General features: G+C 53.7%; 3 protein-coding genes and 1 pseudogene across 7 annotated transcripts in view; all 4 read right to left on the bottom strand.

Moving 5' to 3' along the window:
- Positions 1-13,559: 13,559 nt before the first annotated feature.
- LOC115659455 (E3 ubiquitin-protein ligase TRIM39-like) lies at positions 13,560-28,811 on the bottom strand. Its single transcript, XM_030579620.1, has 7 exons — positions 28,650-28,811; positions 22,001-22,517; positions 19,255-19,350; positions 16,239-16,469; positions 15,341-15,363; positions 15,149-15,252; positions 13,560-14,413 (listed from the first exon to the last, which is right to left on the bottom strand). Exons 2-7 carry the CDS (start codon positions 22,385-22,387, stop codon positions 13,854-13,856), a joined length of 1,401 nt encoding a protein of 466 aa, XP_030435480.1. The 5' UTR covers positions 22,388-22,517; positions 28,650-28,811; the 3' UTR covers positions 13,560-13,853.
- A 7,187-nt stretch (positions 28,812-35,998) lies between these two features.
- LOC115659830 (E3 ubiquitin-protein ligase TRIM39-like) lies at positions 35,999-44,849 on the bottom strand. Its single transcript, XM_030580522.1, has 5 exons — positions 44,772-44,849; positions 44,247-44,686; positions 43,010-43,026; positions 42,621-42,647; positions 35,999-36,623 (listed from the first exon to the last, which is right to left on the bottom strand). Exons 1-5 carry the CDS (start codon positions 44,847-44,849, stop codon positions 36,073-36,075), a joined length of 1,113 nt encoding a protein of 370 aa, XP_030436382.1. The 3' UTR covers positions 35,999-36,072.
- Positions 44,850-45,051: 202 nt separating this feature from the next.
- On the bottom strand, positions 45,052-48,829 carry LOC115659462 (annotated as a pseudogene).
- An 8,006-nt stretch (positions 48,830-56,835) lies between these two features.
- Positions 56,836-66,673, bottom strand: part of LOC115659458 (zinc finger protein 300-like) — a 24,924-nt gene continuing 15,086 nt past the window's right edge. For 2 of the 5 annotated variants that reach the window (XM_030579622.1, XM_030579623.1), the window contains one exon: positions 64,496-65,956. In XM_030579622.1, the coding sequence (XP_030435482.1) occupies positions 64,986-65,956 (971 nt within the window). In that variant the 3' untranslated portion in view covers positions 64,496-64,985. Of the gene's footprint in view, positions 57,138-62,722; positions 62,880-64,495; positions 65,957-66,673 lie in introns of those variants that run through there. The other 3 variants (XM_030579626.1, XM_030579624.1, XM_030579625.1) reach the window with 3 other exon arrangements.

The following is a 66,673-nucleotide window of genomic DNA, read 5'->3' as shown; positions in this document are numbered from 1 at the left end:
GAGTTACAGAGCATCACATCCTCCCCGATGGAGTAGATTATAGTCCTGAGCCCACAAAGTTACACACAGATACTATTTATCAAGGAGTACAAAAATACACATTCATGTTAATTTGATAGTTCCCAAAATACTGCATGTGGTTCCAATACTGGTCACCCAGAGTTCACATGTGAACATTATACACTGTCCCTATTATCTCTGAATAGAGGTCCTTGGGTATAATGGATACTGGGGGGTCAGGTTCTCTGATACACCAAGGACTTTTCATGCTGCTCAGTGTGGGGGCCTCTCCAACCGGTTTAGGGATGGTGTAAGGGCCTGCAAGATGTAAAGATATGAAAGTCGATCATCATCACTATGCAGGTAAAGTATCAGAGGGGTAGCCGTGTTAGTCTGGATCTGTAAAAGCAGCAAAGAATCCTGCGGCACCAAAACGTCTGTTAGTCTATAAGGTGCCACAGGATTCTTTGCTGCTTATGCAGGTAAAGTTATAGGTCAGAGGGAGAAGGCGGCAGATAGAAAAGTGCTGGGACAGAGAACCAGCATTGTGGAACTGCACAGAAAAGGCTGGGGGGAGGCGGGTCTCAGGGCAAAGACTCAGCATCCAGAGAGAGAGTGCGCTGGTTAAATTAGCAGGATGGAAACCACAGCAGAAGGAACCAAAATGCCTGAGTAGCTGTGGGAGCAGCCCCGGGGTGGAGCGGGACCATAAGATCTTCACCAAGGGCACAGAATGAAGAAGCCAGTAAATATCCTCACATCCCCATTTGAGATGAGGTCTCGCTCTCAGCCCTAGTCAGATGTGCCTAGTGCAGTGTGAGTGACTACACTGCTGTTTTTATTGCACTAGTGTTAGTCACTCAGGGCAAGCTGCACCCAGCCGTGTGGCTCCTGCCAGGCCGTGCAGTGGTCAGCATGAACCAGACTGTGCCTGTGACTCTCCCTAGCCTGGGACAGCGGCCAGCACTGGCCAGGAAGGGAGCCAGACCAAGGCTCCAGGGCACAGACTCAAGGCTGCCACCACCATCACTCCCCCGTGACTCCAACTGACTGAGCTTTTGGGGCAGGTGACACCCATAGGGTGAGTGGCAGCAGTAACAGCACCTGCCCTCCCTCGGGGCAATGGCCCCACAGCCTGGCAAGGGGCTGGTAGGAATGATACATTGACAAAGGTTTTTCTCTTCTTGTCTTTCACCCCCTCACTCTGGAATGTCAGTTTAGTGATGTAACAATAAAGGGGAAGAAAGGGAGCAGAATCAGAAACAATTAACAACCCCCCCCACCACATCACAACAGGAAAACTACACATGGAAATTACTGGCCAATCAACAGCTGGCATCACTGAACAGAACCAATGAGTGACAGGGAGCCCAGCACCGTGCCAGCCAGCAGGGCCGCCCCGAGGAGGTGGGGGTGCAAGTGGGGCAATTTGCCCCAGGCCCCGGGCCCTTCAGGGGCCCCCACAAGAGTTTTTCAGGGCCCCTAGAGCAGGGTCCTTCACTCACTCCGAGGGCCCTGGAAAACTCTCACGGGGCCCAGGCCTCTGGAGCTTCTTTCGCTCCAGGTCTTCAGTAGCAATATGGCGGTGGGGGCCCCCTGCCGCCAAAGACCCCAGGACCCCTGAATCCTCTGGGTGGCCCTGCCAGCCAGTCCATGTGCAGACGAACAGAGCAATCTCTGAATTGGCAGGGACAGTCCCACAGCCAGGTTTACATTCAGAGTCAGGAGGCACCAGTTTCTCCTAAGAATCCCTTCAGTGAGACCTGTTGGTGCTAAGAGCTCATCTGAAGGGTCAGTGCTGTGTGTGCAGGTCTCAGACTGAGCCGTGGAGCAGGGGCTCCAGCACCCAGAGCGCCCCTCCCTGCCAAATCCTGGACAGAAGGAAGCTTTGAACCCATGCCTGTCACTGCCAGGGGCTTTCAGAGTCTCTGACACCCACAGCTGCTCCCTACGGGGAGTTCATGCCATAAATCCCCCTCTCACTTACCGAGGCTGCTGCCCCTGCTCCACACAGGGCATCACAAAGCTGGGGGGTTGGGTCCAGACTCGTCATGGTGGTTGTTACATTTGGAGCTGAATTGACTGGGCCGAGTACTCTCCCCTCCTGTCCCTTTCACTTTCCGCAAAAACAAAAGTACAAAAAGCCTCAGAAACGAATGGTCTGCATCCCTGGCTGACCGGGGCAGAGAGGAAATTCCTCTTAAAGGAACAACCCAACCCACAGGGCCCTGAGCTGGCAGGGATGAGCCTGGTCGGGGCAGTTTGCTGAAGGTGCCAATGTAGGCAGGGCTGGCGCTTCCATTAGGTGACCCTAGGCGGTCGCCGAGGGCGCCGGGATTCGGCATTTTGTGCGCTCCCCACAGAGCATGCGGGAGCTTCTGGCTCCGCTCTCGTCATGCCACCGAAGCAGGACCTTCTGCCAACGTGCTGTGGAAAACAGTGGCAGGCAATTGAGCAGCTCAGTGACTGCCGCTGTCGCCTGCAGCATTTCGTCAGAGGATCCTTCCTCAGCAGCATGACGGGAGCAGAATCGGAAGCTCCCGCGCACCCCGTGGGGAGCACATAAAATGCCGCCCCCCGGAATTCTGCCTCGGGCACCAGAAACCCTGGCACTGCTCCTGAGTGTAGGGGTGTCAGTGCCCCCCCCAAAGCTGCTGTTCCTGCTCTCCAGAGGTCACTGGGTTCTCAGTAATTCCCCTCTGCATAGCACCATCCATCGCAGCTTTCTCCAGCTGTAGCACCAGCAAAAAGCCCCACCCAGTTTTCAGTACCCTGCGCCCCCTACCCTGGGGAGACAGGAGGAGGAAGGTGGAAGTGGGGGGCACTGTGGGGGGAGGGGGAGCTGAAATCCAGAGTGGGAACTGGGCGGGAAGCAACAGCTGGTCAGTGGCAGGAAGAGAGAGCTAAGAACAGACCTGAATATAATTCGGGAACTGGACCGTAGCTGACTCAGCTCCGGCAGGCACTCAGGGGGCAGAGCCTGAGGGTGCCAGTGGGGGCAGCAGCTCTGGGACTCAGACCCTTGGGAGCAGAGATGGGGCGAGGAGGAGCTGTTTGTGCAAAGTCACTTTCCTGCCAGGTGCAGTGTGAAAAACGGCTTTCGGCCTTAATGTTCTACTGCCCTGAGCCTGCTCAGTAACATCTGCTGAGGGCATCACTTCACCCCACCCTTACTTGGCACCAGATACTGTAGATGGCTTTTTACAGGGGCCAAAGGGGGCAAACTGGAGAAGGAGGGAGGCCAGGGTCTGAGCAGGGGGTGAAAACCGACTGGCCCCAGGAGGTCAAGCAGCTGGAGGCAGTGTTAGAATAAGGGCTGAGGGGCAAAATCAGGGATGTGGGGATAACTGTTACCCCCTCTGCCCTGCCCCATCTGTGCTGGGGTTTTCCTCAGTCACCTTCTGGCGGCACTTCAGTCCTGGGCTTAACCCCAGCACCTTCCCCTCCAGCTCTGATGCCACAAAAATACTGCGGGGGGGGGAGAGGGTTATTCCCCCTCCCACAGACATTACCTCAGCAGGGGCTTCCAGGCAGGACCGGCACTAGTGTTTTTAGCGCCCTAGGCACACGGCCATTTCACTGCCCCGCACGACTGCGGCAGGTCTACCGGAGCCACCTGCCCCCCCTCCTCCCCGGAAATGCCGCCCCCCCATAAGCCTGGCACCCTAGGCGATTGCCTAGGCCGCCTAAATGGAAGCAGCAGCCCTGCTTCCAGGGCTGGGTTCTTAAAGGCACAGGCATCCCAATGCACACACGGGAGTGGGGCTCCAGGACGCGGTACCTCCTGCATTACCGCTCCATAGTCCCGGCAGCAGGAGGCGGGACTCGGGAAGGGCTGGGCCAGGGGCGGGACTCCAGCTCTGGTGCCCGGGGGGGTGGGGGTTAAGATCCAGGTAGCTGAAACTGCTCAGTGTGTCCGGAGCTGCTTCTAAGGTGAACTTCCTAAGTAGGCAGGGCCGGTGCAACCATTTAGGCAGACTAGGCCCTTGCCTAGGGTGCCGAGATTTGAGGGCGCCAAAAAGCGCCCTCAAATTTTTTTTTTAAATGGTTGAGGAGCTGTTGCTGCTGGGACAGAGAGGAAGTCTGAGCTGCCGCAATCATGCCTGCACGACCGCCCGCAGGCACCACTTATCACTGTTTGGGATGTTCAATGTCCCCCTTAGAAATGCTAACAAGCTTATTCAGCAAAGTTTTGATGTACTTGATGTATTTGATGCTATTAAATCGTCAATTAGGCATCAACGAGATAATTTAAGAGTAAATGTCTTTTTGTTTGAAGTACCACTGAACACTAATCTGTCCATTGTCCCCTCCCTCCTGTGTTACTGCTTGAAGCAGAGTCCTGGGTAACAGTAATAGGGATGCTGGATAAACCTTTTAAAATATTTCCCCTTTATAATGCCACATTTTTAATACAATTTTAAAATTAGATCCCATCATTTCAAGGCATCGATTTCCCATTTAGACAATTAAATTGCAATTGTCGGCATGAACATCATTTTAAAGCTGGGTTTTGAAAATCTAATTTAACTTCAAAAATTAATGACCAAAAGATGAGCACGTGAAGTAAGGTAAAAGTAATTAACCGAGGGTCTAGCATTCACTCCCAACACCGCAAAAGAGCTGAGGGATTTCCAAAGAACTCCGACACCACTACCGTGTATCATTCAAATGTGAGAACATAGTTACTAAAGATAATAAATAATAAGTTACCTGGGTTGGAAATAGATCTTTGTGGAAGGGAAAGCAGGAAACTTGTCTTTTTGATTACAGAATTATTTTGCTTCTGGATCCATTAAAATCATAACCGATTTTTTGGGGTAGGGGATGTGGGGAAGAAACTCTTTTCTCTACTATAGGCAGCTGAAAAGAAAAGTTAACCGGCTTTGCACAGAACTGAAACCTAAAAGTCTCTCCTCCCTCCTTCTCTACTCTGACCCCTCTGGGCTATTCCAAGTTAATTGTCATCTAATTGCCCAGCAAAGAAAGAGATAGTGGCAGCAATTAGGCATAGCCCCCACCAGTTCAGGAGTCATTAACACAGCACAAAGATATGCTGCATGCTTTCCGTGCACCCAGGCCTAATGAGGGACTGGGGGCAAGACGAGCAGGGCTGAGCCCCTAGGGAGTGAGCCGCAGAGAGCCAGTGCCCAGGAGGCTGAGAGGGCAAGGGGCTGCAGGGGCGTCCCCACTGCTATTTAAAATGCAGATCTCGCAGTGGTACCTCTCCATGGGACAGAGCCGGTTCCTCACAGAAGCTTCTGTTCAACAGCTCTTCCTTCTGCAGCTGCTCTTTGTGCTCATGGCAGCTGAACCCCCTGTCCTGACTGCAGCCAACCCCTCATCCCCTGCTCTGCGTCCAGTCAGCCCCACGCCCCTTCCCCTGCCCACAGCCAGCCTCACACCTCCTACCCTGTCTCTAGCCAGCCCCACACCCCTGTATCCAGCCAGCCCCTCACTCCCTGCCCGCAGCCAGCCCCGCACCCCCTTCCCTGCCTCAACCAGCCCCGCACCCCCTGCCCTGCCCGCAGCCAGCCCCTGCTGCACCCCCTGCCCTGCCCACAGCCAGCCCCACACCTCCTGCCCTGCCCACAGCCAGCCCCTCCCTCCCTGCCCTGCATGCAGCCAGCCCCTGCTGCACTCCATGCCCTGTCCATAGCCAGCCCCACACGACCTATCTCCATCCAGTCCCTGCTGCAGCCCCTGCCCTGCCTGCAGCCAGCCCCACACCCCCTGCCCTGCACGAAGCCAGTCCTGCACCCCCTGTCTCCAGCCAACCCCACACCCCATCTCCAACCAGCTTCACATCCCCTGCCCTGCCCAGAGCCAGCCAGCCCCACACCCTGTCAGGTTATTTAATTATTTTCATTAAATATGTAGGCTAAATAATGAAATTAATAAATTTTCAAACCGAATATGTATTAATTCTAATGAACAATGCCACATTATGCAGTATTCATTTTTGAAAGTTTATAATAAGCAATGCTCTGGGGGGAGGGGTGGCGGCAGAGGGCGCAAGGTGGAAGTTTAGCCTAGGGTGCAAAATATCCTTGCACCAGCCCTGTAAGTAGGAAAACCCCAAACTCACTTGGAGCCTGATTTTATGCAGTAGCAGCCCCCGCCCTAAGTGCCTGGTTCACCGCCAGACCCCCTTCCCTCTCGGTACTCACACACCAGTCTACTGCCCAAGCCCAGTTAGCACCCATGAACCCGGGTGCATCCTGGTTTATCCTGCCTCGGGGCTCTAATCAGCAGGTCTGGCCCCAGTCCCTCATTTTCTGCCCCGTGATTCGAGCTCTTATCTCCAGTATAGACAGACCCAGGTTCACTTCCCCTCTGTCTGAGGAAGAGAAGGGTTAAATGGGGGCCTCCCACACCTCATGGGAGCGGAGCCGTCCCATCCAGGGGCAGTCACCTGGGCCCTGTGCTTTTGGGGGGGTCTCTCTTCACAGGGATGCAGTGGGACCTGTGGGGGCAGAGCAATGGCAGGAAGATGCAGGGTCTTATGGGGAAGGGGTGGAGTGGGACAGGGCTTGGGGTGGGTGGTGGGGTTACCCCAGGCCCACACCCCATTAGGGATGGCCCTGCATGGTAGACTGCACTAAAATAAATATTCATTCCAGTAACTGAAGTTAGGCTGACTGGTCTGTAGTTACCTGTGTCCTCTTTATTCTCCTTTTTAAGGATAGGTGCAATGTTTGCCCTTCTCCAGTCCCTGGGTCCTCAGCCATCCTCCATGAGTTCTGAGAGGCAGGGCCATCCCCAGGTGGGGGAGGTGCAGGGCCCAGGACAACCCCTTCCTCCGCCCCAGTCCCAAACCCCCACCACACCTCTTCCCATCCCTGCTCTGCCCCATTCCACCCCTTCTCCCAAGCCCCCACCCCCTTTCTCTCCCAAGAGACACCAGGAACTGGCAAGGTGGGGCATAGTGGAGTGGAGCTGGTGACTCGTGGGGGAGGAATGCATGGGGGGCCCCCAATAAAGCCAATTAAAATTTCAAAACTGTTGGGGAGAGGCATGCCTAGAGTCGCCCCGGCTCAAACCATCCTCTGGATGGGGCGGCTCTGCTGGGAGATAATCGTTACTGGGTCTGAGAGTGTGTCAGCTAGTTACTTACGTGCCCTCAGGTGAATTTCATCAGTCTCCACCAACATGAATACATCGAAGGTATCCAAATATTCTTTAACCTGTTCTTTCCCTGTTTTGTCTGGCGTGCCTTCCCCCTTGTTGTGAATATGAATTGGGTTGAGTACCCGGTCACAATTAACCTTTTTAGTGAAGACTGATGCTAAATAGGCATTAAACACCCCAGGGTCAGTGTCTGGGACACGGGCTGTCATGCCTAGGGCTCAAAGCAGGGGTCAGTAACCAGGCATCAGAGCCCAGGGTCAAAAGTGGAGTCAGAGACTTGATGTCAGAGATCAGGACTCTGGGTTGAGGGGTCAGAACTGGGTTAGCTGGAATGAGGCAAGGCAGGGGCAGAGCTGTCACACCCATGGGTGATGCTTTGAGCAGCCTTTGAACTACCGCTGGCTGCTGGGCTGAAGAGCTGCTCTGCTGACTCTTCCAGCCAATCAGGTGCTGTGGCCAATCAAGCAGCCCACTCAGGAGCGGCGCCAGGGTTTCTGGTGCCCAGGCAGAATTCAGGGGGTGGCATTTTGTGTGCTCCCCACGGGGTGCACGGGAGCTTCCGGTTCCGCTCCCATCGTGCCGCCGAAGAAGTAACCTCTGCCAAAATGTCATAGGCAACAGCGGTAGTCACTGAGCTGCTCAATTGCCTGCCACTGTTTTCCGCGGCACATTGGCAGAAGGTCCTTCTTCAGCGGCGAGACGAGAGCGGAACTGGAAGCTCCCGCGCGCCCTGTGGGGAGTGCACAAAATGCCGCCCCCCGAATCCTGGCACCCTCGGCAACCGCCTAGGGTCACCTAATGGAAGCGCCGGCCCTGAGCCCAATGCCAGCCAGCTGTGCTCATCATGATGCCCAGAGACTGGGTCTAGTTCCTGACTCTTGGCCTTCTTGAGGTTGTCAGTTATTAGCTCTCTTCCTTTGCTAAGTAGGGGGCCTGCACTTTCCTTCATCCTTCTCTTGCTCCTAACCTATTTACAGAACCTCATCTTATTGCCTTTTGTGTCCCTAGCTAGGTGGAGCTAATTCTCTGACTCTCCCTTTCTCATTTTGTCCATATGTGTTTGCGCTAGTTGTCCGGACTCATTCCTAGCAACTTATCCTTGTTTCCACATTTTGTAGGATTCCCTTTTAGTTTTCAGGTCATTGCAGAGCTCCTGATGGAGCCATATTGACCTCTTTCTATTCTTCCTGGCTTTCCTTCACATCATGGTAGCCTGCTGTTGTGTCAGACCTTTATTAGTGTCTCTTTGACAAACTACCAGCTCTCCTGAACTCCTTTTTCCTGTAGATTTTCTTCCTGTGGGATCTTAGCTGCCAGCTCTCTGGATTTGTTAAAGTCGACTTTTGAAGTTCATTGTCCTTATTCTGCTACTCTGACTCCTTCCTTCCCGTACAATCATGGCAACTACCATTTCAGGGTTGCTTTCACCCAAACTGCCTCCAACCTTCAGATTCACGACTAAATCCTTCCACCCCATTAGTCAGAATCACGTAGAAAATGGCTGCTCCCCTGGTTACTTCCTCCACCTTCAAAAACAAAAGGTTCTCCCGGATACATTCCAAAAACTTATTGGAACCTTTTGTGTTTTGCTGTATTTCTTTTCCAACAGGTATCTTGGTAGCTAAAGACTCCCATTAATACTATGTCTTATGTTTTTATAATTCTGTTATTTGTTCTAGAAATGCCACACCTACTTCCTTCTCCTGATTTGGGGGTCACTTATAGACCCGTACCATGACATAGCTTCTGTTCCCCTCCCCCCCTTTTATCTTAACCCATTGTAAGGGATCAGAGCATAGGCAGTCTTGCCTACAAGTCACAGATGGAATGAGGTCTGCGTACCAGGGAAGAGAGTCACTGGGTCAATGTTAGAGGAATCACAAAGCCAAGATCCGTAAAAAAGAGTCCGGGTCAGGCAGCGGCCCCTGCTGTCTCCTCCCCTTTTCTGGCACCTTTGGTCCTTACACACAAAGACTTTCAACTGATCTACCTCTCATCTCCTTCTAGACCTCAGAACAAGTGAATAGATTCTTGGTGTACAACATAACACCTCATCCCTTCTCCCCTGCCTGTCCTTCCTGAACAGCCGTATCCCTCTTTACTGGTATTCCAGGCATGAGATTTATCCCACCAAGTCTCTGTCATAAGTCATAATTTAGCTAATATGCTAACGCTTCCAGTTTGTTCCCTATACTCTTGCATTGATGTATGTATAGACGTCTCCAGCATGGGGTAAATTCTCCCACTGTTCTCCCCCTCGCTGCTCCTATGACCCTGAGCTGTGCATCGGCACCTGAACCCTGCACATTATTCTAGTACCAGTCTCACCAATGCCATATGCAGAGCTACATTCTGCTCCCTGCTCCTAGTCACTACAACCTTGTTTATACAGCCAAGGGTCACATTAGCCCTTTTTGCTACAGCATCGCATTGAGAGCTTCTGTTTAGTTACGGGGCCACTAGGACCCCCTAAGTCCTTTCCAGAGTCATTGCTTTCCAGGAGGCAGTCCCCGTTCTGTGCTTAGGGCCTGCATTCCTCAGGACAGATTTAGAAAAGTATCTAGGCACCTCAAGATGCAAGTGGGCGTTTGTAGGATTTCCAAAATCTCTACACAGGCTAGACAAATGCCTGTCGAGGATGGTTAGATATACTGAACCTGCCACAGCTACAGGGTGAGGAACTCGGTGGCTCCTTGAGGTCCCTTCCAGGCCTACATGTCTATGAAAACATATGATAAAGAGTAAACTTGTGCTAGAGGAAAAATAAAAAGACCAAAAATTGTGAAATAACACTTGTTAATTACAAATTCATGGCAAGAACATAGGAAATGTTCTGCTACAAACATGGGAAGTGGTTGCTTATACTAGCATCAATTTATTATTTTCTGTGATTATTTATTATTAAAACTGTACACTGAGTAGCACACTGACACCCATGTGCACAGTGTTCACTAAGGCATGCCAAGGAAAACAGGAGTAACCAAAACACTGCTTTTAAAAATGAATGGATAAATAACTAACTATAACGGAGTGAAGTTGCATTCCCAGTGGCTTTTGGGAAACAGAGTAACTGTCAGGCCATCAGAACAGCAGATCAGACCCACATAAAGCGACAATGGATTATTATGTAACAAGACATATAGGGCAATGTGCTTTAACACCACAGCCCTGGGGAGGGGGGCTGCAATAGGCCGGCCAGGAACACAAGCCTCTGCCCCCATGTCCTACCTTGGCAACCACAGCAGACGGCTCATCCCATTGTAGTAACTCATATCCCTTCTGCCCCTTCCTATCCTGGGGTTTCCCCCTTTGCCCCTGTCTGGCAGCGCATCTCCCCCTACCCCAATCTGGGTTCCTGCGTCTTCTCCCTGGTTCTCTCCCAGCTCCCCCCTTCCCCTGCCACCACCAGCTGTTCCACCCATCTCTGGACACGTTTCGGTCCTTGCACAGATTCTCCCCATTCCTCCCGCTGCGCCCCTCAGCTGGGAGGAGAGTCAGATGGCAAGTGAGAGCAGCAGCATCAGCAGCTGTTACCAGGCATGGCCAGCTCGCTCCAGTCTGCTCCAAGAGAGCTCAGCGGTGTGGGAAACCTCCTGCAGAGTCCCCTGCCCCTTCCCTCCAGGGGCTGAGCTGCCTGGGCTGAGCTGCTGCTGCTCCCCAGTGGGGTCTGTCCAAGTCCCCGCTGTGCCCAGCCCAGGTGGGGCAGCCCCGGGCTCTGCCCACACCAGCCCTGAAGCAGGAGCCTGCAGGTGAGGGGGCCCTGGGGGAAGGGTTGGCACCGGGCAGGAAAGTGACTCTGCCCTCACGGCCTCTCCGGGAGAGCGAACGCCCCCAGGGACCGACTTCTGCTGGGCAGAGGGGGAAAGAGCTGGAAGGGGAGAAATAAACAGGCCGAAAGGGGCAGCAGGAGCAATAAGTGGGGAGGGAGGTTCCAGGCTCCCAGCCCGGCCCAGCTCCATTCACTACATGAATCCCCCAGGACAGACAGACTGACTCTCCTGGGAAGCCAGTTGCTGCCTCCGCCTTGTCCCCCCACTGCTGGGAAGACACATTGCCCTGGGACAGTGTCGGGGGATCCCCAAAACTGGATCCTTTGAGTCTGTTCTTTTCTAAGGCCAAGTCTGCACTAGGAAATTACGTCAGTATCACTATGTCACTTAGCGACACTGTGAAAGCAGCCTAACCTCCGGTGCAGACAGTGCTGAGCTGATGGAAGAATTCTCCCCTGGGCCTCCTGGGGAGGGGGCTCCTACGCCAACAGGAGATCTGCCCTGAGATTGCCTGCAGGAACTTCTAAGAACGTCTCAGTGGGTTTAGTCCTGGTGGGAGGCGCTGTGCTGTGCTGCAATCAAGTGTTTTTCCAGCCTGGCAGAATCTAGGACCTGGCTTCAGGTCCTGCAGGTGAGGGGGGCCCCAGCCCAGGAGAAAATGGGGTGTGAAATGGACAAAACCATTTTCTGGAGCCTGCCCAATTGCCCTTCTCGCCTTGACAGGCTGCAGAATGACACTCATGTCTTGCTCCAGAGCGTCCCATCCTCCCAGGGCCAGGGAAGGGACATGGCTGAGTGGTGCTGGCTCAGGTATGTGATTGGCAGGTGAGGGGGGTGATGGTCTGGGTGCAGGGGAGGGACAGTAAATACGGGAGGAAAGCTGAATGGGAAATAACAAACCTTTGGTTGTGTCCTTTGCTCTTCGCCCAACAAACACAATATGGAGAAGCCGCAGGGGCACAGCTGGGTTCCAGTTAACCTGGTTACTAACTAGAGACAGACCTGCAAGGCCTAGCCACCAATTCACACACTGCTTTGATTAGTCCTTGGCCATTTCAGGGGTGGGCAAAGTATGGGCTAGCGCCGTCAGCCGGCTGGGCTGGTGCCACCTTGGCCTCTGCTAGGCGAAAGGAAGAACTGCAGCACTTCTTCCGCAGGATGTTTTTTCTGCAGGAAAAAAAAATCTGCATCTGACAAGAATTCTGTGCATGTGCCAGGGTGCAGAATTCCCTCAGGGGTATTATATGTAGCTAGATAGTTAAAAATCACATGAAGTCTAGCAGAAGTTCAAGGCATATTATTTTATACTCATGAGGGAGTGAACTGAAATAATATTTTGCATTGTTAGTTCTGTGGCATCGATTTTCCTTCTTACTTTTGAAAGGTCCAGTGCAAGTCCTGAAAGACCTCAACGTGTGTGTAGTTGTGATATTTATAACCCGTGAACCCTGTGCTGTACATAGAATTGAATAAACTGGTCTGACAGTTTTACAATTATTTTGTAACGATAAACATTTAGGATTTCTTGAAATAACAGTTAAAACAACAACAAAAGTCAGCTATTTAGAGAAATTAAATTTGAATGTACATGACAACGAGCATTCAAACAATACATGTTAATTCCATTTCTAAGACTATCTTTAGAGGCATGTTTCTGAAATACTGTTGAAATGTAAATTAAAATATTCTTGTATTTACACCTTGTTACAATCACAGCATTTTCTAAATTAGAAAAATCTCTTTTTTCCTTTCTCTCAGTATTTAAAATTGAGATGTTACGTGGGTAGAAATTCTGACAGGAGTGAATGTTTCCCGTCCATCACCACCAGCACCCCCTGGGCCAGGGGAGGGGTAAAGCGGGGGAGCAAACCGTGCTGGGGCAGCAAAACCCATGAGCTGCATATGAGTCTTTCTCACCAGTATCACCCCGTGCTAGGAGCTGTGTGTCACATGGCACAAGGGAAGAGCAAAACATTGGAAGGGGGGAAAAAGCTGCCTGGCTTTTTCCAGTAAGTGGCTTCAATTTGCCCAACCTGGGCCCCTTGCTCACACAGTCCTGAGGCTGGGCTCTCACTCCCCTTCCCCTGCCCAGCTACTGAATCCCTCCCCCAGCTCTCCCTATCCCCCTCCATAGCACTGGGACCATCTCCCCCGACACAGCTGAGTCTGCAGCGCAAAGCGGCCCCCATAGCGGGGCCCCAGTGCTCTCACTCCTGCCCCCGCTCTGCCCCCTGGGGCCATTTCACTCCCCTCCATGGGCAGAGACTCCCCAGGGCAGGAAAGGCCAGGACCTTCCTGTCGCTCACTGGCCCCCTCGCACTCATTGGGCTCCTCTGCCCCTCCCTGTCATTTCTGCCAGGGGCTCTGCCTCCTTGGGGCCTCTCTCCCCTCCCCCCTCATTACAACCATCTCCGCCCAGGGCCACCCAGAGGATTCAGGAGGCCTGGGGTCTTCAGCGGGGGGGGGGGGCAGGGTGGAAGGACTCCCCGCTGCCAAATTGCCGCCGAAGACCTGGAGCGGAAGAAGCTCCGGGGGCCCAGGCCCTGCGAGAGTTTTCCAGGGCTCCTGGAGCGAGTGAAGGACCCCGCTCCAGGGGCTCCAAAAAACTCTCGTGGGGGGCTCTGGGGGCCTGGGGCAAATTGCCCCACTTACCCCCCCCAGGTGGCCCTGCCTCCCCCCAGCCTTCCTCTTATGATCTGGGCTTTTCCCTTCCTGCTTCTACAAACTCCTCCCTACCCTGGACCCTACACAGCCCAGCAGCCTGCACCTGCACCCCTATCTCCTCTCCCCCCCATCATGGGTTCTGGAAAGTGAGAGGGGTGGGGTTGGGAAGTGGGGGAAGACGATGACCTTTCCACCATCACACCCATGGGGGCAGGGTCACGCTGTTCCAGAAGGGTCGGGAAGTCTGGTTTTCTGGCAATGTGTGAGTGACCAGCTTAGGTGTCACCCTCAAGGACCAAGATTCCCTCTGGCCTGAGCTGGGACTGAGCAGATTATCAGGGGAGCTGCATTTTTACCTCCAGCCTTGGCACAGGGACTGAAGAAAGGGCGGACTGTCCCAGAGAAGGGGTCAGTGAAGGTGAAGAGATGGGACCTGTCAGACACATTGTAAAAGGAGACCTCGCCTGCCTTATAGTCCAGGAAAATCCCTACCTGGCTGGGTCTGATGCCCACATGGAGGGGGGTTGCGGGGAAGGTGAGGGCCTCATATTCCCCATCCCTCAGACACACAGTCCAGTATCCGTTTTTAGGTGACAGGTGATCTGGACTCTTCCTGCTCACAGACTCCTTACAAACCCCCAGGGTCCACCTAGTCTTGTCTCCCACCTCCACCTCCCAGTAATGCCTCCCACCCGTGAATCCCTCAGCGCCCAGGACGAAGACACAGGGATCAAATCTCTCAGGATTATTGGGCAGATTTTGTCGTTTGGTTTTGTGTCTCACACTTTTCCTATCCTGAGACAGAACAAGATTGGGATGAGCCGTGTCTGGATCCAGAGTCACGTCCACTGGGGAGAGAGTCACAGAGTCAGTGCCGGGGGAAGGGGCTGGTCACTGAGATCAAAGGGAAATTAACCCGCATCCCCATTAATCACTGTGTTGGGGTGCTGTTGCAAGCTGGCATCATTCTGGGTTTATATTCTGAAGGGCAGGGCTTGGGAGTGTGGAAATTGGCTGGCGCCTCCGTGGCACAGGTAAAGCACTCAGGTAACTCAGCTGGGGGTGTGGCGCCACCTACTGTTGTGTTGGGTGATAACAGGGCCCAGAGGGGCTGGCTTTGTGTCATCAGCCAAAGCAGTGTGAGAGGCCAACCCAGATGAATAGTGCAGGGGGCAAAGCAGCGGTTCCAGTAGCTTCCAGGCTCACCCCAGAAGGGCAGCCCATTACAACGCTTTTCTGTTCATTTGAAACTATTCAGAAAACTCAACACGAATTCACAAATAGTTTCAGTCAACCGAAAATATAATTTTCTGGCCAATTAACTAGTTGCCAAAAACATTTTGCCCAGCTCTACGTCAAATCTCTAAGGATGGAGCCCAGATCCCAGTGACTTGTGGTGAATGATTGTCAACATCCCCAGCATGGAGATTTCTCCCAGTGTAGGGAGACCAGGTCTTGGCTTTGGGGCTGCTGCCACACCAGCCTGCCAGTCACAATGTGGCCATTTGTCCCCATGCACAAAGCATATCGATTCTCCTCCCCGCCCACATGCAGAGGAAACCCAGCCAGGCACTCTCACTCACGGGTGAATCTCTTCAACATTTCCCTCATGTCAAGGCAGATTTTATACCCGCTCTTCAGGGCAGGAGAAACGGCTTCTGGTGGCTGGAGTTTCACACACTCACTCCTGTGAAGAAAAGGTCCCCTCATCACTCAGCTGCTCTGCACCCACATCGCTCACCAGCTCAGAAGGAGAAAAGGAAATGGGAACAGACCTGATCAATGCGCTTTTCACACCCTGAAAGGAGACAGAGACAGGGAACTGAGTTAACACCACATGCAAAAACATCTAGTGACTTTCCATTCTCTAGCACACTGAATCCACAACATTTAGCACGGCAGGGCAGCGGCTTCTGTGCAGGACACTCAGCAGTGATCCCCGATTTCAGGTGCCCCGTCACCCAGGCTCTGACTCTCAGAGGAACCCAGTGTCATGTGACAATGGCACAGACTGGGGGGGAGGGTGATGCTCTGTGAACACTGAACCAGGAGATATGTTGGGACAAGGAAAGCAGCAGCATCCCTAATGCACCTCTCTGTCCCTCCTCTTCCCTGCAGAGCTGCCACCCAGCTGTTCCCAGCCTCACACCTATGCAGCTTCCTGCTGCAGATCAAAGGTGACAGGGCCCAGATCCTCAGCTGGAGCAGCTGCAGCTCCCACTGCTTCAGCTGTTGTGTGGGTGCTCAGCACTTCCCCTGATCAGGCCCAGGGATCCCAGGCTGGCACCCAGAGATGGAGGCCCCCTGCGCCAATGGCCAGTCTTGGCCCTTTCATTTCATGAATTTGAGAGTTCACTTTGTCTCGTGTTTCCCCCCCTCTGTCACCGCTGAGAATCTCTGCAGCAGGGACCACGTCAGCCCCTTGCTCCTTCTGCTCCACCCGTTCGACGGGCAAAGCCTCCGCTGCGTCTGCGTTTCTCTCTAACACAAAGTGTGCAAGTCGGTGTGACACGTCGGTGTGACAGGGTGTCACGCCTGGGCTTCTGGTCATGTCGGGAAACTGTCAGAGCAGGCACTGGAAATAGGACTGGTCACTAATTCCTGGGATCTGGGAGCTGCCCGGGGAGTTTAGTGCTGCAGGATGGATGGTAGGGAGGTTGTTACCAGTCTCACCTGCAGCAGCTCGGCGGCCGGTTGCTGACACTTCTCCTCTAGCTCTGTGATACGATTGATCAGGGCAGCGCTCTGCTCCGAGAGCTGTGTGTGATTGTCCTGGAGTCTCTGCAGAGTCTCCCGCTCCTCCTCCGCCAGCCTCCGCAGCAACAGCTGCTTTTCCTCACTCAGCAGCTGGTGCAGCGTCTTAAATTCACGTGTGATCGACTGCCTCCGATTCTCCACTCTGCCCTGAAGGAGAAAATGGAGAAGGGACAAAGCGCAGGAGCCGGAGCTGCGCACACACTGAGCCGAGCCTGCCTCGGGGTGCGGGAGCGGGGCTGCTAGGCTCGGCTGTGAGGATCACGCATCCATAGGAGGCTTTCGAGGAACGGGTCATGGTAAGGGAAATGCTTCTGAGTCGCTGCTCCTGTATCTCCACCCCCAACCCCTCCCCTGATCTGTGAGAGGGAGTCTGAGGAGCAGGGTGTGAGGGCCCTGTCCCTCTCCTGTAGATCCTGGTGCTCTTGCTGGATTGGCGGCAGGAAATGGCCAACTTTGGTGACCCCTAGAACAGTGACACTGGAGTGGGAGCATCTGGCTTCTCCCTGAAATCAGAGAGTCCCGAGAAGACCCCTGTGGTAAGAAGGGCGAGCTTGGACCAGGGACTCAGTGTGGGAACAGACTGGCGGAGGACAGGATTGATCATGGGGAGTGGGACAGAGGTCGGAGGCAGTGGTACATGGGCACAGGGTAAAGCTCGGCACGGGGGCAGTGGTACGTGGGAGCAGGGTAAAGCTCGGCACGGGGGCAGTGGTACGGGGTCGCAGGGTAAAGCTCGGCACGGGGACAGTGGTACGTGGGCGCAGGGTAAAGCTCAGCACGGGGGCAGTGGTACGTGGGAGCAGGGTAAAGCTCGGCACGGGGACAGTGGTACGGGGTCGCAGGGTAAAGCTCGGCATGGGGACAGTGGTACGTGGGCGCAGGGTAAAGCTCGGCACGGGGGCAGTGGTACGGGAGCGCAGGGTAAAGCTCGGCACGGGGGCAATGGTACGTGGGGGCACAGGGTAAAGCTCGGCATGGGGGCAGTGGTACGGGGGCGCAGGGTAAAGCTCGGCACGGGGGCAGTGGTACGTGGGCGCGGGGTAAAGCTCGGCACGGGGGCAGTGGTACGTGGGGGCACAGGGTAAAGCTCGGCACGGGGGCAGTGGTACGTGGGCGCAGGGTAAAGCTCGGCACGGGGGCAGTGGTACGTGGGGGCACAGGGTAAAGCTCGGCACGGGGGCAGTGGTACGTGGGGGCAGGGTAAAGCTCGGCACGGGGGCAGTGGTACGTGGGCGCAGGGTAAAGCTCGGCATGGGGGCAGTGGTACGTGGGGGCAGGGTAAAGCTCGGCACGGGACAGTGGTACCGGGGCGCAGAGTAAAGCTCGGCACGGGGGCAGTGGTACGGGGGCGCAGGGTAAAGCTCGGCACGGGGGCAGTGGTACGTGGGGGCACAGGGTAAAGCTCGGCACGGGGGCAGTGGTATGTGGGGGCAGGGTAAAGCTCGGCATGGGGGCAGTGGTATGTGGGCACAGGGTAAAGCTCGGCACGGGGGCAGTGGTACGTGGGCGCAGGGTAAAGCTCGGCACGGGGCAGTGGTACGGGGGCGCAGGGTAAAGCTCGGCATGGGGGCAGTGGTACGGGGGCGCAGGGTAAAGCTCGGCACAGGGGCAGTGGTACGTGGGCGCAGGGTAAAGCTCGGCACGGGGGGCGGTGGTACGTGGGCACAGGGTAAATCTCAGCACGGGGGCAGTGGTACCTGGGCGCAGGGTAAAGCTCGGCACGGGGGCAGTGGTTCGTAGGCGCAGTGTGAAGCTCGGCACAGGGGCAGTGGTACGGGGGCGCAGGGTAAAGCTCGGCACGGGGGCAGTGGTACGGGGGCGCAGGGTAAAGCTCGGCATGGGGGGCAGTGGTCCGTGGGCACAGGGTAAAGCTCGGCACGGGGGCAGTGGTACGTGGGCGCAGTGTGAAGCTCGGCACAGGGGCAGTGGTACGTGGGCACAGGGTAAAGCTCGGCACTGGGGCAGTGGTACGTGGGCGCAGGGTAAAGCTCGGCACGGGGGCAGTGGTACGTGGGCGCAGTGTGAAGCTCGGCACGGGGGCAGTGGTACGTGGGCGCAGGGTAAAGCTCGGCACGGGGGCAGTGGTACGGGGGCGCAGGGTAAAGCTCGGCACGGGGGGCAGTGGTACGTGGGCGCAGGGTAAAGCTTGGCACGGGGGGCGGTGGTACGTGGGCACAGGATAAAGGCCAGCACAGGGCAGTGGTTCGTGGGTGGAGGTCGGCATACACAGGCGTGAGGGAATAGGGACGGGAGCTCTTTGTTACACAAGCTGATGGACCAGGCTGTCCGTCAATGTACATCATAGCTCTGATTGGCTGCCCTTCACTATCAGGGAGGGGAAAGACAGCTAATCAGAGATGCAGCAAAAAATCCTGTGGCACCTTATAGACTAACAGACGTTTTGGAGCATGAGCCTTCGTGGGTGAATACCCACTTCCTCAGATGCATGCATCTGAGGAAGTGGGTATTTGCCACAGGATTCTTTGCTGCTTTTACAGATCCAGACTAACACGGCTACCCCTCTGATACTAATCAGAGAGGATTTCCTCTCTACGGTGGGGTGTCTCCTGCCCACTCTTTAGAAGGGTCTGGACTCCCCCACCTCCCGGACTGGATGCACAAGGCACGAGTGGGTCTGTGTGTACAGGACTGTGAGTGGGTGGGTGCAGAGGTCGGGGTGCAGTGGCAGTGGCTGTGCAGTGAGTTGGGATTGGGTGGATGGGGAGCCCCGAGGTGAGTCTGCGCCGCTGCCCATGGGCCAGGAACTGTCCTTACCCCCAGGGCTGCTGCGCTGGGATCCCCACCAGAGACGTTTCCTGCTCCTGGCACCATCCCAGGGCAAACAGCCAGAGCAGGTTATAACCTCAGCCTGCAGCTTTACAGGAACACTGCAGCGGGCCGGGCTCCGGGAGGAATGAACCCAGACACCTACCTGCCACTCCCTGATTTTCTTTTCCTCTGCAGACACCAGTGCCAGGGCCTCCTCCAGCTTCTGCCTCAGAGGACCCAGGATTTCCTGGAGTTTTACCTTCAGGGGCACCATGTGAGATAAACAGCCATTAGTCTGCCTGTCTGACGAGCCAGGCTGCAGGAGGCAGGGGTCGTGGAAGCAGAGGTCCTGTAGGACTATGTCTATACCCCAGCTACTGGAGTCATGTGATTACCTCAGGCTCTTGGCATCCATTATAAATGCATGATTCAAACCCTCCAGGTTGCAAATTAAATATTGAAAACATGCTCCGAGTGTGACAGACAGAGTGACGCCTGCCTGAGTCTGCAGAGAGCCTGAGCCAAGCATCCGGAGAGGTAACGCCATGTGTCTCTATGGGGTGTTAACCTTCCAACAGTATCCCCACAGAGGAGTCTGTGTGTCAGGAAGGGTAGAGCTCTTCCCTCCAAAAGAGGCCTGGTCCACACTACACAGTGAAATCGATTTAAACAGCGTTAAATCGATTTAACGCTGTACCCGTCCACACTACAAGGCACTTTAAATCGATTTTAAGGGCTCTTAAAATCGATTTCTGTACTCCTCCCCAATATGAGGAGTAACCTTAAAATCGATATTACTATATCGATTTAGGGTTAGTGTGGACGGAAATCGAAGTTATTGGTCTCATTCTTTTACTGTAGCTACCCAGAGTGCACCGCTCCGGAAATCGATGGTAGCCTAGGACCGTGGACGCACACCACCGAATTAATGTGCCCTAGTGTGGACACATAAAATCGATTTTATAATATCGGTTTTATAAAACCAGTTTTAGTAATTTCGATTTTATGCTGTAGTGTAGACGTAGCCAGAGAGACAGTACTGCGAGGAGGGGGGTTTTCCGGATCCTGTCTCTCTCTCTCTTTCTCTGGGGAGAGGGGACCCCTTTGCTCCTTCCCCCAGTGTCCCCAAAGGGAGGGAACCCCCAGCTGTTCCCCCTGTCTGCCCAAAGAGGTTTGCAGGCCCCACCCCCAGCAGACAGCTCTTGGGTGGGTGACCCTGTTCACAGCCAGTGGGGCAGGGTGACAGCAGGGCCCTTTGTCAGGGTGTGGAGCCTGGGCCCTGGGTGGCCTCAGTCCAGCCCTGTGTGAAATGCACATTTCAGGTTCAAATTAAGGAGAATGCCCTGGGCAGAGGCTGCAGGGTCAGCACTGTAGGGCCTTGGGCATCGTCTGGCTGAGGGCTTGGCTACACTGGAGAGTTGCAGTGCTGGTGGTGGATTTACAGCGCTGCAACTTACTGACCGTCCACACTTGCAAGGCACATACAGCGCTGCATCTCCCTGGCTGCAGCGCTGGCTGTACTCCTGCTCTGCCTGGGGTATAATGATTGCAGCGCTGGTGATGCAGCGCTGCTCCGTCAGTGTGGCCACCAAAAGTGCTGTAATTGGCCTCCAGAGGTATTCAGAGGTATCTCAGAATGTCTGTTCAGCCACTCCCAACAGCGCTGCAAATGCTGCAAATGTGGTCACACTGCAGTGCTGGTTGCTGTCAGTGTGGCCACACTGCAGCGCTGGCCCTACACAGCTGTACAAAGACAGCTGTAACTCCCAGCACTGTACAGCTGCAAGTGTGGCCAGACCCTATGATGCTGATCCCGGGGAGACTCTTCCCCACTCGGCTGCCGCACTCAGAGCCCTCTGGAATGCAGGAGTTCAGCTGACGGTTCAGGATGCTGAACCCAGCCCCAGCCCTGCAGCCCCTAGCGCTCCCCTGGGAAGAGGAATCCTCTTGTGGGTGCAGGTCTATGTCTCTATGGTGCAACACCAAGCATAGACCATGGGGCCCAGGATCCAGCCCCATCTCTTCCCCTTTCCTCATCTCTTCGGTGTCATTTGTTTGGGGGATGTCATTCATCTCAGGCCAGCTCCCAATGTCCCACACTGCACATACCTCCCTCTCCTGCTCTCACACACTCCACTTCCCCTCCCCTTTGGGCCCCTCTTCAAACAACTCTCCCTCACAGAGCCCCATCACACACACAGACACCCATGCTGTGTGAAGCCCCAGTGGGATACGCCCGGGTCTCCACAGGAGGTGCCTGCAAAAAGGAGAATCCAAGGCCTTTCCTTCCTGATGTTGCAAGCAAGCCCCAAACCTGCAGTCTGAGCCAAGCCCTCACCCACACACTGAAAACAGAAGAGCACAGGCTCTGGTTTCCTCCACTCAGATGCCATAAGGTGGCCATGGTCACCTCCCATTGGAAGCAGGGGCAGCTCCAGGCACCAGCACAGCAAGAGCGTGCCTGGGGCGGCAAGCAAGGGGGGGCAGCCTACCAGTCACCATGAGGGCGCCCAGTCAGGCAGCCTTCGGCAACGTTTCTGCGGGTGGTCTGTTGGTCCTGCAGCTTCAGCGGCAATTCGGTACGCCGAAGGCGTGGGACCTGCAGATCACCTGAAGAACCGCCGTGGAATCCGCAGGACCAGGGACCTCCCGCAGAAACGCCGCCAAAGGCTCCTTGACTGCCATGCTTGGGGTGGCAAAATACATAAAGCCGCCCCTGATTGGAAGCCCTGCCTGGCAGAGAGATGGACCCAGATGGACTCCTCACTGCCCAGCCTGGCACCACCGGGATCCCTGGATCCACCTCCCTTAATCATGTGAGTTCCCACTCACCCCCCAGCAGCCGGCTCTGGAGAAACACAATGGGGCGCTTAAGGGGTTCCTTCACCATGAGCAGCAGTGATTCCTACCTTATAACCCTGGGCAACTTCTTCTATGGGGACCGCACAGGTGGCTTTTCCATCCTCCTTATAGAAGAGTTGGAGTTTTTCCTTGTGCGTCTCACACAGATTCTCATTCTGCGCTTGCCCAGGCTGTAACCTCAGTGGTTTGATGCTTTCTATGATATTGGCCAGCTGCCTGTTGGGCCTGAAATTCCCTTTCTGGAACAGCGCTCGGCACTCAGGACAGGGGAACTTTGTGCCTGATTGAGACTTCCTTCGCTCACTGTACTGGGTGATGCAGGCTCGGCAGAAGTTGTGCCCACACTCTATGGTCACTGGCTCCGTCAGATACTCCAGGCAGATGGAGCATGTGGCTTCTTCTAGTGCTTTCCCTATGGGCACCGCTGAGGCCATGTCTCTTCTGTGTCTTGTTGATGGGCAGTCCCCTTGCTGCCTGAATCAGCTCTTTACATGCCCAGAATAAGGTGAGAAGAGCAGGACAGGATGGGGGGTGGGGGTGTCACAGAGAAGGTGGGAAAGTGAACTGCGGTGAGATGGAGAGAAGAGAACAGGTAAGACACGATTATTGACCTTCTGCAGGTTTTTAGAGCCTCATATGGACATGGATTTGACAGCACTTTGTTAACATTAACTCTTTATTTTGGGGTTGGGCAGCTATATCAGAGGAACCCCTTGACCAAATGCAGGGCCAAATGCAGGATGTTTCGTGCCCTAGGCGAAACTTCCACCTTTCACCTCCCCCCCCCACGGCAGCTCCCCCCCTCTGCCCTGAGGTGTCCCCCCTTGCAGCAGCTCACCCCTGCCCCACCTCCACCCCGAGCACACCGTCGCTGCTTCACTTCTCCGCGCCGCAAGCCTGGGAGGTCGGAGAAGTGAAGCAGCCACAGCATGCTCGGGGAGGAGGCGGGGCAGGGGTGAACTGGGGCGGAGAGTTCCCCCCTTACTTGCTGCGGGCGGCCCTCTCCACGCTCCTCTGTCCCAGCTTCCTCTGCCTAAATGCTGGTGGCAACCGGGGTGGCCGAAGATCCGGCCGCCGCGGTTGCTGCCGAAGAAAATGGTGCCCCCCAAATCCTAGTGCCCTAGGCGACTGCCTGGGTCACCTAAATAGTTGCACCGGGCCTGACCAAATGACTCCAACTTGCACCTGTGACAGGCTGGGTCACAGAAACCCCTTTGGGAGCTGGCACCTGATGTGCTGAGACTACCTCTGAGCCTGTTTTCCTTGCCAGCTTAGGACTCCAGAACCCTGCCTTGTTTGAACCAGACATTTGCCTGCTGCAAACCCAGGTAGAAGTCTGAACCACGTCCCCCAAAAGCTGCAGGCTTAAATGAAAACAGCTTAAGAAGTGCTCCTGTCTTCAACACCCAGATACCCAGTTCCCAATGGGATCCAAACCCTAAACAAAGCCATTTTACCCTGTATAAAGCTTATACAGGGTAAACTCATAAATTGTTCGCCCTCTATAACACTGATAGACAGATGTGCACAGCTGTTCCCCTCTCCCCCCAGGTATTAATACATTCTCTGGGTTAATTAATAAGTAAAAATGATTTTATTAAATACAGACAGTAGGATTTCAGTGGTTCCAAGTAATAACAGACAGAACAAAATAAATTACCAAGCAAAATAAAATAAAACACGCAAGTCTAAACTTGATACCGTAGGGAACTAAATGTAGATAACTCTCCCCCTCAGAGATGTTCCAATCAGCTTCTTTGACAGACTAGCCTCCTTCTAGTTTGAGCCCAATTGTTTCCCCTGGTACAGCCCTTGTTCCAGCTCAGGTGGTAGCTAGGGGATTTGTCATGACTGCAGCCCCTTTTGTTCTGTTCCACCCCCTTATATGTCTTTTGCATAAGGCGGGAATCCTTTGTCCCTCTCTGGGTTCCCACCCCCTCCTTCTCAATGGAAAGACACAAGGTTAAAGATGGATTCCAGGTCAGGTGACATGATCCCATGTCACTGCAAGACTTCATTGCCTACTTGCCAGCACACACACATACACGAAGACTTACAGGTAAAACACATGCATCTGCAGACAATTGTCCTGGTTAATGGGAGTCATCAAGATTCCAAAACACCATTAATGGCCCACACTTTGCATAATTGCAATAGGCCCTCATTTATATTCCATATTTCTAGGTTCAGATACAAGAGTGGTACATTTATAAAATAGGATGACCACACTCAGTAGATTGATACCTTACAGAAAACCTTTTGCATGAAGCATATTCCAGTTACATTATATTCACACTCATTAGCATATTTGCATATAATCATATAGAGTGCAACGTCACAGCGCCACTCACTGTACCCCAGCCCTAACCCGACACAACAATATTTAGAGTATCTGAGTCTGCAGGGGGATTTTAGAGCACTTGGAACTTTTGGCTCTTTGAGAGGAAAGCTCTGCACTTGAGGCAAAACTTCCAACAAACGCCCATTTCCTGGACCACTGCAGTCACACAGCCTGAGACCCGGCTCCAACTCACAGTCTCTGGTGTGTACCGCACGGTGCCTTGAGGTACCTCAGGACTGATGTCAGCCATGCTTCTACACACACTTGTCAGCCACTGAGCAGCAGCCAGTGTGCCAGGCAGGCCTCAGCTGGCGATTAGCATTAACTTTAACCCCTCCTAATGTTAGGCCTGAATAAAGATATAGCAGACAAAACCAGGTATGCCAACCTGACCAAAGTCAGGCTAACAGAGGTTTGTGGGTAATCCCTGAGTGGAAAAGAACTGAGAAGCAGCATGTCTCATGAAGCGCTGGGGAAAAGTGTGATAAGGGACAGGCTGCATTCCTGGTATAGTACCAATTGTGCTGTGTTAGGAACAGTTCCTTTGAAGAACTGATAAGAAATCCCAGCCTCCCTGTTTTCACTCCTTGGTTGAGTTCTCTGTCTGTTTTAACTCCCCTACATTCCTAACTTCTGGTGCTTGCTAAGATATTGTTAATCACCTAATGCTGTAAAACATGTATACTAAAAGTGTCTAGTTTCTAGTTGTTAGAAGAAGGGGGTGGGTTGCTCCAGTGAATAATTTATGAAGCGACGGAACTGTCTATATAGGCTTATACTAAGATGTAAAGAGCAGGCTGGTTCTCTTTGGAGACGAGCTGCTCTCTATTGATGTGTGCACTTGTCAATAAAGAGCTTTTGATCGGTCCTTGCTGGTGTTGCCTGTCTCTCTTGCGGTCAGAAAACGAACTTTGCTGTCTGGGTTAGAGTCCTTGACACTAACAACTCCAGTATTGCTTCCCCACAGGGGCTGTGGATGCTGGCTCAGCTCAATCCTGACCAGCTGAGAGCCACGTGGGGCAGTTCAGAGCCAAAGGTAGAGCCGCAGGTTTGTGCAAAAATCTAAGAAGTGAGCAGGAAATGTCCCAGTCCCTTTTTTGGAGCAGGTGTAAGGTCTGAGGTCTTTTTCTGCAGCCATATTAGGAGAAAGCAGGAAGTCACATCCTCACATTCTATCTAACTTACATTAAAACTAGGTAATATCGGGCTGATAAGGAAACCGATCTTAAGACATTTAAAGAAAACCTTGTTTGACAGCATTCCATCCAGCAAGGAATCGCTTAGCAACAGTTATGGGTGTGAAACCTCCACTTCTCTATTGTTTTGCTGCATGGTTCTGTTCGGTTCTTTGGTTGTTTATGTCTATTACATAGCTACTAATTTTGCAAGTTTGTAAATGAACTAAAGGGGTGGGGTCTGGTTGGTAGAGAATTTTTTCTCAGTATGGTGGGGTCGGTCAAAGAATTAGTTTGTAATACCTCAATAAATGATTGGTTAGGTCCAGCTCAGCAGGATTCAAGTTTCACTATCTAAAGTGGGGTCCGAAAGGAAGTTCTTGGGAACCAACTCCAGGACGCAGCCCCAGATCAGAGCTGCCAGATCTCACATCCTGCTGACTATATTGTGGAGAAACTGGAGTCCCCAGGTGACCAGATCCTTACTGGCCGGCACAAAAAGTTTGTGTGTTGGGAGTGGTGAGCAATATATGCTCAGTGTGTGTATTCTGTTTTGGTGACTGTTAATAATGAGAGGTTAAGTGGGATATTGCTGTGTAAGGCTCTTTCACTGGTAAAAGACCCCACACACCCGCAGTGAGAGGTTACAGCCTGAGCCCATGGAAGGGTGAGGGTGGGTGCCTAAATTAACAGGGTTACACACCTTGAGCCCTGGGAAGAGGGTAAAGGTGGGTGCCCCTAGAGTATGCAGATAACATGAGGGACTGTACCTTGGGAACCCCTTGCTTATATAACCTTAAATGTGGACCACGAACACTACCGCAGACCTCGACAGGGCATCGCAGCTTTCAAGAGAGCCCAAAGCAGCATGTGGATTTTAGAGCACTTCAGAGACCAGCTATGAAACAATAAGCTCATCTCAGCCTTATCTATATTGGTGTAATAAAGCCGAAAGAGATTAGGTGTAGGTGGTGAGTCAGGGCCTGTGACCTAGAGCCTGGATCCACAGAGGCACAGCCGGGGATCACTGGCACGATGCTGCGGCAGAAATTACCACCCCAGGGAGCCAGAGTGATGGCACCCTGCTGCCCTCTGATTTGCTGAGCACCCTATTTAACCCCGGCATTGCCCAGGAACTTGTCTGGGAACCCCCTGGCTTTGGCTTGCTGTGACTCTAGACTTTGCCTTGTCTCCTGATGGCCAGTCTCTGATCGCAACCTGAGACGTGCCCCCTCTCTGTGACCTCGGGTCTCCCACCCTGGCCTGACTCTGTCCATGTCTTGCTTTCCTCTCATTCCTGCCCACCAACTGCTGTCACTCATGTGCAGACCCTACCCATCGGTGATGTCTAGGCCAGGCTGCCTATGCCCTAGTCCCTCACAATGGGGTCGGCTGGATCTCCGCACCACCAAGGGAGAGTTTCTTAGGCTGAAGTTGTAGCACAGATTCCAAAAGAGAAGCCGGTGCCTGCCCTCCCTAGGTAGCCATTTACAGCTGCCGTCAAGAGAGGTGCAAAGGCAGGTTCTCGGTCACAGGCTTCCCGGACCTACTCCCAGGGATGGTTCGTGGCCTGATTTTTCAGAGGCTGAGAACCTGCCATCCACTTTGGTGTCAATGGGAGTTGGGGCCTCTGAGCACAGCCGAGGTGCCAGGACAGAATCGGGGGTTGTGGACTCCTGCCCCACATGTGATGACTCAGACAGATCAGTCTGACTACTCTCAGCTTTACTCACAATGAACCAGATTTCCAAAGAGGTTTAGGTGCCTGAAGGTAGCCAAAGGGATTTAGGTCCCTGCAGGCCCGTGGGGGCTGCTTGCTCCCCCATTGCCATGGAATTTTCCAGAAAAATTCATACCTGGCCCTGGTACCACTTGTCCCAACCCTGCCCATTAGTGGGGTGCTGGGCATAGGGGGTGGCAGGGGGAGATGATGGGGGAGAGGCAATGAGGTGCTCTGCTTGGGGGAGAGAGAGTGGGGTCCTGGGCAGAAAGGGGATTGCTGGGACCGAGAGGAGGCAGGAGCAGGCGGTGCTGTGCTAAGGGGGATGTTACAGGGTGTCTCTGCGGCTGGGAGCGGCTGTGCTGAGTATAGCGACATGGCACCATCTGGGCTATTTAGTCCCCTCCTGCTCAGTTTCCTGTCCTGGGAGGAGTCGGGATTGATCAGAATCCAGCCCACTGGCCCAGCCCCAAGGATCCCATGGACACCTCAATCCCTGCTTGGGTGGAGGCAGGGTCCCCTTCTCGGGGCTGCTGCTGTTGCTGCCCTTAGGACAATACTGAGGGGATCCTGCGGCCTCCTTCTCTCAGCCCACAACAGATGCCTTCAGCACCAGCCTTGAGCCTCCCTGGACCATTTACTTCAACTCAGAATTCCACCCAAGGGGGGCCTGGCCCCTGGGCTCAGCCCGCACCGGCCCCACACCACAGCCTGCAGGGGAGGGGAGCCCAGGGGAAGGGCGGGGGCCAGGCAAATAAGTGACTCTGCACAAACAGACCCGCATTACACAGTCACTGTTACCAGGGGGTGGGGAGGGGGATATCTGCGAGTCCCAGAGCTGCTGCCCCCCCCCCCGACTCTGCTCCCCTGAGTGTCTGGGAGAGCGAATGCCCAGAGGGGGACAGGGGAAGTGGGGGGGACTGAAAATGGCAGCAGGAACAATAATGGGAAGAGAGGTTCCCAGCTCCCAGATCTGCCTGGATCCACAGGTGACATGATGGGGGAGAGGAGGTTTCCAGTCCCTCTGCGCAGATGCCCCAGGCATGAGACGGTTTGAGGGGTTCTGTTCCCTAGCAGGGAAGCCCCATCTGTACAAACCCCTCATCCTGAGGATACAAACCCTGATGGCCCCAAACAAGCCCTCAGCCTGAGTCATGTGCAGCCCCCAGTTACTGACAGGCCTGGCCCAGCCGCTGTCCTACCCTGGCCCTGGGGATTGGTGAGCCCAGCTGTCCCCCCTCCCTGCCCCAGAGCAGAGATCCCCCCACTCCAGGGTGTGCAGGCAGAAGTGGGATCCCTCAGCAGCCCTGGCCCAGCTGCATGGAGACAAATCGCTCTGTATCCTGGGTAGAGTCAGAGACACACAGGACCCTGAATCTGTCTCCTTGGGGCTGGGGCTCTGTCTCGACTCAGGGCTTGATTGAAGAGATGGGGGGGCGGGCGGGGAAGTCAGTCCTTACCCTCCTTCTCTGGGCTCGGTGTCTCCCCAGGCTCTGGCTGTCCCTGGGAGCTGGCAGACCCCAGGGCTTCCCCCGAGCTCGGTGCCTCTCTGCGTTCCCTGGAGTGAGCCCTGTGTCATCTCCGCCCAAAGGTGCCAATCTCCCTTGGGCCTGCGGAGAGAGTCCGCCCCCAGCCTGGCCCAGTCAGGGTGTGTCCTCCCCACCCTGCCCTGCACAGAGCAGCTGCTGCAGGCTTGGGAAATGACACAGGCCATTTGGCAGCTCCCTCGTGCACTTGGCCTGACTTTCTGCTGCTCACCCCCGTGTGAATCAGGAATAACAAGTTTAATTTCATTTCCCTGTTCCCATAAAAGTGCTGCCCTAACAGCAACCGGCCATTTCTCTTCTGCCAACTTCTTGCTGCCACAGGTGAGTTCAGAATGGACACTGGGATGAGGAGCCTTGTCCCATCCTAATGGCAGCCAGTTCCCACAGCTTGACCTCTCCTCAGCTCCAACCGGTTGCTCTCGGCGAGGACGCGGTACAGGGAACAACAGTGCATATCGGTGGTGTATCCCTCTCACACAGAGGCCTGGCTGTCCCGGTGCACACACCTCCCGTGTCTGTCTAGCTATGGAACCCTGTGACCATCACCGCAGGATCTCGACTGCCACGTTACTAAGCTCAGCTCAGTCAGAGGATCAGGATTCTCCCCTTGTCCCATCACGTGCTGAGACGTGTGAGCACTAATCTTCTCTCCCTCTGCCTCCCCTCCATTATCACTGTATTACAGAGCACCCAGAGACCCCAGCGCAGCCCAGGGCCCCCCTGTGCTCGGGGCTGTATCCCCAATCTCCACATCAGAGCATATGGAGGAGCAGCGACTTACCCAAAGTCAAGGAACCAACCCACCTGTAGAACCAGCCTGTCTCTGTCCTGGAAGGGAGCTCAGGACACCTGATGTCAGTGCTGGGTCCTGTCCACCAGTGCACACGGCCTGCCCTTTCCATCAGGGTCGCTGCAGGGAGCTGCTGTGCAGAGCTAGGCCAGGCAGTTTGCTCTGACAGTGGCTAGGTCCATGCACCTTCTGTGAGACCATTGGGCATGGGGGGGGGGGGGAAGGAGGGGGTTACACAGGTGGGCCCCTGCTATTGAGAAGGCCCTGTCTCCAGTTCAGTGGGCCCACCTGCCACAGCTGGTCAGATGCATGGGAAGAGAAGGGGGTCCTGGAAACTGGGGTCTCAGGGCACTGTGCTCAGTGAGGATTTTAAGTCTCCAGAGAACTTTGGGGTAACACTAAACAGTGCAATTAAATGAATAATATCCAGGAATGGGGTTTTTACTGGTACTTTCTCCTGTTTTCCTTTTTCTACTTGGTAACTCTTCCAAAATTGAGGCAGTTGTGATGTGCTGAGGACTGTGTTGGAATCACAGGCTCTTATGTTAAGAACAGGGATGGGGGTGCCTCTCTGAGGGCTAGTGGGCTCTGTTACCGTAACCCTCAGTCAGCAGATGGTCAACCCAGAGGAAGGTGGGGTGAGTTGTGTCCCTCTGCCTTAAAGAGCAGCCAGCTTTGGTTCTCTGTTTGTGCTTGTGAGTTACCATTTGGAATTCTAGACATTAAAGTCATTATGTTGTAACCTGCTGGCCAGAACCTTTTATGTTTGTTTTCTAATTTCAATGCGTGTACTGTGTAGCTGGACAGAAAGTTCCTCCCCTTCCCCCTCCCTGTTATTCTGCACAGCTCTGAGTGGCTGGCAGGAATGAATTAACTCCGGCCCCAGGAGGCTTTGAGGCAATGAGCATATGGCGGCAGGGGAGGGCTCAGAGCGAGAAAAAAAGCAGGTTCACAAGACAGGAAGATGGAGGGCAGACGGAACTGGGAGCTGTTGGAGGAGAGCTGCTGCTTGCAAAGGGGACTCTTATAAATGCAGAAGCTGGAGCTGGCAGGACATCAGAGACCAGATAACCGGACCCACCATCCTGAGCTCACACCGCATGAGAGCATCAGAGCAGAGTGCACGGACAGACTGGGCTGACCCAAAGAGAGGAAAGGATTGCATTATTGTGGGGCAGAGAGTTTGGGGGGGGGGGCGGCCTGTGTGCTGTATCGGGGCAAAGGAATCTGTGTAACCCCTGCTAGAGGTGTGTGTGGCAAAAAGTGTCACGCTATAGCAGGGATGACATATTCTGCCTAAGAGTGTGGGGGGCATAGAGCTCCACACCCTTCTCCCCACTGAAGCCCTACAACCCTGGCCAGTCCCCCCAGGGCAGGTGGAGGGGATCTTGTTTCCCAAACCAATTATCCTGACCAGGTCACCTCTCTCTTGGGTTCCCTTCACTGGCTCGCCCACCTGTACTGTAGCCACAGAAGCTACCTGCCTTCATTTTCAAAGCCCTGTATGCTCTGTCCCCACCCTGCCTTTCCTCTCCCATTCAGGATCAAAGAGTCAACTCCTGCCTTCAGTCAGCCCATGATCCCAGCCTCCATCAACCTCTTGTTAAATATTCTGACAAGCTCCTTTCTGCTTTCTCCTGTGCTGCCCCTTATGCCTGGGAAAACCTCCCCAAAAACATCCGCAAAACTAACACATTATCTTCCTGCTCCCAGACTCCAAGACAGTCAGAGAAAGTTACACACAAGTGTGTTCTCTTTCTGACGCTCAGGGAAGCCATTGCAAAGGTCACTCCCCACCAGCTAGATCTGTGCTGTGACATTTAGAGGAGTAGGACTCACCCCTGTGGCAGCTCCTGCTGGTCTGTTCCAGGAATTAGACCAGTTCCAGCTCTGGAGCACCCTCTGCAGACCAGTGATCTGCCTGTCCTCTGGGCCCCATGTCCCTCCCTGGGCCCAATGCCCTTTTACCTGGGGTGCTGCCCCCTGGCAGTAACCCCTTTCTCTCAGGGCCTCCCCTCCCCAAGGGACCCCCACCTTCTATCCCCACATCACCTCAGTAGCAGGCTACTGCCAGTCATTGTCTAGCCCCACGCCCTGGGGCAGACTGAAGTATCAGTCTACTCATCACTGGCAAGAAGGGTTTGGAGCTGCTGCCTGGGCCTACACCTGGGCTGCCCTGCAACCCCTAGTACCTGTTGCCTTCTGCTAGGCCACAGCCTGGGGCTGTCCAGGCTGGAGCCTCCCCAGCTCCTCTGCCTTTCCCCAGCCCTGCTCCTCAGGTATCCTGTGTCCAGCTCCCTGCAGCCAGACCCATCTCACTCCACAGGCAAAGGGAGATTCCTTCTGGGCCACTGGCTCATTGGCCTTTTATAGGGACCAGCTGGGCCTGATGGGGGCATGGCCCCAGCTGTTACCCTATAGGAACCAGGGAAACTCTCCCAATTCCCCAGTGTCACAACTACTCCCCAGCACAGTCTGGGAATTGTCCCCGATTCCCCACCTGCTTGGGCCATTCCTCAGAAAATCAGCCCCTCTGTATTGGCCCCAGTAGCTATAGAAGGAAACTCTGGGAGCCATAGAGACACTGAGCTGCCCTCACAAATGCACCTCCTGACACTTACTTCCTGCTGAACACTTTGTGTGGGCAGGCCAGTCTCCCTGGTGCAGAGCAGGGCTGGGTTGCAGTCTCTGCTTCCCTGGCTGCTGGGAGAGGGATGAAGGGAGGGCGGGCTCTGGCCTTGTTCCCTTAGATTGGACTGTCTGTGGCGACCCAGGCATTGTCTGTAATGTTTTTATAAAGCTTATGCATGTCTCTGTTTCCCAATCTGTGCTTTGCATTGCTGCCCAGTGGGGGGAAAGGGAGCAGCATAGGAGACGTGGTGTGTGTGTGTGTCACTAGCAGTCTGGAGGGGACTGAATGGGTCAGGGCCCAAGGCCCACCATATCCATGGAGAACCCGAAAAGACAGTGGAACCACAGGGACCAGAACATTCACACCTGGCAATTAGTGACCATGAGGAACCAGGTTTTTCCCCACTTCTCTGCAGAGCAGAGCAAAGCCCCAGCCCGAGGACAAAGGCAAAGGTGCCAGCTGAGGGGTTAAGTGCTGCCCTCTGGAGAGACACTGTGCTCTCACCTTGGTCTGACAGAGACAGAGCCTGAAATGGCAGCCCCAGCAGCTTGGCTGCTGATTGCACTGGCTTGGCCTGTTGGACAACGTCTCTGCCAACCTAGGGAATCCTGCTGCTGTCTCTGCTTGACTAATAAACCCTGTTCCATTAGGAGAGGGCTCCCAGGTGTCACTGCAGATACCTGCTGAGGGGCACTGGTGCCTGTAGACTGCACAAGCCTTTGACGAGGAGTGTGTCTCAGCTGGACTCCCTGGACAGAGCTCCTGGTGTGAAATGGGAGTGCTGGGGCCAGAGGTGGCATCTCAAAGGCAGTGAGGCCGTGTGATCTACCCTAAAGGAAGAGTGAGACCCTCTAGGGGTCTGCCACACAGAAGGGGCTCCTGTGGGGGGCACAGCACAGATCCTGTAGATCCATGACCAGGACCCAGAAGGGTGAGGTGACGCTGTCGTAACAGTTGGGGCCTATTAGGCTCACAGCTGAGATGGGCCTAACTATGGGAAAGTGGGTGGAAGTTTCTGAAATGGTTTAATCACCTGCAATAATAAACACCGAAGGAAAAAGGTAATGAAAGGCCAACTCAGCCTGTTACATGAGACTGTGAGAAACAGAAAAATTAAATGAGCCTAAATAAGCACGGGGAGAGGGACAGCTCAGTGGTTTGAGCGTTGGCCTGCTAAACCCAGGGCTGTGAGTTCAATTCATGAAGGGGCCACTTAGGGATCTGGGGCAAAATCAGTGCTTGGTCCTGCTACTGAAGGCAGGGGGCTGGACTCAATGACCTTTCAAGGTCCTTTCCAGCTCTGTGAGATAGGTATACCTCCATCTTACATTAAGCAGGGCTTTTCTGATGCATATGAAGGATGGTGTTAAGACCATCTTTGGTAAACAAAAAGTGTGGAGACCAGAAGTTAAAGGGCCAAAAATCAGAACATAGGTTTAATGGGTGAACAGAACAACAAGGGGGGGGACAATTTTGCCCATCATCCTCTTTCAGGGCCCTTCAAAAGATACTTTGTGGTGCAGGAAAATGTGGAGGGACTGTGGGATTCCCAGAGGGGGACAACTGTCACACTCCACCCCAGACATTTTGTCCTTCAGACAGGGAGCTCGAAACTCATCACATGATCATGAAGCCCAGATCTCTGCACACCAGTGGGGACACACAGCCATCACTGCCAGACCAGCAGACACACCAGCTGGAGACACGTGAGATCCTGCTCTGTCTCCCCTTCCCTTGTGTGGTCCTTCTACCTCCACTACTTGTCATCCTATCTCTTTCCTGCACTCTTTCCTGGCTTTTCATTTGATCCTAAGACCAGCCGCTCACACAGCACCAGCATAGTAAGAGAAGACACCTCATCTGGCTCTGCCCAGCCTGAGGGACACTGGAGAGGAGAGAGACCAGACCTGCCAGATGATGTCCCAGACCACAGACTGGAAAAGGAGCCTGAGCCCTGGGTAATGGCTTTCATGGATGAGCTGCCAACCCAGAGCACCTGTCTGTGACTGACCTGCCGGCAGATTCTAAGAACATCAACAATAGCCGTATTTCCCCCACCACCTTCTCTGTTTCTTTACCGGATTACATTTGTTGTGTCCTGATAACCAAGAACACAAAGAGCCCATTAAAATCAACAGTGGACACTGACCGCACATTGGCTAAGACAAACAAACACAAAAGGATCTGGTAGAAGAGATTTCTATATATAGGAAAATAGCATTTGAGGTTGGAGACCAGGTTTGTTAATTGATGTGAGAAGGAGAACAAGGAAGGGGGATCATATCCTGATTACCGATTATATGTAGCTAGAAGGTAACAAATCAGATGAATTAATTCTAGCAGAAGTTCTAGGACTATTATTACATAACCTCTGTGAGTTCACTGAAATGTTTGGTTAATTAACTCTAGTTGTGTCATCATTTTTTTTCATCTATTACTTTTCAAAGGTGCAGTGTGAGCCCTGCAGGAGGTGGGTGCATGTACCCTGCCTCCCAGAGGAAATCAGTCAAGACAAAAAGAAGGGAGAGAGAGAGAGAGGAGCTGCAGGTGTGTGTAGTTGTGATGTTTGACACATGCACATTGTAACTGAACAACACAGTTTGACAGTTTAATAATTACAGTGTTAAGATAAATATTTTCAATTTCTTGAAATGATGCAGTTGAACTACAATGATGCTATATAGAGAAGATAAATTTTAATGTAGATTTGAGTGATCAAAAATAAATGTAAAGAATTCCATTGCTAAAAATATGGTTAGATGCTTGTTTCTGACATACTGTTGAAATGGAAATTAAAATATTCTTGTATTTAAATCTTGCATAATTACATTTTCTAAATTAGAACAATTTCTCATTTTTGTTTCTCTCCATAGTTTCCATTGAGATTTCACAGGGGTAGAAATTCTGACAGGAGTGACTGATCCCTGTCCGCCACCATCTGCTACCCCGGGACAGGGGACGGGGTAGTCTGAGGGGCAGCAACAACCACTAGCTGCCGGTCAGAATTTCTTACTAGTATCGCCCTGCACTGGGAGCCCTTTGTCACACGGCACAAGGGAGAAGCACACAAACTGGAACAGGGGGAGAAGCTGCCTGGGCTCCATACATTCAGCCTGGGCCCCTTGCTCACACAGCCCTGGGGCTGGGCTCTCACTCCCCTTTCCCTGGCCCAGCCACCGAATCCCGTTCCCCAGCTCCCCCTATTCCCCACGCACACACAGAGCGGCAGGGTCCCAGCACTCTCACTCCTGCTCCCTGTGGCCATTTCACTCCCCCCTGTGGGCAGAGACTCCTCCAGGGCAGGAAATGCCAGGACATTCTGCTCACTCGCTGGGCTCCTTTCCTCACTGGGTCATTTCTGCCAGGGGCTCTTCCTCCTTGGGGCCTCTCTCCCCTCTCCCTCGTTACATCCCCACCCCCATCTTCCTCCTGTGATCTGGGCTCTTCCCTTCCTTCTGCTGCCCTGCAGCCTCCTCCTGACCATCAGCATCCACCCGACATTGCACCCACCCATCCACACCCCTGCCTCCACAGCCCAGCAAGCGGCTCCTCACTTCTCTTCCCCTCTCCCCTCCCCCAGCTCACAGGCCTAGGGCTGAGAACTGAGAGGGGATGGGGACGGGGGTCAGGCAGGTGATGCCCCTTAGACCATCCGCCTGGGAACAGGCCCTGGGGCTGGTCAGCGCTGGGAGGGGCCAGTCTCTGCCGTAGGGTCACTGTCAAGGACACAGATTCCCTCCAGGGTTGCCAACTTTCTGACTGAACAAAACTGAACCCCCTTCTCTGAGGTCCCACCCCACTCACTCCATCCCCCTCCCTCCTTCGCTTGCTCTCCCCCATCCTCACTCACACGCTTATTTTCACTGGGCTGGGGAGGGTCCCTTTTCAACCGGGTGTATGGACACCTGGCCACCCTAATTCCCTCCGGCCTGATCTGGGACTGGGCAGATTATCAGGGGAGCCGCGTTTTTACCCCCAGCACTGAGACCAGGATGGAAATAAGGATGGAGTGTCCTGGAGAAGGTGTCAGTGAAAGCGAAGAGATGGGACCTGTCAGTCACATTGTAAAACGAGACCTCGCCCCCCTCATAGTCCAGGAAAATCCCCACCGGGCTGGGCCTAAAGCTCACAGGGAGGGGGACTGAGGGGAAGGTGAGAGCCCTGTATTCCCCACTCCTCAGCCGCACAGTCCAGTATCCGTCCTCAGGTGTGAGTGTGACCTGCCCCCTCCTGCTCAGAGATTCCCTACAAACCCCCAGAGCCCATCTCGTCTTGTCTCCCACTTCCACCTCCCAGTAACGCCGCCCGCCCATGAATCTCTGAGCACCCAGGACACAGGCACTATAATCAAATCTCTCAGGGTTGTTGGGCAGACCCTGGTGTGTGTCTCCGCGTCTCACACATTTCCGATCCTCAGACAAGATGAGGTTGGGATGAGCCGTGTCTGGATCCAGAGTCACATCCACTGGGGAGAGAGTCACAGAGTCAGTGCCAGCGCAGGGGCTGGTCACTGGGATCAAAGGGAAATTAACCCACATCCCTGTTAATCGCTGAGTCCAGGGGTTGTTGCTCTTTAAGGGGAGTCAGGGCCCATCTGACTCTGAAAAGAGAATTAGAGAAGGATGCTAGAGCAGGGAGAACATGAGGGAGGTGGTCAGTGGGGGGGAGCACGGGCTGGTCACTGGGATCAAAGGGAAATTAACCTGTATCCCTGTTAATTACTGGGGGGGTTGTTGCCTGAGGGGAGTCAGGGCCCCTCTGCCTCTGAGGAGACAATGAGGGAGAAGGGCAGGAGGAGTAGGGGAGGGGTGGGAAGGTGTCAGTGGGGCAGGGGTGGGGACAGGCTGATGCTGGGAGAGGGAAGGGGAGGGGCAGGTGATGGGGCAGAGGGGGGTGGAGGGGCAGAGGGAGAGGCAGGCACAAGGGCAATGGGGGGCAAGAGGAACAGGCACCAGAAAGACAAGAGGGGTGAAGGGAGGGGCAGGTTCCAGGGGACTGCAGGAGGCGAGGGGAGGGGTGGGTGCCAGAGCATAAGAAGGGGACAGACCCCAGGGGCACAGGGAAGGGATGGGCACCAGGGGGCAGAGGGGTGTGAGTGAATGAGGGAGCTCCAACGGGGCAGGAGAAATCAAGGGGGGGAACAGGTGCTGGGGTGGGGGGGGATGAGGAGTGGGGCAGGTGCCAGGACCATGGGGGTGAGGGGAGTCAGTGGGAGGCACTAGGGACAGATTGAGGCAGGATCCCAGGGACAGAGGTGCTGGCTAGAGCAGGGGCAGTCACCAATGGGCTGAGCAGGGCAAGAGGAGGGGCAGGTGCTAGAGGCTGGGGGGGGTGAGGAGAGGATCAAGTGCCAGGGGGGCAGAGGGTGATGGGAGGGGCGGGCACGGGGGGGTAAAGAGGAAGAGGAGGGGCAGGCACCAGGGCCGTAGAGCATGAGCGAGGGGCAGGGCTGGTGCCAAGGAAGAGAGAGAGACAGAGGAGGGGTGGGCACCATGGCCAAAGAGGGGCAGAACAAGGAGCAAGCAGCACTGGGGCACAGAAGGGGGAGAGGGAAGGAGCTGAAACCAGGGGACACAAGGGGTGAACAGAGGGGCAGGCACTAGGGAGGCAGGGGGGCAGTAGACGGAGGGGCTGGATCCAGGGTAAAAGGAGGGGTGGGGAGAAAGAGGGGGGCAAGGGATGGGGTAGACCCCAGGGAGCCACAGGGGAGTGAGGGAAGGGGTAGTCACCAGGAGGGATGGGCGGGGGTGGAACAGAGGGCAGATGCAAGGAAGGGCGATAAGAGAGGGGTGGGCACCAAGGGGCAAGGGAAGAGGTGAGCACAGGGGGGCAGAGCATGGAGAAGGGATGGTCCCAGGGGGCAGAGGGTTTCAGGAGAAACTCACAGCTGCTGAATGTACCAAGCGCCAGGCACCAGACCACAGGGAGGAAGCGGCAGTTGGAATGGTCAATACCCCGGGTCAAGGAGCGCTGGCCCCAGAGGAGAAGCAGCACCTGGAGACCGGAATAGTTCAGCCAAGGGAGGTGCAAAGCAACAGGCAGATGGGGAACAACAGTCTCAAGGCAGTGAAGCTGCAGGCAGCCAAGGTAGAAAATGAGCCAAAAGAGGAAAGTTATCCAGGAGCCAAAACGGGAAGGGCGTGAACAAGTCCTAGGCCCAGTGAAGGAGGGGCCCCAGAAAGGGCTGCAGGACGTAAGGAGCCTGAATGCAAAACTAGAGCCATGTTTTCTGGGACACAGTAGCCTGCCACACCGGGTAGAAAGAAGAAAGCTGGAGAAGTTGAAACTGAGGGTCTGTCTGCAGCTGGGAGGTGCAATTCCCAGCCCGTGTAGAGGTACCTGCACCAGCTCCGCTCAGGCCAACACACTGAAGGTAGCTGTGTAGCCCGGCTAGGAAGAGCAGCTCTGGGCAGCTGTCTGAGTATGTACCAAGGGGGCTGGGGGGGTTGTACTCAGGCAGTAGCTGAAGCTGCCACCCGTGCTACCCTAGCCACACAGCTACTGTTAGAAGCTGGCTCAGCTACATCTACACGAGCTGGGAATTGCACCTCTTAGCTCCAATGTAGACGTATCTAACCGAGGAGAAGGAACAGCTCCTGGAACTAGTTACAGAACTAGACAAACTAAAGCTGATGGCTCAGGAGGGGGCCGAGGTGCAGGCTGAGGGCCCTGGTGAGTGCGATAAGAGAGAGCCCAGCAATACATCACCAGGAGGCTGCATTTACACAGCGGAGGGGAGTGATATGGGGCGTGTCCAGGGAGGCTTTTTAGGGGAACAAGCTGATCACACACTGAAGGGCTGGATGTCAATAGGCACAGATACAGAGGTGCTGACTACAAAGGAATCTGCATTAGTGGCCGTGTCCTCTACAGAGACCCAGCAAACCCACCCACTAATGGCCTGGAGAGAGCGAGAAGAAAAGGTTGCTGCAGCTGAGGGAAGCAGGGCAGGTGGCCTTGCACAGCTAAACACCCCCCAGCCCCAAAGGCTGAGCCTCGGCAGGTGCTAGAGGAGATGTGCTGACAAGGGACTGGATCTCAGCCCAAGCCATCCAGCGGGAGCAGGGGCACTGGAAGAGCCCGTCTCAGCGCTGGAAGGTGACCAGGGAACAGCAGTGTTTGTTGTTGCAGAAGGAGCTGACTGAGCGCCAGAACCAGCTTAAGATCGAGTGTGGAATGAAGCCCGGCTCTGAGAGGCGTACAAAGCAGGAGAGCCCAGAGGCCTTGTGGAAAGAGATGAAATTGTGCCAGGGAGAGCAGGCGCGGCATCTCCAGAAAACAGAGCCGCTGGGCAGCAAGCTACGCCCGCCGGCTGGAGAAAAGGACAGCGCTGCAGTGGGTGCAGGGGTACAGGCCCATCAGGTGGAAGATGGACTGTCTGAGGTGGGGATTCCACCTGCGGGAGGGAAAAGCCACCATAAAAACACACGTCCAAGAGGAAGTTAAAATAGAAAAGGAAGAGACTGGGGACCTCTCAACCAGACCCTGGCTAAAACAAAGTCCATTGTACAGGAAAAGGGGAGGAGCAAACGGACACTTTCCTAGCTGATAACATTTCACATTGTCATGTGGACAGAAAAGGGTCTGAAATGGGTTCCCAGGGCTCAGTTACTCAAGGCTGCAGGAATAAAAGTTGTGCTCAGCAACAATTAGAGATGCTAATAAGGAGCTATTGGAGTGAAAGACAAATGTCACTCCCAAGCGGGGTGGGAGGGGTGTCCTGGGAGGCAGCTGAAGCCAGTTACCAATTCTCAGTGAACGCTAACCCGTATTGTACTGTGCAGCCACGAGGTGGCGCTGTGTGTAACACACCCCAGCCAGACCTGGCAGAGCACTACAGGGCCTTGTGATGGACACACCTGGTGTGTAGCTGGCTGAGGGGAGAGCTCTGTAGCCAGTGTGTATCTGTCACAGTAGCCTGCGGGCAATGGTGGAAGCTGGGTGCTGTTGTCTACCTCTGCTACAGCCAGAGGATACTCTGACTCACAGAGTACAAGCTGTTCTGAACTACGCCAGGCTGAAGACTGGAGGATTATGCCCATCACATGAGCTTCACAGGATTGTGGGGAGCACAACTCCTGGTCTCTTCATTTTTTCACAATTCAGTGACAAGAATAAAAATATGGCCAAGGGCCTTGTAGGTTTCCTTATGGCACCCGGCTAGGAAGTGCCCCTGGTTGCAGAACATAACCGAGTGTTAGCCACGGCCGAGCCTGCCTTTAGGTAGAGGTCGGCTTTGGGGGACCGGGGAAAGGGAGGTCATGGGGGCCGGCTCTTTAGGGGGAGTCGGGGCCCAGCCTACCTGTGACAGGCACCTGTAAGGGAGAACCAGCCAAGCCAGCCCCACCTGAAAGTAATTAAAACCCTAGGTGGCTGGTTGGCAGCTAAACAGCTAATGAGCGTGATAAAGGGTTACCAGGGCTCAGCTGAAGGGATCCCAGAAACAGGAAGCTGCTGAGGAGAGGGGATCCCAGGAGAGCTCCTAGTGCAAGGAGCCTGGAAGGGGTGCTCCTAGAAAGAGCCCTGCACGTGAGGGCTGCAGGGAACGGAGGTACAGTCTGACCCAAACTCAGCTCTGGGAAGGAGAGCTGGGGGCTCCTGACTCAAGGAGAGTGAGGGCCTTGAGTTAGAGCCAGAGGCTGGAGCAGAGTGAAGGAAAAGATTTTATTTTGGGGTTTAATTGAACTCAGACTGGACCCCAGCAGGGGACTTTTGTCTCAGAGCTTTTGGACTGTGTGGAGCAGTTTAAGGAGTGCTGAAGAGTGTAAACTGAGGCAGGGCAGTGGCAGGGCCACCCAGACCCAGCTGAGGGGGAGCTTGGGGGTGCCATCCTGTGATGAGCCTGCACAACTGGCCCCCATTTAACAGAACTGCTTCCCGTTCCCCAGGCAGACAAAGCCTCGCTCTCTCCAGTCTGTCTGCGTGGGCCCAATGGAGCTGGGGTCCCTGAGTGTGAACCTGGAGCAACTGACCATAGGGTGGTGCCTCCCATCTGACTCCTGGCCTCCCCATCCCAGCTCCCAGGCTGTTCCCTCTTCCCTGCAGCCTGTGGCTGTCTGAGCCTGCTCCCCCTGCCCTCTGGCTGCCCCTGTCCCACCCTGGGAGTACCGAGCCCCCGATGGCTGGATGCTGAACTGGGGTGACTCAGGGCCCAGCATAGAGCCAGCAGGGTCACTACAATACTGTCAGACCCAGCTAGACAGGCACAAGGGTGCACTGGGATCCTGGCACCACCTCAGCATTTGCTGGTCCCCTTGCAGGGCCTTGTCTGCACTCAGACCAGGAGCCCTTCGGGGCCAGCAGCCCCTTGTTCTGTCTCTGCAGCGCCTGGCACACTCGTGGGAGCTAGATCAATAACGCTCACTGCCCAGCCCCTAAGGGCTATGTGACAGCATGGGGCTTCCCCATTGCACATGGCATAGGCGCTGACTGAGTGGGTGCTGCAGGGCTGGAGCACCCTTGGGGGAAAATTAGCGGGTGCTCCACACCCACCAGCAGCCAAGCTCCCCCCACTCCCACCCCGCGTCCTCCCCCCTCCCAAGCCCTCCGCATCCCCACTCCTCTCCCCCTTCCCAGCACTTCCCCCACCGCCTAACAGCTGTTTGGTGGCGCTTAGGACTTTCCAGGAGGGAAGGGGAGGAGCAGGGATGCAGCATGCTCAGGGACGATGTGGAGAAGGGGCGGGGCGAGGACTTTGGGGAAGGGGGTAGAATTGGGGCAGGGTGAGGGTGGTGCAGGGGCGGAGCTGTGTGGGTGGGTGTCGAGCATCCATGGGGCAGAGGGGAAGTCGGTGCCTATGGCACATGGGGACCCTGGGGTGCAGAAGCCCTGGTTACTGCCCCACACATTCACCCAGCGACTCCCCCGAGTCGCCAGACGCAGGTCCCAGGGATCAGAGCGCAGGCAATCGAGTGGCACTGACCAGTCTTGGGCTGGGTGGAAGGAAATGGTTAATCCCAGAGCGATGGTGCTTTGCTGCCTAGCCCTGGCTGGTCTCTGCCCTCTGGGAGCAGCACAGGGCATGTGTCTCTGAGCAGGTCCCTGCCCCCTTGCCCGGCCATTTGTCCCAGACATAGAGAATCCAGGTGCCAAGGGAAGGAGCAGCCCCAGCAGCGCCGCATTGGCCCTGGCATGGGCTGAGCCTGAAGCGCAGCAGCAGAGGCAGCGGCAAAGAGGGGGCCTCAGTCAGGAAAAGCAGCAGGGTCCCCACCTGCAGGGGAGGGGTCAGTGCTGGGACAACAGGCTGGGCTGGGCACTCTGGCAGCGAGCGCGGTACCAGCACCAACGGCCCTGCTGGAGACCCTGGGCCTGGCCAGCGCGTCTCCCAGGACCTGGGGCCTTGTCCAGGAGGGAGCCCAGGCCTCAGGCACCACTGGGGCGCAGTGCCAGGAGCAGCTGCAGGAAGTGAATCTCTTCCAAAGGAAGGGGCTGGAGTCATTGATACAGGATTGGCCTCAGTTACCTGCGAATCCTCGGGCTCTTCTGAGTCCTGGAACAACCAGCAGAGAAAGAGGTGAGAATTCACACAGCAGAGTCACCTGGAGCGGGGTTCATTGCAGAGACTGTGGGGCAGAACCGACATCCTGACACAAACAGACCGGACTGTTCAGCAGCAGCTCTAGCCAGGTATGTACACAGCCCCTCCCCACAGCACCCGGCTCTCAAGAGACCAGGGCTCAACAGGCTCCTACTCCCCCTCGTCTTTTCTGTCCCACATTCCCCAGCAGGGTTTCTCCTGTGCAGGTCCCGTTACACCCGCCCAGCCCAGGGGCTGCTCCAGACAGGGGAATAGGCTCCCAGCAGCTGTCCTGTCCTGCCCTGGCACAGTGAACAGTGACCCAGGATTCTCACCTCTCTCTGCAGCCAGCCTCTGGAAGGAGACAGAGGGTATGTCTACATCTACAATTTTGCAGCGCTGGTTGTTACAGCTGTATTAGTACAGCTGTATAGGCCCAGCGCTGCAGAGTGGCCACACTTACAGCAACCAGAGCTGCAAGTGGTGTTAGATGTGGCCACACTGCAGCGCTGTTGGGCGGCTTCAAGGGGGGTTCGGGGAACGCGAGAGCAAACCGGGGAAGGAGACCAGCTTCGCCGCGGTTTGCTCTCGCGTTCCCCGAACCCCCCTGCAAACCGGGGAAGGAGACCTGCTTGATTACCAGAGGCTTCCTCAGGTATGCTGGAATACCTGCTTATTCCACGGAGGTCAAGAAAAGCGCTGGTAAGTGTCTACACTTGATTACCAGCGCTGGATCACCAGCGCTGGATCCTCTACACCCGAGACAAAACGGGAGTACAGCCAGCGCTGCAAACAGGGAGTTGCAGCGCTGGTGATGTCCTGCAGATGTGTACACCTCCTAAGTTGCAGCGCTGTAACCCCCTCACCAGCGCTGCAACTTTCTGATGTAGACAAGCCCAGAGAGAGAGAATAATTAGTCAGAACTCCTGTCTCACCACTACTGAAGAGTCACAGCTCTTTCAAGCTGATACTATATCCCAGGACAGGCTGGCGACCAAGGCACAAGGGGGAGCTTCTCCTAGATATTTAGGCACCTAACGATGCGGGTAGACACTGAGTGGGATTTTCAAAAGTGCTGAAGCAGATTAGGCAAGTCCATAGGACTTAGGTGCTTTGGAGGTTCCCAGCAGACACCTAAATACCTTTGAAAGTCTGGCCCAAGGTGCTCAAAAATGAGGGCTGTGATGCTCAGCTGGTGTCAGTCAGGGAGGCTGAGAATCCAGCCCTGAGTCTGTGATAACATCTCACGTTAACCAAGAGCATCAGCCCCTGCACTCAGATAGTCAGGGAGAGAGCGGGAGGCAGCGCTGGGCACACAGATTCATGATTCTGAATTATCTGCTCTCCTGAAATCTTCCCCTTTTGGGCTCTGCACTGAGCAGCCAGGAATATGGGATCCCGAGGGCTCTGCCGGGATCTGGGCCCCTCTGGGCTGGGCAGTCACAGTGCTCTGAATTAAGCTCTGATCCATGAGTAATATGGGCACACAGGAACTGATAATAACTGAATCTGCTGGGCCAAATCCTTCCCCCTGCCCTGCCCCAACACAATGAGAGAAACCCCCAGCAATGCCCCTTACCCAGGAATCCCGTCACTGCCTCCTGGAGATTGTTCTCTCGTGGGAAATCCCGGATTCTCTTTTCCAGCTCAGGGGACTCGGGCGCCGGATGTGGAGATGTGTCTCTGCAGAGGCGAGAAGGCAAGCAGAGTGTGTTTATTCCTCCCCACTCCTCGGCTCTAAGTTCCTGCCCCCCAGAGCCAGACGGGGAGCGGGCGGGAGCTGGGCCACAGGCAGGGCTAATGAGGCCAAGACCTCTGCTGCCTAGGGAATTCAGTGCCTGCACAATCTGCTGGGGCCAGACTGGGGGCCTCTCTCCAGTCAGAGAGAAAACCCAGCCTGGGCAGGGCCAGCCCCAGCTCTCCTCACCCCAGCCAGTCCCCTCTGGGGCCTGGAGCGGCTGATCCCAGGGCTGAGAGAGGGGCCTATTCTCCAGGCCCAGCCCCTCCTCAGCCTCCAAGGGGCCTGGTCACTCCCCATGGGGTGGGGGCTCTGGAACGGGGACCCTGCCCCACTTGGGCCTGGGCTGGGACACTTGCCTCTTTCCCCACAGGCCCCTGGGCCCCCCCACAGGACAGCCTTTGGGCCATGACAGAGCTGGGGCCAGGTCGGGCCATTGGGTGACAGGCCCCCAGACCCATGAATGATCCCCCAAGCCAGCCTGGTCCCAGGGAGGGGTCTCCAGCCCAGAGTTGTGGGGCGATCCCCTCCCCAGGGTGGGTCACACAGACACAGCGGCTGCAGTTCCGAGGCAATGGAGACGGAGGGGGGCTGAATTCAGAGGGTGAGACCCTCCCACGGTCGGGGCGCTGGGTCTGCAGCCTGGGCTCTGAGTCTCTTCCCAGCCCGATGGGGCATGAGGGGCAGTCAGAGCCTGGACACACCTGCTCATGACACTTCTGACACCCTAGAGGGGAGGAGAGACAGAGCAGAGAGTCAGTGCCCATGGCCCAGCTGGGTCACTCTGCTCTCCAGTCCCAGCCCCACAGGCTGCCCCCCCAGTGGGGTGGAGGCACTAAAGGGCTGTGCTAGGGGGAGCAGAGCCTCTTTCACACCAGATACTCTGCAGGGATGGCCAGGTCCTCTGTGCTGAGCCCAGGGCTGGAACAGCCTTTTACCAGCCTCCCATTGCCTCCCTGATGGCCCAAATGTCTGTGTCTCTGCAGCCTTGGGGCCCCTGGCCCTGTCCTTGCACTGAGTTACCCTATGAGTCTGAGTGACTCCGGGGCCGTACCCTCCCGGCACTGGGCTCAGGGCGCGTCTGACACAGTCTGACCAGCAGCGGCTGCTGACACTTCCCCTCCAGCTCTGCGATCAGGGCACTGAGCCAGGAAATCTCCTCAGCCAGGCGGGTGGCATTTTCCTATCTCCTCGTCCAGTTCTCCCAGCCGGGCCAGCAGGAGGCGCTCCTGTTCAGCCAGGAATTGGCGCAGCCGCTCGCACTCAAACACCACCAGCCACTGCTCCACTTCCATCTGCCTCTGGGGTGCGCAGAGAGACGCGGGGGCAGGGCTGGGACACGGGAGAGCAGGGTGAGTGAGGGGTCATGGGACATGGTACAGGGCCTCGTCTAGGCTGCACAGAGGGTTTCATTTCATAGCTGTGTGTGCACTAGGCCTTTTGCTAGTATGAAAATGTCACCAAAAATCACCAAACCCCCACAATCAATCACCCCCCACCCTCCATTACTGTACCAGCAGCAGATTGAAGTGCAGAGCAGGCCTTGGCAAATGGCATCACTGGAATGTCTGACACTCAAACCCTGAGATCAGCACAAATCTCCCCCTGCCCCGCCCTGACTCCTGCCACATTTGTGCCTGTTCAGCAGCTTTACTGGCCTCCCCGCTCCCATGGTGCCAGAGAGCCAGAGCCAGAGGCTGCTCCCAGCCACCCTGGGGTGAACCCATTGCCTCCAGGGGGAACTAACCCCAGGGTCCCAGAGGAGTCTGACCCTGACCCCACTGACTCCTGATTTACATCAGGAACCTGAGAGCAGACGCTTTCCCGCACTGGTTAAAATGACCCTGAACTGTCTGTCTGCATCGACTCTGGAAACCTTTAACCTTCTGCACAGCCCAGACCCCAACCAGCTCAGACACCCCCCAGCCCCCCTTCACTGACACCCCTATGCAAACCGGCCGGGCAGAGCAGGGCACCTACCAGGAGCCTCTCACTCTCCTTGTCCCAGTCGGATTTCAGTCCCAGGAGCTCTGCTCTTTCCTCCCGCAGACACTGCAGGCGGCTCAGGATTTGCTCCTGCAAACAGACAATGGCTCTGGGGGCTGGTTTGGGGTCACTGGTTTGTGCCCAGCAACAACATCGTCACTGAGCAGAGTAAGTCAATGGGAGCAGGTCCTCCTTCTCCAGCCCGCTGAGAAAGTGACTCCAACTCCATAGTAACTCCCTGGGCAGAGCTGTTGGGCCTGCCCACTCCGTCCCAGCACCATCATCTCCAGGCTGTTTCCCTGCCATGGGTCTGGTGCTCTGGAACAGCTCTGGGAGGAGCTGTTTGGTGTGGCAACCCCCTTAGGGTCACACTTTTTCCAATGAGGAAAGCCACTTGGCTTCACTGCCTCCTGACTCTGAATCTCAGAGCCTTCAGCAGCCCTGCGTCACGTCAGCAAATCTACCTGAGCTGGACACCTAAGGGAGCCATGTACCCCCACTTCCTTACTCTGGAGTGACTAACAGCACCCCACTTCACGTCAGCAAGTCCACCTGAGCTGGACACCCAAGGGAGCCTTGTACACCCCAAGGGAGCCATGTACCCCCACTTCCTTACTCTGGAGTGACTCTCAACCAGCATTGTAAAAGCTGAGGGGTTTATTACAGAGGTGGTCAACAGACGACCGCAGGCTAAATCTGGACCACCTGATGCTTTTGAGCAGATCCTGAAATATTTTTATTTATTTATTATCATGATTTTTACATTTTTTTTTCATTTTCTGTGAAGTCTGGACCTTGACTATGCCTTGACCAAGAAATTTGGACCCTAATAAAAAATAATTGACTCTCTCTGGTTTTTTACATGTCTGGAACACAGCGCAGACAGTGCTTAGTTAACACAGAGACTGCGAAGGTCCATCTGAGTCGGTCCCAGAACCCTCTGACCCCTCTGTAATCCAAGCTCAGAAACTGCTCTCCAGCCTCCAGCAGCCCACACTTAGAACTCCAGCTGGGCACACTTGGCTGGCTTCCCACAGAGGATGGGCCATCCGTGGTCATTTATTGTTTAGTGCCAAATGTCCAGCCAATTGGCACGGCCACTGTCTTCTGGGACACTCCATGGGCATGGGGCCCCAGGCGGCCAGCTGTCCCTCATGCCTGAGTCTCTGGGTCTCTACAAGTAAACACCCTTCCCCCGCCCCTCACCTAGTTAACCATGGGTAAGGCTAAGATTTTGTCACAGATATTTTTAGTAAAAGTCATGGCAGGTCACGGGCAATAAAGAAAAACTCATGGAAGCCTGTAACCTGTCCATGACTTTTACTAAAAACATCCCTGACAAAATGGGGAGGTCAGCTGCAGGGTCCCCACACCACTCGCAGCTCGCTGGGAGCTCCAAGGGCCTGCACCGCCAGTGGCAGCCAGGAGGTCCCCAGCTGTCTGCAGCTGCCAGCCGCTGTGAGCTGAAGTCACGGAGGTCTCTGGAAGTCATGGATTCCGTGACTTCTGCAACCTCTGTGAAAAACTCATAGCCTTACCCATGTGTAACCCACACCTGCTTGGTGTGGTGCTCTGTACCCCTTGGTGGCACCTAGGCCAGCTAAAGATGTATGAACCTCCTACAGCCGTGAAGAAGAGAAACAGGGCCTTTAGGTCGTGCAGTAGAGGCTCATGCATTAAGCTCCATAGGTCCACAGCTTTGATGCCCGCTGACAACAACGGGGGTCTGTCAGTGTTAAATGTGTACCACATAGGGGACACTGAAGCGTACACACTATTTGTCCAAAATATTATGAAAAATTCCCACTGCACAACAATCCCACTATCAGGCAGTTCCCTGGGTCTAACCCAGGGCTGGTCAGACACATGCGGGGGGCTCTGTAGCTGCAGAGAAGCTGCCCCAGCCATGCAGATAACTGTTCCCTACTCTGTACTCCTGGGCAGCCTTCTTGATGGGTACCACCGTGTGAGCATGGTGCACCCGGGACCTGTCACACATCACGCAGATGGGGGCTTGATCCTCCTCGCAGAAGAGTTTCAGTGTCTCCTGGTGCCTCTCACACACTCTCTTCCCCTCGGGCTCTGGCCCTGCCTGCAGCCTCAGGCGTTTCACTAACTCCACCAGGTTCCCCAGCTGCCTGTTGGGCCACAGGTCTCTCTGCGGGGTGGTTTCTCTGCACTAGGGGCAGGAGAAGTTTGGCTCTGGCAACCACCAGCACTGGCTGATGCAGGCCCGGCAGAAGTTGTGCCCACACTCAATAGACACCGGGTCTGTGAAATGCTCTAGGCAGACGGAGCAAGTCACTTCGTCCTGGAAGCTCCCGGCCAGGTCCCCGGCAGCCATGGCCCCTCGGCACCCGGGACCCAGCCACTGCAGGTTAGTTTCACTTTCCTGCACTCAGAGGAGCCTGTTTCCTTCCTGCTGCTCTCAGCAGGCCCTGTGCTGAGCTGCGGTGAGTCACCTCCATGTCACAGCCAGGGCCGGCTTCAGGCACCAGCACAGGAAGCAGGTGCTTGGGGCGGCCAACGGAAAAGGGCGGCACCAGGCGCGCTGGCAGCCTATTTGGCGCCCTAGGCAGTGGAAGGTCCTGCCCCCAAAATGGTGCCCCCGACAGGCGGCAGAAGGTCCCGCCCCAAAAATACGACTGACGACTGCGGCAGCTGAACATCTGGACGCCGTGGTCACCGCCCCCCAAATGTTAGTACCCTAGGCAACCTCCTAGGTCGCCTGATGGGTTGCGCCGGCTGAGGGAGGCACCGCCAGCTCTTCAGCAGCGGGTCCCTCAGTCCTTCTCAGAGGGAAGGACCTGCCGCCAAAGAAGGGAAGAAGGAAGCGGCGCAGTAGAGCTGCCTCCGAAGAAGCAAAGAAGGAAGCGGCACGGCAGAGCTGCCACTTATCGCGGGGTGCTTGTTTTTCTTTTTTTGCCACTTGGGGCAGCAAAAATGCTGGAGCCAGCCGTAGTCACAGCCTGGGGGTGGGAAGGGGAGACACAGCCAGGGATAGCAAAGGGTTAACACCACCTCCTCCCCCAGACAATATGTGCAGAGTCAGGGGCTGGTTCCTTCCAGCCTCAGAAAGTCCCTGTCCCAGTGAGGGCGGCAGCTGAGGTCAGGATGGAGGGGAAGGGGATGAAGCAGCTGAGAGCTGTTGTGGCTGGTGCTGGGAGAAGAGGGGAGAATAAAGAACAGAAATTAGAAATCCTGTGGCTCCTGGGTCTGAGTTAGTGATAAGTCTGTTACATGATGCTGCTGCCTCCACTGGCAAGTTTTGTCAATGAAACTAATGTCGACATAAAAAAAATTGACAAAAAGTAATGACCCCAACATGAGTTTACATTTGCTCCCTTTGTCAACAGATTGTGTCCACCATTGTCGGGGCACCATTGTCGACAGGGTGAGCAATGCACTGTGCATATGTATCCCACAGTGGCTGGTGACACCATCTCTCGCTAGGTGTTGTGGAAAGGTGGAAACAGAGTTCTAGGCAGGCACACAGCTCTGCAAGCACACAGTCATGGTGAGTGTCGGGATCGGGGGGAGGGTGGTTGTGCGTATGGACAAAACAGTCACAGCTTTGCGGGAAACTCATTCTAAAATTATCACACACTTTTCCACAGGCAGGCACACCTCTAGCTGACCTCTCACTGCTGCAGGTAAGCAGGGAAACCAGGGTGTAACTACTGCATGCCTGTGGCTTTTACCCCAGTCTATATGCAGCTCAGCTATGTGCCGCTTTGGTCCCAGCTCCAGCGACTGCTAAATGGCAGGGGGACAATTTCCTACAATCCTTTGGAATCTGCGGCAGAGGATTAACGAGCACCTCTTGGAAACTTTCCAGAGCCCTCTCTGCAGATCTCCATGGAGATCTTGATGTCCAGCAACACCCTGCTTGGCCATGCAGATTAGCTACACAGGGCAATGTCCAGCTCTCATAAAAACACACCCTGCCTCCCACTCTTCTACTCCCTATACAAGCCACAGCAACTTACCCGGGGTGTCATCTGCTTCCTGCTCCCTGGAGAGCACTTCTAGTGTGGAGAAAAAGTTCCTGGCTGCCTGCGCCACCGGGCGACCCCTCTGGGAGCTGCAAATTTTCTATCTCCAGTTCTTCATCCAGAATTTCAGACTCTGGGTTAGCCCCTCTTTTTGCTGCCACCGAAGTATCCATGGGGCAATTGGCGATGGAGGTGGTGTCAGCACCAAGGATAGCATTCAGGTCCTTAGAGAAATGGCAGAACTTAGCTGCACCACTGGAGCAATGGTTTGTCTCCCATGCCTTATGGTACACCTGCCTCAGCTCCATTATCTTCACTCTGCACTGCTGCATGTCCTGTTCACAGCCCTTTTCACACAAGCCTCGAGAAATGTGCCCATATGTGTTCTGATTCCTACAGGTCACTCGCAGCTGTGACTGAACAGCCTCCTCTCCCCACATACTGATCAGATCCAACAGCTCCGCGGTGGTCCAGGCGGGAGGGCGTGTGGTGCGATAGCCAGCCATGCTCACCGGGAAGACACCAGGACACCTCTTCACACTGAGCCAGCAAGCAGGAAATGGGATTTCAAATTCCCAGGGCTTGCAAGGGGGAGGGGTGGATTGCCTAAAGGGCAGCGGAGTTCAAACTGCTGACCAGAGCGGCAGCGTGGGAATTGTGGGACACTATCTGGAGGCCAATAAAAGACAGGCATGCTGTCTACACTGGCTGTTTGTCGACAATAAAGGGAGGGGAAAAGACAAAAGTCTCTCACAGGGGTGGAAGTTTTTTGTCGCCAAAACTGGGTGTTTTTTCTGACAAAAGTCCCATTTCAGTATGTGAGCTCTTGCTGTTTTGTTGCCAAAAGGCAGTTTTGGGTGACAAAACTTGCCAGTGTAGACAAGCCCTGAGTTAGTGATAAAGCCTGTTACATGGTGCTGCTGCCTCCACTGTGATTTGGGATCCTGGGCTGAGCAGCTGCTGCTCTTCAGGGGGTCTGTGCCAAGGAGAGACTTTCATTAAAGCCCCTTTCTGTGCCCAGCCCAGGATGGTTTCCTGTGACTGAAACCAGCCCCACAGGGCAGCTCCGGGGGCTCTGCTGACACCAACTCCTGAGCTGGAGGCTCTAGGTGATGAAGGAGACCTGGGGGAAAGTGCTGGGCTGGGCAGGAAAGTGTTAGGCCTGAATAAAGATATAGCAGACAAAACCAGGTATGCCAACCTAACCAAAGTCAGGCTAACAGAGGTTTGTGGGTAATCCCTGACTGGAAAAGAACTGAGAAGCAGCATGTCTCACGAAGCGCTGGGAAAAAGTGAGATAAGGGACGGGCTGCATTCCTGGTATAGTACCAACTGTGCTGTGTTAGGAACAGTTCCTTTGAAGAATTGATAAGAAATCCCAGCCTCCCTGTTTTCACTCCTTGGTTCAGTTCTCTGTCTGTTTTAACTCCCCTACATTCCTAACTTCTGGTGCTTGCTAAGATATTGTTAATCACCTAATGCTGTAAAACATGTATACTAAAAGTGTCTAGTTTCTAGTTGTTAGAAGAAGGGGGTGGGTTGCTCCAGTGTATAATTTATGACGTGATGGAACTGTCTATATAGGCTTATACTAAGATGTAAAGAGCAGGCTGGTTCTCTCTGGAGACGAGCTGCTCTCTATTGATGCGTGCACTTGTCAATAGCGAGCTTTTGATTGGACCTTGCTGGTGTTGCCTGTCTCTCTTGCAGTCAGACAACGAACTTTGCTGTCTGGGTTACAGTCCCCGACAAAAGTGACTGCACAAAGGGCCCTGGAAGCCTTAGATCTCACTACCCCAGGGAATATGTCCCCTTATTGTTCATGCACCTACAGAAAGGCTCTGAGCTGTGTGAACATCATGAAGCTGCTGCCCTCACCCAGCTCTGGCCAGGATCTGCCCTAGGGGAGCTACAGGGAGTCTCAGGGAAGAGGAGGCCTGGAGGGAGCTGTGCACAGAAAGCAGGTCTCTGCCAGAACCAGAGAAGGTACCAGGCAGGAGGTGGTTTAAACACAGTCCTTGACTGCATCACTCAGGCTCCCTGGGCTGGGACTCAGAGGAGAGGATGGGCCTGGGTCCCCCTACCACCCCGGGATGGACGTGGGTAGAGAATGCTGAGATCCCTGACCAGGGATGATAACAGGAACAGGAATAGTGGACTTTGCCTTTGTGTTCCTCTTGTAACTTACTGTCTTCCTGCCCTGTTGCAGTAAGAAGGGAAGAAACCTGTACAGGGGGGAGCAATGGAAAAGGGGTCAGGAGAGGCCTGAGACAAAGGCCTAAATCCCTGGGACAAAGGCCCCACTAAAAGGGCTGGCAGCACTTTGGGTGGGGCCAGACTCCTCTCAGACCCGAAAGCGAAGAGACTAAGTCAGATGGGGGACTGGAGTTACAAACACTGACAGATTGTGAAGAACTTCAAGAAGATCACACAAAACTAAGTGATTGGGCAACAAAATGGCAAATGAAATTTAATGTGGGTAAATGTAAAGTAATGCACATTGGAAAAAATAACCCCAACTATACATACAATATGATGGGGGCTAATTTAGCCACAATGAGTCAGGAAAAAGATCTTGGCGTCATCGTGGATAGTTCTCTGAAGATGTCCACGCAGTGCACAGAGACGGTCAAAAAAGGGAACAGGATATTAGGAATCATTAAAAAGGGGATAGAGAATAAGACAGAATATTTTATTGCCCTTATATAAATACATGGTATGCCCACATCTCAAATATTATGTACAGATGTGGTCTCCTCACCTCAAAAAAGATATTCTAGCACTAGAAAAGGTTCAGAAAAGGGCAACTAAAATGATTAGGGGTTTGGAGAGGGTCCCATACGAGGAACGATTAAAGAGGCTAGGCCTCTTCAGCCTGGAAAATAGGAGACTAAGAGGGAATATGATAGAGGTATATAAAATAATGAGCGATGTAGAGAAAGTGGATAAGGAAAAGTTATTTACTTATTCCCATAATACAAGAACTAGAGGTCACCAAATGAAATTAATAAGTAGCAGGTTTAAAACAAATAAAAGGAAGTTCTTCTTCACACAGGACTTCACTGGCCATCACATACAGCCCCCAGCTAAAACCCCTCCAACGCATCATCAAGGATCTACAACCCATCCTGGACAATGATCCCACACTTTCACAGGCCTTGGGTGGCAGGCCAGTCCTTGCCCACAGACAACCTGCCAACCTGAAACATATTCTCACCAGTAACTGCACACCGCACCATAATAACTCTAGCTCAGGAACCAATCCATGCAACAAACCTCGATGCCAACTCTGCCCACATATCTACACCAGCGACACCATCACAGGACCTAACCAGATCAGCCACACCGTCACTGGTTCATCCACCTGCACATCCACCAATGTAATATACACCACCATATGCCAGCAATGCCCCTCTGCTATGTACATCGGCCAAACTGGACAGTCTCTAAGGAAAAGGATAAATGGACACAAATCAGACATTAGGAATGGCAATATACAAAAACCTGTAGGAGAGCACTTCAACCTCCCTGGCCACACTATAGCAGACCTTAAGGTGGCCATCCTGCAGCAAAAAAACTTCAGGACCAGACGTCAAAGAGAAACTGCTGAGCTTCAGTTCATCTGCAAATTTGACACCATCAGCTCAGGATTGAACAAAGACTGTGAATGGCTTGCCAACTACAGAACCAGTTTCTCCTCTCTTGGTTTTCACACTTCAACTGCTAGAATAGGGCCTCATCCTCCCTGATTGAACTGACCTCGTTTTCTCTAGCTTGCTTGCTAGTATATATATACCTGCCCCTGGAAATTTCCACTACATGCATCTGAGGAAGTGGGTATTCACCCACGAAAGCTCATGCTCCAAAACGTCTGTTAGTCTATAAGGTGCCACAGGATTCTTTGCTGCTTCTTCACACAGCGCACAGTCAATTTGTGGAACTCCTTACCTGAGGAGGTTGTGAAGGCTGGGACTATAACAATGTTTTAAAAGGAACTGGATAAATTCATGGTGACTAAGTCAATAAATGGCTATTATCCAGGAAAGGTGAAGAATGGTGTCCCTAGCCTCTGTTCATCAGAGGATGGAGATGGATGGCAGGAGAGAGATCACTTGATCATTGCCTGTTAGCTTCACTCCCTCTGGGGCATTTGGCATTGGCCACTGTCAGTAGACAGATACTGGGCTAGATGGACCTCTGGTCTGACCCGGTACGCCCGTTCTCATGTTCTTATGTTCTTATCTAGGTTCCATCCCTGAATCAGGTAAGGGAAACTGAGGTAGGGACAACTGCATTTCTGCTACAGACTGCTGGGGTTGCTACAGAGCTAAGGTCCCTCAGTTATAGGTGCCTGTTAATACAGAAGAAATTAATGGTAATTACGCACCCATACACTTTTGGAATCCCACGAGGCATCTACCTGCATCTTTAGGTGCTGTCAAAGTCAGACTCAGGACTCACAATTTGTCAGACTATTCTGTTCTATTAGCAAAGTGCTCTGCCAATACACCCAGAAAGTGTGTGAGTCCAGTGCAAGGTTTAAGCTACTTTATTTATACAGATAAAAAGGGCACAAACTTAACAAGATAACAAAGGGAACAGAACTGATAAGTTTACCTGGGGCTAGACAGGCACATCTTATTCCCTTATTAACTCTTACCGATCTCCTGCTAATATCCCACCATTAGCTTAAGTGGACCCATTGTTCCATACCTGAATGTTTATCTTCCTGACAACTATATTTTAACATACCTCATCACTGCTTAAAGGAACATACAGTATTTTTTTAATCCATTTTACTTTTACAATCTAATTCATTCTACTTTCACAATCTCTCCTCTTGGTCAAGCTATGCAATGACCAACAATTACTGGGTTCCACAAATCAGTCGTTCTTTATCTCTTTGTTCATCAGTGATATTTAAAACCATCATATTAGCACTCTGGTTTGGGGCAGCTGTCTGCGTGGCTTGTCTTACACAATTTTGGATACAACAGGAGATTAACTGAAAACATACAAAAATCATCAGGATTCCAAACAAGATGGTCAGGGCTCCCTGAAACAACCAGTTTCCTATGCCAGAGAAACTGAACAGGTTACTTAGCCACTTCCATAAAGAACTCGGCTCTTCATGGGGAAGATATGTGATGTGTTCTAAGTGGCTAGCGCAATCTATTATCTCATTGGCATAGTCAGGTATAAACATTGTTTTTCAATGAGAGCACAGGTCCCTCCTTTGGCCGCCAGCACTGTGTACAATGCCTGACGGTTTTGGAGGGCCATCTGTTGGATCGCCCCTGTTTCTTAGGCCAGGGCTCTTAAACTTTCTCCAGTTTCATTTGCCATTATTTCAACTACTGCTTGTAACCTCAGGAGCCTTTTTACATGGCGTATTACTCCCCCAAGTGGGATAAGAGAACCGCCAACGGCCTCCTCCCAGGTTAAGGGGCTTATGTCATTTACATACCATTGGGCATCTGGTAAGTCCCTTCTTCTTCGCCTGAAATTACGGAGGCATTCTCGTGGGAAGGACCCGAGCACTCGGAATTGTGGGAAGAGTCGTGTGGGATAACAGATACTTGACCAGTTAGCTTGTAACGCGGTATAAGCTTTGGTCCCACAAACCCAATGATGGCCTATTAAGGCCAGGAAGAGTCAGTTGAACCCATTTATCATATCGGTGTCTGCAAAGGACGAGTAATATCCCCCAAAGGTCACAGGGTAATTCTCCTTACGAGGAGTGGTGTTATTTGCATGGCACTGAAAGATTGTATTGTTTTCACTAAGGTTGCTATAGGGGGAATAGGAGATTGATTTTTCTGTTTGATCTCAGGTTGAAAAAAAATTCATATCCCCATAACCGGCCTGCCACTTTTTAGTTTTGTTCGAATAATCCCATACACCATTGGTCACAATATGCTGAAGGCAACAGCTTTTCCCCAGATAAAGCCCTGTCCCATTACACAACCAACACCAATGGCCTTTTCCCTCCACCACACTTATCCATTTAGATACATTTATTTCGACTGCTTCCCAAATGTCATTGCTGTTTCCTGTTTTGTTAAATGGATGAGGTCCTCCAGTGAGGTCTGGGGAACTGAGTGGGATAGCCAGGACAGGAACACCAGCTTCAGAGTGGGCTGGGATGTGGCTGCAGATCCAGCAATTAGAACTATTAAGGGTCTGAGCTATCCACATTTGCTGCTGGATAAAAGAATTGTCATTGTGGACTCCCCAGACCTTAAGACACTAGCAGCCGAGGAACAGGCGCCACCCGAGGCACATGTTTGAGGCATGGTCCTGGTTCTGACAACCTCAACTGAGGGAACCACAGTCACAGTTTTATGTCCAGCAGGCAGCAGGCGCTAGGCTCACTACTGCTTCTTCTTGGGCCTTCCTTAAGGTCGTCATCTGCTTCTGGCAACCCCTACGAGAACGTAGATTGTAAGGTATTGCAGGCTGTTCCTCTACGTCTTCTTCTGGAGTCAAAATTGACTCTGTGCGGTTCTGAGGTGTTAATTGGTTCGCCGGGAAGGGTGTATTCTTACACTGCGAAGCATGTATCCATGCTGCGATGCCAGACAGTTTAACAGCTGTCTGGGTAGTAAGCAGTGCCTGATGAGGACCCTTCCACCGGGGCTCCAAGGAGTGTTTTCGATAAAGGTGCCGTATGTAGATCCAATCACCTGGCTCAAGATTGTGGCAAGCGTCAGAGGTGGGCTCCGTCGGCCAGGCAGCTCGAACCTGTGAATGGAAGTGACTTATGGTTTGCATTAATCCCTTGCAATGTTGAAGGTACGGGTGAGGGCGACTAATTCGGCGACTTGTGCCGAGGTTACAGAAGATAAAGGCGCAGCTTCTAGGGTTTCAGAGAGTGACACTACAGCGTATCCTGCAAGGAGACGACTTTGGTTGTTTCGAAAACAGGAACCATCAGTGAACAAAACAAGGTCAGAGTTAGGGAGAGGCAGGGCCAGCTTTAGGAAGTGCAAGGCCCAATTTGAACATTTTCGGCGAGGCCCTGGCAGGGATGACTTAAAAAAAAAAAGTGGAAAAAAAATACATTTCTTTCATGTATTATTTACTTTCCATAACTATATGAATAATAAAATTATATATTATATACATTGCATCATATATGCTGTTGATTGGCTATTAATGACCGCCATTTCACATGTGTGGGTCCCCACCACTCCCTGGGGGTGTGCACGTGTTGGTCCCAGCTGCTCCCTGCCCGCCTCATTGAAGCAGGTGTGCAGGGTTACTGCCCTGGAAACTGCAGGGCAGCAGTGGACATGGGGCTGCTGAAGGCAGGGCAGGGGATGACTGGAGGTAGGGTCTCGCTGCAGGCAGGGCAAGGGGTGTGGGGCTGGTTGGAGACAAGGGGTGTGGGGCAGGCTGGCTTCAGCCAGGGCTGCAGGGGGGTGCAGCAGGGGTTTGCAAGTCTGGAGACAGCGGAGTGTGGAACTGGCTGGCTTCAGGCAGTGGGGTGCAGCAGGGGTTGACTGGAGACAGGGCAGAGGGTGCAGGCTGGACAGGGTGCGCAGGGCTGGTGCGGGCAGCAGTGTGTGTGGGGCTGGCTGGCTTTGGGCAGGGCTGCAGGGGTATGTGGCAGAGGTTGGCTGGAGACAGGACAGGGGGTTTGGCAGGGGCTGGCTGTGGGCATGGGGTGCAGAGCTGGCTGCAGGCAGGGGGGGCCGGACTGGTGTGGGCAGGTCAGGGGGTGCAGCAGAGGCAGCTGGAACCCCAGCCCTTTAAGTAGCCCCCAAACCCCCTTCTACCCTGTCCCGGACCTTTTAAATAGCCGCGGGAGTGCTGGGGAATGCATGGGGGAGGCCGGGCTCCGGCAGCTATTTGAAGGACTGGGGTGGCAAAGGCAGCTGGAGCCCTGGGCCCTTTAAATAGCCCCCGGACCCCTCACTGCCCGGGCTCCGGTGGCTATTTAAAGGCCCAGAGCTCCAGCCGGGGTCGCAGGACTTGCCACGCTCTGGCCGGAGCTCCAGTCGGGGTCGCGGGGCTTGCCGGGCTCCAGCCGGAGCCGCTAGGATTGCTGCACTCCGGTCGGAGCGCGGCAAGCCCCGCCGCCTCGCTCTCCCCGGCTGCAGCCCCGGCCGGAGAGTGGCAAAGCCCTGCCACCCTGGCTGCAGCTCTAGCTGGGAGAGTGGAGCTGCGCCGCGCTCCCGCCAGTGCTTCGCTCAAAGGAGCGGGACCATGGAAGACCCCGGACCAGACCGCAGCCGGGGACCGGGGTAAGTTAAAAAAAAAATTAAAAAGGTGCCGAAGGTGCGGGGCCCTCTTAGGCGCGGGGCCCGATTCCCCGGAATCGGTCGAATCGGCCTAAAGCCGGCCCTGGGGAGAGGAACATCAGAAAGGTCAGAGTGGGGGACGGGGACAGCAGAGACAGTTGCAAGGCAGTCGTGGGGATCACCATCATCAGACAAAGGAAGAAGAGTGGCAGGGTTTAACTGAGAACAACGTTTTATGGTGATATACGAAGCCGACAGCAATAGAAGTTCATACCTGGTAAGGCAAGCGGAGGAGAGGTGGCTTGTTTTACCTTGTAACAGCAGAGTTTCCACAGAGTGAGGGACCATGAGAGTAAGGGGAGAGTGAAGGACAAGGGATTCAGACATTTCGACTAGGCGCGCTGCGGCAGCCACAGCACGCAGGCAGGGGGGCAGGCCTTGGGCCACAGAGTCCAAAGTGGCAGAGAAATAAGCCACTGGGCGGTTCTTGCCTCTGTGCACCTGAGTGAGAACTCCAAGTGCACATCCAGATTGTTTATGGCAGACAAGGGTAAAAGGGTTAGAATAGTTTGGCAGCCCTAAAGTGGGGGCAGAAGCCAAACCCTGTTTGAGGGAAACAAAGGCAGAGTCAGCCTCAAGGGGCCACGGCATGAGGTCAGGCACAGAGAACCGAGTGAGTTCCTGGAGAGGTTTTGCAAGGGAGGCATATTGGGGAATCCATTGCCTGCAAAATCCAGCCATGCCCAAAAACTTTCGGACCTGGCATGGGGAGCAGGGTCGGGGAAAGTTGAGGATAGCCTGGACGCGGGTGGGAGAAAGTGTACGGGAACCCTGGGAGAGGAGAAAGCCAAGGTATGTGACAGAGGCTTGACAGAGCTGTAGCTTAGAGCGAGAAGCCTTGTGACCCTTGTTTGCTAGGGCAGTAAGGAGCACTAAAGAATCAGTTTTTGAGGCAGACAATGAAGGGAACAGAGTAGATCATCTACATATTGGACTAGTGTGGACCCGGACGGGAAAACAAGGTCAGCGAGGTCTTGGGGCTAATGCTTGGGAAAAGTAAGATGGGCTTTTCATATACCCCTGGGGAAGTGTGGTCCATATATATTGCTGCCCCCTGTAAGAAAAGGCAAAAAGATACTGGGAGTCAGAGTAAACCAGGACAGAAAAGAAAGCAGAGCACAAACCAACAACAGTAAAATAAGTTGCACCTGGTGGGACAGAACTTATAGAAGCCAGAATTGTTGCTGGGTTAGTGACAACAGGAAAAGCGGGTATAACAATGCAGTTAATGGCTCGAAGGTCCTGAACAAATCGCCATGATTTGCCATCAGCTTTTCGAACTGGGAGGATAGGGGTGTTACAGGGACTGGAGCAGGGAACAATAATGCCTTGCTCCTGCAGGGCAGTTATGACCGGAGCAATGCCAGCCTCTGCCCGGGGGTTTAAAGGGTATTGAGACAAGTGAGGCAGGTGGTTGGAGGATTCAACAGTAATGCAGATGGGGTCAGTATTTAAGCGTGCCACTTCAGATGTGTGGGTTGGCCACCGAGAGGATGGGACCTGCGAAATTACATGTTCAAGGGATGGGATCAATGGGTAACAGGGGATCGGAGTGGAAAGGGGAGTGTCAGACAGCAGGGAGGCCACAGAATCTCTCAGAGAGGACTGGCGGATTTGTAAGTAGACACCATCCAGGGAACAGTATATGGTGCAGCCAAGCTTACATAACAGATCCCGACCCAAAAGGTCTACCAGAGTGGAATCAGAGAGGTGGAAGGCATGATCCGCGGAAAGGGGACCAACCTGGACCGGTAGAGGTTTTGAAAAAGGATAAGGGGCTGGGACTCCCGTAATGCCCACAGTGGACACGGTTTTTCCAGAGCATGGAACCGCAGGCAGGTCGGTAGTACGAACTGCAGAGAGCGAAGCTCCCATATCAACAAGGAAAGGGAGAGAAAGATCATTGATAGTCAAAACACACTCACCCGTGGCAGTGAGAGGTAGTAAAGGAGCTAAAATTTCCTGAGGTTCCCCAGCGTCCCATCATTGCTGTGGGACAAAGTAAGGTTGGGGACTCACTGGCTGTGCCAACCGGAGGTCTAACTGGTTGCCTACAGAGCTATTAGGCTGGCGTGGATACTCGTTCTTCCAATGTCCAGGCTGCTTACAGTAATTACAAACATCCCCAAAACCCAAAAATACAATTTCACAGCCCCTCCTGTGACCACGTCCCCATCCCTGGAACCTTCCCCGTCCCAGGTACTATTTACCCTGCCCTGAATAATGTTGTATTGGCAGGGCAATTAATTTTGGGGAGGACTGTTCCTCCTTTCCTTTCAGAGTGCGGTGGCAGTGCTCTGCCATTGCTTGCAATTTGTCCATGGTTTCAGTCTCCCACCCAACACTTATTCGCTTTAGCATACTGCCAATAGCAGGTAGGAGGCCATTAACAAACGCATGAGCCAGGGTGCCCTGTCCATTTTCACTCAGTTGCTGTATACCAGAATATTGCAGAAAAACATCAGTTAGCCAGGTGCAAGTCGCTCGGGGTTTTCTCCCGGTCAGTTTACAGCAGTGTATGGCCGTCCAGTTGGTTTTAGGAGTCCATACTCGAAGGATGGCCTCACGTAGGTGTTTAGCTTGGTCTTTACACTTTTTCCGGTATTCAGCATCAGGACTGCTGTCTGGCAAATTAGAGTGGTGCTCACTGATGGGCCAATTTGCTGCTGTGAGCCATTTTCCATGCTCGCTAGGGGTTACAAGTAGCTTGCACATCTGCAGCAGGTCTGCCTCAGAGGGTTCATAGGTGTCGCACACTAACAAAAATTCCTCTGCGAATTTGGTAGGATTTTCCAGGGGCTTTGGAAAGCCTTTTACAATTGAATGGAGCTCTGTGCAAGTCCAAGGTTTATAGCTCTAAGTGGGACCTTCTTGTTGGTGCCCAGTATGCAGGATTTGGAGGGGAGCCTGGAGAGTTTTAGAGCCAGAGCGCAAGTGGTGGACCCAATCGTTATTTAGGCTATCTTCGTATGTATGAGGGAAATCAGAGGAGTCAGGCAGACTGGAGGTTTTCGGGGGAATGGGGTCTGAAGGATACCAGAGGAATGGGTCTGGGCGGTATCAGATGATCCGGACTGGCCTGAACTGGTGACCTCTGAGAGTTGTTCCTGAACTGGGGAGGTTGGTGACTGTCTATTGATCCGACGCAAGGCTGCCAAGCCAATTAATGTGTCTTTCTTATCGTCGTCCCCAGAATTTAACAAAGGGCTTTCTTCATCCTCTTCCACAGTGAGATGGGAGTATGAAGGGAGTTGGGATCAATCCAAGTCTTCTCGGAGAACGGGGTAAAGGGGAGCGCTTGGTTTGGTGGTGGGAGAGGAAGCTTCCAATAAAGCTTTTAACTTATCATTTGAATCTTTGAGAGAGGCGAGTTTTGAGTCTGTCCACCTACTATTTGCATCTTCCCACCACTGCATGAAACAATCAACCTCTCCTCTAGCCAATTTAGTTTTAGGTTGGCCGAGTTTGTCTTTTAAGACGTCCACTTGGTCTTTGTCCCAAGATCCTAACACTGCATTGTGCAGGAGATCAGACTAGATGATCATAATGGTCCCTTCTGACCTTACAGTCTATGAGTCTTGGGATCCCTCTGAGTTAACCTAGACCATTTTTCCAGAAATTTACAGGAGTCCAGACCCTTCCTAAAATGCATAATATGAGCCAGCATTCCTTTAGGGAACTGTCCCGACTTAGATGTCTGGTTACCCATACAGGAGGACTTCACACACACCAATCACACAGGAAGGAAATTCGGGTTCGTCAGAGCAATGCCCAGTGCAACACACAAAAGGAGCCCACAGGCTACTGCCTCAATTGCCCTTACTTTCACACCAAGGGTTTTACCCAAAGTGCAGTGCGGCTATGATTGTGTAGATTTCACTCACTCAGACCGGGGGGACAGGAATCCCTTGGTCGGCCGATCCCCGGACGGAGATGGCACCCAGACTCAAATACTCCACAGGAGGACAGATAGACACAGAGACAGGACAGTCCTCAGTCTGGACAAAACATAGAAATAATTACCTGACCACATTCCTGATGTCAGATCCTGGGATCCCTACCAGAACAGAGTGGGAACCAACAGGTTTGATGGCATAGATGTCACTGTGGTCGTGCAACCTTCCGTTCCGGCGGAGGACCGCTCGGGCCAAATGCCCAGGTGCCAGCTGCCACGATCATCCTGCAAAAACAGTCAGGAATCACACGGCCCCAGTGAAGACGGTTGCCATCTCAGTGGGACCTCTAAATTGTCAAAGTCAGACTCAGGACTCACAATTTGTCAGACCACTCTATTCTATTAGCAAAGCGCTCTGCCAATACACCCAGATAATGTGTGAGTCCCATGCAGGGCTTAAGCGACTTTATTTATACAGATAAAACAGGCGCGAACTTCACAAGATAACAAAGGGAACAGAACTGATAAGTTTACCTGGGGCTAGACAGGCACATCTTATTTCCTAATTAACTCTTACCGATCTCCTGCTAATGTCCCACCATTAGCTTAAGTGGATCCATTGTTCCATACCTTAATGTTTTTCTTCCTGGCAACTTTATCTCAACATTCCTCATCCCCGCTTAAAGGAACATACAGCATTTCTTTACTCCATTCTACTTTTACAATCTAATTCATTCTACTTTCACACACTAAATGGATCCGCTTATTCATTTCTGTAGGTGTATTTTTACTGTCCCGAGGGCTGTTTCTATATGTAATTTGCACTTGGGAGCAGGGTTGAGTCTCTATCCATGTTACCTTTTGTACTGCTGTTGCAAAGTTCTCGTATTTCATGAGCAGCATGGTAAATTACGAAGATACGGCACTAATGAATTTGATCTGGCAAACACCTGGGAGATTCTCGGCTCTCTACAGTCCCACGCAAGAGTGACTCAGGCTCAAGCCAAGACATGCAACTTTCCCCTCCCAGGAGTTCTTGGGCACAATCCTGTTTCATTAAGAAATCTCCCAGAATGGGAGCCATGAAACAGGACTAGCAGGATCCCAGCAGCTCAGGGCCCTGGGCAGCCAGCTGGGTCCAGGCTCCCAGGTAGGTGTCCCCAGAGCTGAGCAGAGTGACTCTCCCATCCCTGCTCCACACTGTGGGCCATCTTTGCCTGAGACTCACAGTGGTCTTTGTTGCTGTTTTATCACATGGCAAACTCCTAGGTCCTTGGCTCTGACTCCCGGCCTCTTGTCAGTCTCCCTCAGCCACTCGTGCTGCCAGTGTTTGCCCTCTCATATGGACTCTGCATGGCAAATTATTCTCACCCCACCTACCCAGCTTTGCCAGCCACAGGGCCAGAACACATATGGGATGTTCTGGCCCTGCGGCTGCTCTGTCTGTGGGAAATGTCACCGCATTCCTCACTGAGCTGGGCACATTGATGCTGGAGACGCTGCTGGAGAGACGGAGACGGGCTGCTGCCCATCTGGAAATCTACCCATCATCTCCAGCTGTGCCTGTCCTCTGGGGCTGCCACCAAGCCAGGGATCCTGGATTCTGCTTCTGAGGCTGTTTCTCCCCTACCCCAATTCAACCCCTTGTGTAGGGGCAGGAAAGACACAAAGATCGAGCTCAGAGGCCATCAGAGCTGCAAGAGCCAAGACACAGATGTACCTGCATTCCTGCTTCTAAAGCTGGATGGGCTGAGACATCAGTGAAAGGGCTGAACACGGGGGAATGAGTGATTCCTGCAGAGAGAGACAACTCGCCCAGTCTGGGACACTTCGCCTCTCCCGCTCCCAGAGTTCAAGAACCTTTGACATTCCCAGGCTGCTCAGGAAAATGGGATTTGCCAGAAGTTTTATTTGCATTTTATTTGGGGGGAGGGAACAAATAACTGAACAATACAGACAAAATCATTCAATGAGCAATAAAGACTCCACAGACACCCGACTTCCCAGAAATTTCAGACCCCTTCTCTCCCCATCATCCCACATCGAAACAGGAGTAAAATGCTTCCCAGGGCGGCAATTTCTGGAATAATCCCAGTGTGCAACAATGTGAACCGAGCCCCTGGCTGAAAACAGGGACCAGGAAACCCAGCTGAACCTTTCGGCCTGCCCCTGACAGACAGCACTGGGAAGGGACAGGAGAGGGTCAGAGAACAATGCAATGCAGTAATAATAATGTCACGCTCCCGGTGCCTCCATCCTCCTGAGACACACAGCACACACATCAATAGTGGAGCCACTTGGCTCCCTAGGGAGTTGGCCAACTCTTTATTATCTCCACCGTTCCTCTGATCTCTACAGACGCAGAGAGAAGAGGAGGGGAAGTGGCCAGCACTAGTCGATGTGGAGTTTCATGTGGAATATTAAGGAAGTCTTGGTCTTGTACCTATCCTCACAGATGGAACATTGATAGGGGCATTCTCCCGTGTGCCTTCTCCGATGGACATTGAAACCAGATTTTTGTCTGAAGCTCTTCCCACAGTCGGGGCAGGCATAGGGTCTCTCACCTGTGTGAATTCTCCGATGGTCAGTAAGGTGATGACTCTGAGTGAAGCTTTGTCCACAGTCGGGGCAGCTATAGGGTTTCTCCCCCGTGTGGACTCTCAGGTGTATAATAAGGTCTGAGGTACAAGCAAAGCTTTCTCCACACTCTGGGCAACCATAGGGTCTCTCGCCCATGTGAATCCTCTGATGTCTAGTTACATGTGCACTCTGAGTGAAGGTTTGTCCACAGTCAGGGCATTTATGGCATTTCTCTCCCGTGTGGATTCTCTGATGTACAATAAGGCCTGACCTCTGACTGAAGCATTTCCCGCAGTCAGGGCACTTATGGGGTCTCTCTCCTGTGTGGGTTCGCTGATGTCTAATAAGGTTTGATTGGTCATTGAATTGTTTCCCACACTCAGGGCAGTGATAGGGGGTCTCTCCCGTGTGAGATCTCTGATGTCTAACAAGGTGTGATCCAGAACTGAAGCATTTCCTGCACTCGGCACATTCAAATCGCTTCTCCTTAGTGCAGATTCTAGCCTGGATCATGGCCACATTGGGATCCTCCGAACCTCCCCCTCGGTGACTGGATTCACCCATTGTTTTCCCTGGGGGGTTTCCCTGCTGCTTCTCTGGCCTACATTGAGTTTCTCTGGCATGCGCAGGACTCTGTGAATCATCCTCTTCACACGTTCCTAGCAACGTCCCCTTTGGTTCCATTCGCTCAGGGCCTGCGGGACAAGAATTCTCTTCATTGCTCTCACTCACTGTTTCATCACCTGCTGAGACAGAGAGAGAATCCGGACAGGAGTCAGTCCCTGTGCTGGGGGAACGGGAAAGTCAGAAAAGGAGAACAGGAAAGTGCAGAAACAAAACAAAAGAATTGCTGGGAACACTGACAAATCAGGAGTTGAATTCTTCCCCCTGCACCCCAGCCCTTTCCATGAAGAAAGAGAGAAGGGAAAAATCAGCTACCTACATGTACTGTATTTGATGCTTTCAAGATGTTGCACATGTCTATTCCACTTCATGTCTATTCCAATTTAGGGGTGTGAATGCTGAATGCACTGTAATTGGAGAGTTTCTGCAGTGGTACCCACCGAGATGGCACATGTGCCATGCATGTCGTCATACATCCAGGTGAGGACATGAAGGGCAGAGCTCCCCCTGCACCATCTCAGTTAATTTACACCAGCATCCTATCATAATGGACTCTGAAGGAGAAGGGAGCAGGGCGTGTGCTGGAATAGGCATCTGCAAAACATCCTGGAAAACAATCAGTACAGGTATGTATTTCTTTTTCTGTGTCTATTCCACTTCAGGTGACTCTCAAACAGTGTTCTATGGAGGAGGGTTTGGAGTCTAGCTGCTCTGCAATTGCTTTTCAGAATTTCCAAAGCTAGTGTAGTCTCTAGAAGTGGCTGAAGTGGCACCATGCTTGGGAACAGTGTGATTTGAAGACCAGGTTGCTGCCTTGCAGTTATCTGGAATTGGAATGTCCTGTAGGAAAGCTGCTGAGACTCTCACACAGAGTT

Source organism: Gopherus evgoodei, chromosome 11, assembly GCF_007399415.2.
Source record: "Gopherus evgoodei ecotype Sinaloan lineage chromosome 11, rGopEvg1_v1.p, whole genome shotgun sequence".
Lineage (NCBI taxonomy): Eukaryota > Metazoa > Chordata > Testudines > Testudinidae > Gopherus > Gopherus evgoodei.
The sequence above is the reverse complement of the archived record's forward strand: the minus strand, read 5'-3'. Positions and strand labels throughout refer to the sequence as shown.

Coding starts and splice junctions, on each gene's coding strand:
- LOC115659830 (XM_030580522.1), bottom strand. CDS start 44,849: ATGGCCCGACCTGGCCCCAGCTCTGTCATGGCCCAAAGGCTGTCCTGT. Junction 44,687..44,771: donor AGGGGCCTGTGGGGAAAGAG/GCAAGTGTCCCA, acceptor GGCCCCTTGGAG/GCTGAGGAGGGGCTGGGCCT. Junction 36,624..42,620: donor AAGAGCCCGAGGATTCGCAG/GTAACTGAGGCC, acceptor CTCTCTCCCCAG/TGGATGTGACTCTGGATCCA.
- LOC115659455 (XM_030579620.1), bottom strand. CDS start 22,387: ATGGCCTCAGCGGTGCCCATAGGGAAAGCACTAGAAGAAGCCACATGC. Junction 15,364..16,238: donor CGGCCGCCGAGCTGCTGCAG/GTGAGACTGGTA, acceptor GTCTCCTTTCAG/GGTGTGAAAAGCGCATTGAT. Junction 15,253..15,340: donor GTGAAAAGCGCATTGATCAG/GTCTGTTCCCAT, acceptor TTTTCTTCACAG/GAGTGAGTGTGTGAAACTCC.